The sequence below is a fragment of the Strix aluco genome, chromosome Z, assembly GCF_031877795.1.
Source record: "Strix aluco isolate bStrAlu1 chromosome Z, bStrAlu1.hap1, whole genome shotgun sequence".
In the NCBI taxonomy this organism is placed as follows: Eukaryota; Metazoa; Chordata; class Aves; order Strigiformes; family Strigidae; genus Strix; species Strix aluco.
Genome location: NC_133971.1, coordinates 17832723 through 17903336, shown reverse-complemented (window position 1 = coordinate 17903336; position 70614 = coordinate 17832723). Strand labels below are relative to the sequence as shown.

Here is a 70614-nt window from a genome sequence, read left to right as displayed (position 1 = left end):
GGGGTCCCCGTTCCTGCATGGCTTGTATGGTTTTGTGACTGCTCCTCACTCTAAGTGAGCTCACTTAGAGATTTAATGAAGGTTATGGCGGGTTCATCTTGCTTCATGGTGTCTATTCCTTCAGCCCAACAAACTACTCGGCTGGTGATAGAATGGGATGTACTTGTCAGGTTGGGTCCTAAATTAAGGAAAACTCCCGGACCCCAATAGCCATTTGCTTCCTCCTCACTCAACATTATTTGGTCGCTGCCACAATGGGTCTGGCTTCATGTTCAGGAGGATTTGTGGAGAGCAAAGTATCATCTTATGGGTCGCTATGATTGGGATCACCATCCCCCAGTCTTCAGGGGATACTATTAGTTTCCTAATCTGTACGATGTTAGGGGGGCGGGGAGCCTGTATAAGCATCATTTTGATTTTTTGTCCTAACATTTGTATTTTCTCCTTTTTTTCCTGTACTTGTTTTTGTAGTTTGTTCAATTTTTAAAGACAGCAATAACTCAGTTGCCTTCCTACCATCTATTTCATTCTCTAGATCCTGCTTCTTCCTTGGTCTATTCTCCCTTTCTTGGTATGCAGCTTCTAAACAGGTACCTAGCATCTTGCAGATAACTCCTTTCACTTGTCCATCCTTTATTCACCTCTAATGCCTTCAAGTGGTGTTCCACGACTTCCCAGTTATGCTGGTTGTCATGAGCCCATTCTTCTGAGAGGCATATGCCTCCTTAAATAATCAGTGATACTACTTGCTATCCTGCCGACTTTGCCGGTTTGGTGCCGACGGAGTGACACACTTCACTCCTAAAAGAGATTTCAAAGTTAGGATTTCAAAGTTCAGCATGCTGTTAATCACCAAGAATCTGTTGTGGCAAGGATTCTCAACCTCGGGGAGTAACCTTGAGAGGTGTCCCTACTCAAAGGGAGATCCTGGCCTGCAGCTCACTGCCGTGCAGGAGATCTCAACAGGCCGCGAGCTGTGTGCTATTTATGAAGTAAGATTGACTTATAGTCATATTTACATACCGACTACAGGTGTTATTTTTCTTCCAGATTTGTCTTGAGTCAGACACTGACCAGCACTGTGGTTAGGTGGGTGCGTTGCTCAAATTAGCCCTTGGCTGCTGTGTTGTTACCTGTCTCCCCCCAATCCACTTTGAGCTGGATGCAGCCATGGTGACAAGAGGCATCCATTTACACTGCCACTGGTGGTTATCACTTGAGCGGGCAGTTTGGGGGGGGTGGGGGAGCATACTGCCACACCTATGTAGACTACATAAAATCATATGTTCGGTGACACTTGAATTTAGGATTGAAGGTACTGCACTCATCTTCTAAGGAGGACCATTAATCATTGGTTCTATTGTGTAAGCCTGATACTTTGTATACAGAATGCAGGCCTTGCTAATGACTATACCTTTGAAGAAGTGCTAAAAGACTGATAAAAAGGGAACATTCTGCCCCAAAAGGCACCAAAGGCTGGATAATTGCCTGAGAAGCATGAAGTCAACAAAAAACGGTGGAAACCGGTGGTAACTGGGGTAATGGTAAAGGCGGCAGGGGGTGATCCTGAATGCCAGCTCGGTTGGAGACCAAAAAGACTTGCCCCTCCACACTTGTAAGGAGCAGGTGTGCTAATTTAAGTAGAAAGTGAGGATACTTTAACTAACCAATAGCAGAAAAAAAATGACAATTAGTAACCAATGAACGTAAATTTAGATTTTTCTTCTAATCATGTAACAGGATAAATATGTTGAAGTTCTTTTGTGTGGTGTGCTAGCTTTGTGGAAGTATCACCGAGCACCCATCTTTGCGCAAACACGGAATAAATAAATATCTCGACTCTTTGTGTAAGACTGGCTTATTGCACATCGGTTACTGAACCTTGCTTCAGGGACAACACCTGCAGCATGTACCCTTGCCCCATGTCCTGTCCTTGTCTGCCTCTGAGAAGAGTCTGGCTTCGTTTTTTCCATAACCACCTGTCAGGCAGTGGATGACTGCTATGAGGGCCCCTCAGTTGTCTCTTCTCCAGGCTGGGGAAGCCCAGTTCCCTCAGTGTCTCTTCATATGCCCTGTGCTGCAGCCTCATCACCACCTTGATGGTCACTGCTGGACTCTCTCCAGTTTGTGTCTTCCCTGTACTCAGTAGCCCAGAACTGTATGCAATACAGCACTGAGTCTTCAACAGCACTAAGTGGTGAGGAAGGATCACCTCTCCTGGGCTGAACTTCATAATGTTGCTTCTGGCACATTCCTCTAGCCTGCTGAGGTCATACTGGGTGCCAGGCCTTCCTCCCAAAACATAGTGACCACTCCCACAGTTGACATTAGCTGTGGGCTTTTTCTTATCTTTTCTTGGGATGGGTTGAAACCTACCTTTCCACCTGACATTGTGTGCAGTGGATCAGCAAGGATCCTGAGAGCTGTCCAGGAATTCCTCCTCTCTTGGCCAGGTACCTAGGGCAAGGCATGGGAACTGCTGTTTACCTGGAAGGTGGCCTGACTGCAAAAGGTGACTCTCATAGAGTGTGGTTAGAGCTGGAGCCACTCTTACTTCTCCTTTTGAGAGGTGAAAGGATGGCCTGAGTGTGGTCAGAGATTTCCTGCACCTACATTCAGTGGCAGGCCACCTGCAGTCCTTGAGCTGGAGGTTTCACATCCTCTTTCGGACCAAGCCTACCCCACTGTTGCAGGGACAAGGACTGAATCTGGCCACAGTGAGGCCTGAGCTCTGATTTAGGTGAACAGCTGGTGAATGGAGAGTCTCCGGCTTGCCCAGTGCTCCTCACGTGTGCTTGGGCGTCCAAAGGGATCTGCAGCAGTGTGTGAAGGGCCCATTCTCAGTCTGCCCACCGGCTTCATCTCAGCCCTCTGACTTCTGGCTTGGGCATCTTGGAAGCACTGGCACCTTCCCCAGGCTGCGAGAAGCGTCTGACCTAAGACTGGTTAGGGAAGGGGGATGCTGGAAGGAGGCCAGGGAAGGTAATGCTAGCACTCAGTTGTGCAGGGAAGTTTTCTGCCATTTGCAGTGAGGAGCAGCAGCTGAGGAGCATGGGGAGATCAAGTGCAACTTGCAGATGGCCAGGCAGTTGCTGGAGTTCCCACGGAGGACAGTTTTCAGGTTCCAACCCCACAGTGTTTCCGCATGCAATTAGCACAGAGCATCTGCAGAAGCCATGCATGCATACTATGCCCTGGTGCAGGGGCACAGGGATGCGTTAAACCAATAGAGATGCAGGCACCCCTGCACAGTTTTCATGGATGTGCCCGCTATGCTTTTTATTCACATGGTTTTTGAAGTCCTAAATTACTTGTGATGTGAGGACAGCCATGCATTTATTTAGGTGCACAGAGACTCCTGAAAGCAAAACACGGCATGGTGAACTTAGGGTGTATCATCTTGGCAGGGAAGACCACGTTACAGATTTATTTCTGAAGCTGGATGTTGTAGCCCTTTGGAGTGATTTTAATGGGTGACTCATGTCAAAACTGTTTCAATGTTAGAAGTGAAATTAGAAATTACTCTGAAAGAACTGTTATTCACAGGCAAAAAATGATTCAAGACATTTGCCTTTCATTTTTAAGGACTGCAGGCAGGGGGGAACTGTGAGAAGAATAATTTCTGTGTAACTGGAGACTAATCATGAATAATGGCACTTCCTGCTGACAAATAGGACTGGGTATGTTTAACTTGCAGGCTGTGTTATATTTTCAAGTTGTAATCTTGGGCTGGGCTCTTGGACCCTTTTACAAATGAGGCAAGACCTGATAACATGAGCAGTAGGAATAAGGAAGGGACAGGGAATGGTGTTTGTGGCTTGGCAGGTGGCAGCCTTTCTTCAGGATTAGCCCCAGTCCCCGTCCCTGACTGGGGATTGTCAGCACCAGCAAGATACTCGGCGTGCTCTTCCGAAAGCAGTGATCTGGCTGCTCTGTCACCAGCATGAAACACCTTTGCCTGTGACTGAGGCTTGTCTCTGGAGTAAAGCAAATCGTCTGACAGAATGAAGAGACTCATCTGCGCCCAGGTTGCAGACTCAGAGGGCTGGGGTTTGACGTTACACACGGGCCACCACACTTTCCTGTGTGGCATGGCAGGAAGGCATCCAGGTGGCTGGGATTTCAGGCACCAGCGGCAGGAGCAAGAACTCTCTCTTTAGGCCATTCCTCCCTGACACACCGAACAAAAGCAGTTTCAGTGCCTCAAAATGTCTGAGCTGCCTGCCCTTCATTTGGGCGTGTCTCCGTGTCTGGGTGTCTCTTGCGGGATGCAGTGCAGGGGACCAGATGCTGTCCCTTTGAACGAGCAGCATCCCGCTGGAGAAGGGTGTTTTCTCCCAGGTTAAGCAGGTGCGGGACAACCACAACTCCTCTCACACATCTGTGTGGGAACCTGGGCAGGGAAAAAATTCACCAGGCTTTGTCCGCAGCTGGCAAGGGAGGGCTGGACTGACAGGAGGAACTGCCACCGGGACAGAGAGACACTCCAGCCGCCTATACTGCTGCTGGGCATGTGGGGGGGTGGCAGCATGGGATCTGGTGCCCTCTTGCTGCTCTGGGTGTAGCCTGACCATGAAGAACCTCAGAGTGGACAAGGCACACTTTGGAGACAAGCAGAATCCTCCAGTTTAAAGTGGTGTGGGTTTTTGTTTGTTTATTTGTTTGTTTAAATTAATATCTGCAATATCAGCATGCAGCTGGGTGGCTGGATGAGATCCCCAAGTATCCTGTCCCTGTCACTGAGGAGCACACATCTCACAGGGGCTGAAGTCAAAGTTTGAGAGTCTCTGAAGTACCTGCTGGGACCCTCCCCTCACTGTTTTAATAGCCAAGATCCTAAGCTGAATAAGGGGAAGCCCAGCTCCTCCTGGCAAAGAGAGAAAAGCCAACTACTTGACATTCAGAAAAAGCAAAGCCATTTCTGAGTTGTCTTCGTTGCCTGCAGAATACCCTCTAAGCCAAGACAGGAACGCCATAGCTGCCAAGGTGGGTCAGCTTGCACCCCATGTCTCCTAACAAAGACAGATTTAGCAGGATTTTCTTCTATTTGTTGCAACATGAGAAGCTGTAGGTATTGCTTAGTGATTTAATTTCAGTTGTGTACCACAGACCATGTTTTCCACTTCACTGAGTAACTTAGTAAAGCACCTTCAGCCACTGCTGTTTATGACTAACTTGCCTCACCAGAATGGTTTTGGACCCCCAGCAGTGCTGGTGGTGGAGCCTTTGGGAGCCTCCCCCATTCAGACCCATGAGTGTGCTCAGAGAGAGCTCAGCTCAGAGGTGGCAGGGGCTGGAGATGGCCCTCAGGTAGTGCAGGTGAAACCTGGGGCAGCTCCCTGTGCACCTCGGGCAGTGTGGTGTGTGCACACCTCCTCATGCTCTCACCTGTCTGTGCACAGAATGGCTGGGGGACAGGGTCGTACAGGACCCAGCAGCACAGGAGCCAGCAGGGCCCTCTGAAGGACTCTAACCATGGCACCAGCAGGTCTCTCCTCAGCAGAAGGTCAGGACAGCTGTGGCTTTGTGCAGCAGTGTCTAGGAAACCCCCCCAGGATGGAGACCTTGTCCCTTCCTGGTGTCCTGTTCCCTTGCCCATCCAAGTTGTGGTAGCTTGCGTGGCGGATTCCTGTGCTCGTAAGGGTGGCAATGAACATACCCGCAGTACTTGTCTGTGCTGGGCGTATCTGCGGAGGCACACCATGCTGGTGGGTCTGATGTTTGTACTACAAGGAAAGAAGACCTACTTGAGACCTTCAGTATTTCCCAGCTTGGCTGTATAAGCCCTTGAAGCTGTCCTTGCTGTGAGCAGGAGTTTGGAGCTGTGCACCTCCAGAGGTCCCTCCCAACCCGAATTTTCCCATTATTCTGCTGTTGTCGCAGATTTGCTTGGCTTTTGTTCTCATTCTTCTAAACAAGAATTTGTTGAGAACAAATTTACCATAGCTCAAGCACTGTTGTGGTGAGAAGGCTGTACAGAGCCTTCTTCCTTTAACTACCACCCCAGGAGAGTTTTCTCGTGGCTTGTATTGAAATGGCAGATTGCCATCCCATGTCAGACCCTTGACTGCCTTGGGCCTTTTGGGCTTGTTGGCCAGGCACAGCAACCACACCAACACAGAGGCCATGGACTCAGCAGAGGATCCAAGAATGGTCCCAGTGACTTGTTGCTGGCATTCAGTGAAGAGTTTTGTTCCTCTGCAGTGATACATGTGTAAAAGTGAGCCTCTCCTCCCTCCCAGCCCACGTGGCCATGGGGAGTGTGGAGAGTTGGGCTCAGACTGTCTCCATCCTGACATTCCTCTCATGAATGGCACCATGATGGAGTACCCCACACTCCAAAACTCTGCCCCAGGAATTGGCAAGACCTCTCCACAACCGAGGTGCATGGCTATTTTCTGAAGGCAGTGTTGCCCTCTCATTCACAAGCCTGAACCAAGAAAACTGTTACAACAAATATCTGTGGTGGCTGTGCTTCTCTGTGACAGGAGTATGACTTCTTTCAAGGCACATTTCAGCTTCAGGCATCAGTTTGCTGTGCTTTTACGGGAGCCTTTATGAATGCGACAAAAAGACCTGGGTAAGAAACCATCCCTCATCTGGAGAAACTCTGTGAACACCTTTGTGGGGTAAAAATGAAAACAAAACAAACCTACCTAGGATACATGCAGTGATGACATTGCTGAGTTACAGGCTGGCTTCAGGGTGTGTGATAGCAAATGTTGGAAAATTATTATGGTAACCATTTCACAAATAATTAACCTCATTGCTTTTCAGTTGCTTACATAAATTGTCATCACGTCTCAGGACAAACCCTGCTATTCAAAGTTTGACTAGTCAGGGTAATGATTGTAAGTATCACAAGGGTTCTACAGGTAACACCCCGAAGAAAACTCTGTCTCCCATTGTTTTCCTCTTTTGTAGATTGGATATTTCTATTTTTACTGCTTTTAATAAAAGTCTTCCTTTGTCAGAGAACATCAAAACCCAGGAGAAGTGCAGCAACACATGTCTGCAGACAAAAGATTAAGTCCTAGAAAACTGGAATTTTATACACACACACACACACACACACACATATATATGTACATGTATGCTTACATACTTCTGGGTTTTTTTAGTGCTAGAAATAATCATTATGAGGGAGTGACTGACATGGTGAAAGGCAGAACCTCAGTCCAGAGAGACCTCTCTAAATGGGAGGACTGGACCACCAGGATGCTCACAAAACCCAGCAAGTAGAAGTGCCAGTGGTACCTGGTGCACTGGGTTGAGGGAGGGATAACCCTGAGCATTGGTCCAGGCTGGGAAGTAACTGGTGGAGCTGCTGGATAGGACTTGGTGGTAATTGTGAACATGAGCTTGAACATCAGCCAGAAGTAATTCTCACTGTGAATAATGCAAACTGCTTACTGGGCTGTATGAGAAGGACCGTGGCCAGCCCAGCAGAGGGGTGTTGGAGACTCTTGTGTTTCTGTGAGTCCAAAAAGCTCTTCAAGATGATACATTGTGGTAAGGAGAAATGGGTGATGATGCTGACAAAGTGCAAGAAAAATTCCTTCACAACCCTCCACAGACCTGCCCAGGTTGCAGGTTGTCAGACCGGCGGAAAGCCAGGAGTGTCGGCAGGGAGACTGTAGTGAGCAGGCATGCTGGCACAAGACGGCAGGCAAGATGTTTCGCTGTGTTCTAGGCACTGGAATGAACACTACACTATACAGCTTGCTGGCATGGCCTAAATAACTCATTGCCTGGATGGGGCAGCCATGAGAGCCATGCCGGGGTGCAGAGTGCCAGCAGCACTGCCCATTCTGCTTCCTCCTGGGGCCATTGCTCCTGGCACGGTGGCTCTTGTGACACAGCCTGTTCCTTTTTCAATCTAAATGGGAGGGTTTTTGGCACTGTCTGCTGTCCTTCAGCTTGTTCTTGTGTTTTGCTTCTGCTAGGCGTTGTTTTCTCTGGAGGCCTGGGATACTTGGCCACACCATGCTTCTAGTGTTGCTCTTGTTAGTATCACCGTGGTTTCTGCTGTGTGGGTTTCTGACTATTGTACAGTCTGGTGTTAGTGGAGCAGGGGTTGCTGAAATGCTGGAGCAGTCTCCACCCTGAGCTATTGGTGCAACATCAGCCCACAGAGTTAAACATTAGCATAAGTTACTTATTTCCCCTAAAGGAGGATCTTTATAGCTCTGCCCTTATTTTGTATTGTAGTCCCAGCAATACTGTAACTCTGACAGCAGGGGTTAGAAATTTGATTTGTTAAGACATTGCAATGTCATTATGTCTGGTGCTTTTTCAGAGTTTCCTGGATGTTACTTGAAACAGGATAATCACTTACTCATGTGCAACCAACGACCACATGGAAGCCACTCACAAAATAAGCTGCAGCCTTTGCTAACAAAGGAACTCCTTTCTGTTTTATTTTTCCAACCCAAGTTCCCAAAACAAAGTCATTAAATTTCTCCCTTTGTTCTGGCTTTTGTGTTTGTTCTCACTTACAAGCAACCCCAGTGGGGGGATGGAAGATATGGGACTTTGGTCTTAGAATAAGGACCTTGGTCTGAAGTTTTTCCTGTAGGTAATTATTTCTAGTCCAGAAATGTCAAAATGGGGAAGATTTTTCTTCTTTGGACTCATTTAGTGCATTCACATTACCATAGATGGAATACTTTGGAGAAGATGTAAGAGAAGGATTTCAGTTTAATCAGGTCCAGGCACAAATTTTGGACAAACAGCTAATACAGCAGAGCATCAGCAACATCTGTCTCCTCTCTACACTTAGATCCAAGAGGACTCAAGAGCTATCCAGGCATTTTTATAACAGAAAGACTTGCTTATTCAAGAACCATCTCCCCTTCTCTGCTCTGCAGTTTTCCTCTTGTTCTCCCAAATGCAAATCAGTAACCTTTGTGAACACCAGGTCTGAAAAACATTTCTGTGTTTAAATGTGATCACAGATGGGTTTTGTTTTGGGCATGTCAGTCAACCAGGAATGCGTAATCAACATGAGTGATGAATTACATTCAGCACCTCCATCTGCTCAGGCATCCCTGGGAGCCCAGAGTTGGACTGGGTCGGGATCCCTGGGATTGAGAGCCCGAAGCAGGGGTAGGCTGGGGACCGGTCAGTTTGCCAGCTGGGAATGAAGTTGTGGTGAGCTGGGGTAGAGTGGTTGGCACATGGGCACAGCTCCAGCGAAGGACATGTGGCAGGAAGAAATGCTGGTGCAGGGAGACATTATGTGGTGACTGAACGGGTCTGGAGAATGGGTGGAGGAAGCTACGTGCTGTCTGACTGCATGGAGAAGCTGCAAGGAAATCCAGTTCCCGAGTCTGTGGTGGGGCTGGAGCCGAAACAGAAAAAAAAGAACTTCTTGACGCTCAGACCTGCTTCATTTGCCCCCCTGCTCAGCCTAGCTGCTGCGGGGCTGGCAGGAGAGAGGGCAGCGGGGATGGGGCTTTCTCACTGCCATTCACAGGCAGCAGCGCCAGGCTGAATCTCTCCCTGCGGTCTCAGCTGCCGGCGGTGGGTTGGAGCTGTGCCTCCCAGGCCATAGTTCAGCCCACAGCTGACTTTTTCCGGGGCTGGCAGAAGTTGGTTTGCAGAAGGGAGAATGACGGCATTTCAGTCGTGATGACTGCAGTTTCCATGGCAACCCGCAGGCGTGAATCAGCATCTCCCTGCTGCGGTGGCCGGGAGCGCACAGAGCTTCCTGTTCCCATCTTCGCTCCAGGCATGGCACTCGAAAAGGCGATGCTGGGGCAGGGGAGAGGAGTGTGTATAACATCTGAGCTAACCTGAGAGCAGGAAGTACGTCATAGGGGATCAAAGCAGTTTTTCTGCCAGCTAAATGTGGGGATCTCTTTTGCAGAACGGGGATTGCCCATGCCCATCTGAAGGATGCATGCTCTGCTTAGCGTGAAGCTCCTCTCAGCTTCCTCCAAGCATATCTGCTTGTGCTTTTGCCATGTGCTGGCTGGGGCTGTGCAAGTGTGCAAAATGCTGTGTCCAGATACACACTGGCTCAGACCAGTTGTTCCAAGATCAACAAGAGAGCTGAAGCGTGGTCCTTCCCTAGGCACAGAGATAACTGTTTTTGCAGCTCCAGCTTGAGAGCAGGAGCTACCAGTGTGAAGGACTAGCAAGCACCACTGTGTGCTCTGTACATATCCCACTGCAGCTGAGGCCCTGCATGGAGCTGGGAGCTGCAAATTACTGTTAGCAGCAGCAATGCTAACTCTATCTTTTGCATCTGTGGGAGTCAAAGGGCATAGAAGCTCCCAGGCAGTTCACCATGCAGCCCTGGCCTGTGAGCATCTGCTTATAACAAAGGAACAGGAGGGTCAGGAGAAAGTGGGGCTGGAAGGACAGGACTTCACCCAGCATGTAGCCACCCACGCTGGACCTCCCTGCCCAGGCTATGCATCCACTGAGTATGCTCAGCAGTCACTGTGCAAGGTTTGGGTGCCAGAAGAGATTTGATTCATGCAAGGACGTGCAAGGAGCCAAAGTCAAGCCAATAAAGAATGATAGGCTATTCTCCCTTCCTGGGCCAGGAAAAGGCATAAGTCATTCACTAGTCATCTGGGCGCCATCGACCTTTCTGGAATTCAAGGTAGTCATCAGTCTTACATGTGCAGCAAAATATGTTCTCTTCTGATGGGGGGGGGGGGGGGGGGGGGGGGCTGGCTGAAGTATTCGGTCCCCACCCAGAGACTGTGTGAACATATTCAAATTACCAGTTCATTGTCTCCACCTGGGCAAGCAGGTCCGGGTGACAAATGGCACTGTGAGGATGAGGGGAAGTCCCCCAGTGTTTCTTTAAGTGCTCTGTTTTGAGACCAGTAAGTGCTGTGTAAATACTGGTGTGCTGGGAGCAAGCTGTGCTTGAAACATGAAACTCCTCTGAGAAAGGTCATGTGCTTCCTCTGGGTGCATCGCAGGATTGCTAGCAGGAACCAGCCCAAACGAAGCACAAGGTGGAAAAACCTGTCCCATGTCCATCCCCCAAGACATTGCTGCCCCCCACCTGCTGCCACCCTTCTTGGGCCTGTGGTCCCTGTCCCTCTCTGCTATGAACGCATTGGCACCTCGCTTCCAAGGGACCATTGCCCCTCAGCCTGCTGGTTTCACACTTCCCCATGCCCGAAGTTGTGGCCAAACTGCCTTGAACTCCTGTAAACTGTGAGCAGCCTCCTGACCCTGTCTGCCACAGAGGACATCTGTCCCAAACAACATCAGAGCCTGCCCTTGGGGCCAGAACAGCCGGAGCTCCTCTCCCCAGTACAGCCACTGCTCCAGGCACTCATCAGCTGTCTCTCAATATGTATGTAAATCTCTGTTTGCAGTGAAGCAAGGCTAATTTAATTCCTGGAGATTGCCCAAAAAATGTTGCAACTCAGGCTTTCTCTGCCATAGGATTTTGGTGTTGTGCAGGGTGTTGTTTCTCTTCTATGCATTGACCCACAGGACTGACCCTCCTGTGTGGGGGTTTGACTCTCCAGAACTACCTAGGTTTGCCTGGAGTCATGAAAATGGCAGCTCCCCAGCCCAGCAGCCTTATTCTCTGTCCTGTGGTCCAGTGCAAGATGTCTGCTGCCTTTTTACATACTAGGACCCTGCAGAAGTGCATACGTGAACAGAGACATACATGATCCTTGGAGTGATGTTTTTGCGAGGTGTGGTAGATCCAGCGTAAGTTACACACAGATGTTACTCCAGACACAGTGTGGACCCACTGCACAATGCAGTATTTGGGCAGGTGAGAGTGTGGGTTTTCAGCTTCTGATCCACCCCCGTGCTGCCCAGCTTTTGGGGCATCCTGCAGGTTGTTTCCCTTCTCTTGCTCGCTCAATGGGGTCAGTCTGCAGTTCAGAGAACTTGTCCTCTTACTTTAAGAACCTTTCTGGCAGATGAAGTGCCTCTGTGGCTGAAGAAAAAGCCCACAGCCCGCTGAAAAGATCACAGCTTTGTAGCACGCAGATTTTGGGGATCCCAGTAGCAATGCCTCCAGGCTGTCTGGCATGTAGACATCTGCATATGCATAGTGACAGAGCTGGATTCCCTCCTTCAGCCTGCCCAGGGTTTCAGAGTTGGGGAGGTGTTTTGTATCTGCCATGCCATGGCTCTGTCCTATGCATGAGCACACTGAAGTGCCTTCTGCTTCCCAGAAGTGTGGCAGATGAGTGCCTGATCTGTGACACTGATCTACTCTCTAGTCAGGCAAGATATTGCTGGCATCAGGCTGAGGTTAACAGCACAGCTGCTCAGTTTGGTGCCGACAACCCTTTCCTCTGTCGAGTCCTGTTTGGGTTAGGATGTTCTCCATGTACTTGATTTGCAACTGTCTCTTGAGGGGGCCAGGATGCCAAGCAGCTGTCCAGGGGTGAAAAGCGTACAGCTGTGCCACAACCCCTTTCCCTCCCTTAATTCTTGACTTTCCAGGTTGCGGTTTTCAGCCCAAAGACTAGTCTCCCTCTCAGCGTGCTCAAACACAGGCCAGGAGCCCCTTCATCACTAGCTGTCCTCCGAAACACCTGTGTTCACACTCATCTGTGATTGCATGGCTTCCCTCATCCAGCACAGCTATGAATGTCTTAGTGTGTGACAACATGAAATAGAGTATGGTGGCCACCAGAGAAAGCAAAACATGCCAAAGGACTTGGCAGCACTGCTACCTGATCCCTTCTGTTAAGCTGCAGTCCTGCCATAGGAAGCACTTTCTCCTTCAACTTGCACAGTCTGAAGCCAGGTCAGGGGTTGGGATTTGGGGCAGCAAGGGTGGAAGGAGTGGGCTGCTCTGTTGGCCACCACTGCTGTGGAGCAAAGTGCTGAACCACAGAGGGACCATAAATGGTAGAACATAAGCCACAAGCTTAGCAGCTGTGTGACTGGGGCAGTGCTTCCCCCAGCCGCCTCGGGGGGTGCCATATGAATCAACATGGGCAGCCTGTCACACAGGACCAGGGCAAGTGCAACCTTTGGCCCCATCCAGCTCCTTCATCCTCCCAAATTTCCAGCCTAAAACTGTTCAGGAGAGGAATTTCCAAAACAAATATCGCTATTCAAGGAATGCAGCAGGAGGAGGAAATGACAACAGAGCTAAGAAGTCGGTCAACTTGACAACTGCACCAAGCATACTCCTCTGGCTCCGGCTGGTTTAGGATGGGACTGCAGCCCACCTCCCCCTGCCCCGGGTGGCAGGTGCTACATTAACATCAGCTCTGCTGGTGAGGGCTGGGGAGGCAGCTCTGGGGCAGAGGCAGGGAAAGAAGAAATACACTGTAGGGGTCGAGGCGGTAGGGCAGCACCTATCCCTGCTCCTCTCTGTGTATGAGCCACCCCAGCTCCTCTCCCCGGCAGCCATCTGCCATGCTTCCCTCTGGCTTTGTGGTCACTAAAAGTACACGTGGGTTTCAGGCGTTTCCTCAGAGAGCTGTGCAGCTGTCCTGCCCTGTCCTCCCAGCAGGATTTTCGGGGGCTTATCTGCTTTTCTCCCTGTCTTGGGCTGTATTGCACTCAGCTGCCAAGATTCCCCCATCCTCGCCACAGTTCCCCTCAGGGACCAGCTCTGTTTAATGTCTCTCTGGCCACGTGGCACTCCTCTGGCAGACTGCTGAAGGCCTTGTATAAATGTTCTGCTGGAAAACATCCCAGGTCCAGGGTCTAGTCCCCTCCTCCCAGGGACAGAGAAAAAGCTACATTGCTCTTGGCTTGGAGTTCAGGAAGAACTGGTTTGCTAAAACCAGATGTCTGCATCCACTGTTGCTGACTCCATGCTGGAGCTTTCGCACCTGACACTTGCGAAGAGGCTGTTCTCCTGCTGACAGGCAGTAAGGGATTTGGCAGAGCCAAGGCCACTCTCCCAGGACTGTGAACATCTGTGGCCTGGCAAATCAATGGTGAGAGAAAATAGGCTCCTTGGCTGGACAACCAGCAGAAGGAAAGATGTACAGACAGTGCTTGGGCAGGTGGATGCAGGACATTTACCTGGCTGTCCCTGACACGCTCAAGTCACGGGGCTCATGCTGTGCACCCAGAAATGAAGGGGATGCCCCTAGTGTTGAGATCTGTCAAGAGCTTGTGCACACAAGATTAGGAATTAAAAATTTCAGCCCTTCAGTGTGAAATCATCTACCCAAAGGAATAGCTTCAGATGTGCAGGCTGATCCTAGGTTGCAGGTGTGCTCAACTTTGCTTGTCCACCCTGTGCCATTCAAGCATACTGGACACAGTCATTTTAACTCAGTCATGCCAAACTTGCTGAGCACTTTCATCTCTGAGAAGTTGTGAGGATGTGACACAGAAAATGCAGCTAACCAGGAAAGGGGATATTCTTCCTGATCCCTGCATGTAACCAGCTCTGCAGCCTGAGCCCTGATTTAGAGTCTGTCACAACGCAGAGCTGCAGGAGTTACCTGCTGAATTGTCGATGCCTCCTCCCTGGAGACACACCCAGTGTCAGGGAAAAAAAAGGAGCAAAGCAGAGACCCTATTGATGGAAAGACTGAAAGCCAGGGGGGGCTATCAGAGTCTTCCCTTTTGCTGCACTGTACCTCTGAACAAGGCTCAGAGATGCTCTCTCCCTCCCAGATGTGCAGCACAAGGTAATCTTTCTGCTGTAGCACTCGTTTCTCATTTCTGCAGCCACTTTGAATATGCATATTTCCTTGTTCCTCTGGAAATACAGACAGCAGCTGAGTGCTTTTCCTACCAGGCCTGTGCACAGAAGCAAGATCCCTCTGTTTCTAATGCCATTATCCACTTGCTTACAGCTGGAGGTTGCATTATCCCTGTTAACTGCAGCACAAAGAGCTCACGGTGATACCCACAGATACTTCCATCTCACTGCAACACTGCTTTCCAAGACAGATGTCACATCTGGCATTACTGGCCTCCAGTTGCATTTCTGTAATTTATTTATTAAAGTTAATTTCACCAGACTGTAATGATTTATTTAAATCCAGAGCCTTCTGTAACAGAGAGCCATATTTGCTATGCCACCATGTTCCTGCCATCTGCAAACTTCGTAAAGGTTTTGTAACAGCTACCTTTTGAAAGGTCACCGAACCACTTTTTAAGCTGTCTCTTTTGCATAAGGCATGGATCTTACCAAAGCATCAGGTGATACTAAGTCAAAAATGCTTTGAGGAAATCTGATTATGTAACAGAAACACCATTCCCTTTATTGGCTTGAAGCAACAAACCTGTGCTGGTTTTTTTGAAAGAAGAAAAACAGAAGAAAACAAGTTTGTTTGACAATGCTGTGCCTCAAGGCTGACTTTAATAGCAGTTTTCAGCCTCTTTGTTGATCCTGAGCGCCAAACTGACTTTGAGTAAGTGGCCAGCTGTTCCCTTGCCCTTGCTTCTTTTATCTTCATGGAAATACTGTGCCGGTTTTCTTTCTCTACAAGGGACTGCAATGAAAACTTTGACTGGTGTGGATGGAGAGTGCGTGGGTAGGTAGCACCTGCAGGAACAAGTGGCAGGGGTGGCCACAGGGTGGGCAGCCATGAATGGCACCTGCATTAACTGATTACAGGGGTCCTACTGCTTTCCAGACCACCCCAAAATCAGGGATGGTCTCAAATATGCAACAGCCTAAAGCAGGCTATACTGAAGCCATTAAAAATAGTTTTTGGAAGACAGGGAAGAGGGTAGGAGACATAAAGCATTCTGAGAAGGAGGCAAAGAGCAAGAATGAGTCTTAATGGTTCCTCAGAGAGGAGCAGGATGGAGAGACAGGAGACCACAATCACCATCAGCTCCTAATGGGTACAAAAAGGCAAGACTCAAATCGGCACACAATTCCTTAACAATCCAGAAGACATGGTAAAACCTCAGTAGCGAGTGTCCCTTTTACTCTGCATTGCTGTTAAGTGTTCCTGGACAGACTGCTTGCATTTTGGTGCCAGCATCCTGGACAGACCACTCAGATGCTCTGATGTTGGACATCCTTGTGAGTAAGGGGATGTGAGGGGTGGCAGTGAGGAAACAAGCTTAGTTTCAAAACAAATCTTCTCCCTTCCCATAGGGTCCCACAGTGAGCTTTGCTGCATTGTTACAAGATAAGCTTTTGCCAGCATTTTTGTAGTGTTCTGAGACTTATGGTTTGCTTTTCTATCATCTGCTGCTGTTGCCCAGGACTCCACCAGGGACAACTGTGCCACTGCTGGTAACAGCCCCAGTCCTTACCCTAAATCAGTGAATGCTCACTGCACCAGGACCCTGTCCTGGCCTGTCATACTTGTTGACAGCTTGTCATGAGTGCCTGGTGTGTGAACTGGCCCACAGTACCAGGTGTCTCTTGTTATTAATGTGTGATGTAAGTGTGATAGCAGTAGAGGCCCTGAAAGTTTTGGAACAGCTCAAAAGCAGAGGCTCCAGGACTATAAATAACTTGCTGGAGGTCGATTAGGTGTGCAGCCTCAAAAGCTGGGAAAAGCCTGTGTTAAGTGTACAAAAGAAAAGCAGCAGCAGCTGAGCAATGAGAAACACATTTGAACAACAGGGTCAGGCACCTGCTGAGGCATGGGAAAGCAACACCCGCTGGCACCATGCAGGGAAGGGGGTGGACGACGAGGGCTAAGAGCTGTCTAGAAACTCATACACCTTGAAGAAGTGCCAGGTTGCTGAATGTGGTGTGTTTCTGGGGGCTTCTGTCCCCAGAATCACTGCTGCAGGATGACTGTGGGGCGGTGAGTGCCCCTGCTCCATGCAGCCCTGCTCTCCTGGGGACAACACACAGCCACAGAGCAGCTGAGGTTGGAAGGGATCTCTGCAGATCATCTGGTCCAACCCCTCCGCTCAAGCAAGGCCACCTAGAGCCAGTTGCCCAGGACCACGTCCAGATGGCATTTGAAAATCTCCAAGGATGGAGATTCTTACCATCTGCCTGGTTGCAAACCCTGACCAAACCCTTTTGAGCTGCCAGTGTCACTCAGGTTGGTGCATGGTGCTATGAGTGTGTCTGAACATGGGTTTTTGTTCACATTTCTCCTATCTAATACTCCAGTCCTCAGTGAAGCTTTATCATCAACTCGACGTGTTTAATCACAGTTTTGGGCAGCATTATAATCTAGCCCCTGTGGGACAGAGCAGTCTTTAGCAAAGTGCTTCAAAAGCAGGCCAGTGGCAGTGGCAGTGTTTTAGACATGCTGATGTTCGAACAAACTAATTTTGCAGGGGGCAAACTCCCAGGCAGAGTGCTGCATCAGCTGGTTACAGTGGCAGTTGCCACCACTGCCACAGACGTTCAGCTGCCTTTTACATGTTAAGGGTTTGTACCCTTACTGATTTCACACCAGAAATTCTCATTTCAGTGAGATCACAGCTTTGAGGGCTGCTATGTGGACCTCCCTGAGTAATCCCAATTTCCACTCGTGTTCCCTATGTTATCTGGGCAATCTGTGTTACATCAACACAGGCATGCTGGGATGTTGTTTCTATAGGATTCCTGGTGAGAAGTACCACAATGTTCATGCAAGTTAGAGGTCACCAATCCACAGTCAATTCCTGTCTCATCAACTGTGTTTTCTGAGGGAATGATGGTCTTTTAGAATGATTTAGGCAGGGAAGTATCTCTGGAGAGTTCTTGCTCAATCCCTTTGCTCAAAGCCAGGGTAAATCTGAGTTAGGTCACTTTGGGTTTTGTCCAGGTGAGGTGGAAGCTGTAGTCTTCCCCTTCCAGAGATGCTCAACCCATCCCTTCAGCTTTGTGCTCCGTACTAAGACTCCTGCTTAGACCAAACTTTGGAAGACTGCCCAGACCTGGAAAATATGTGGTGCAACTTTTAGCAGCTGGGTGAAAAAGTGAGTTGTACAGACACAGGCAGGAAGTCAGTGTTTTCTACCTGAACTGGGCAAAACTGAGACATTCTGAGAGCGCAACTGTATCCGTGGATTTGTTTCACCTCCACAGCCCATCTCACCAGTGCTGTTGATGTCCTCACACAGCCTTTGCACTTCCTTGTCTCCAGCATGTCCCCAGGTGTTGATGCTTAGAGAGTGGATGCATGAACTGCACGCAGACCCCAGTGCCTGGGCTGAGCTTAGCACAGCCTCCTCTGTCAGAACACATCTGCCTGGGTTGTACTGTAGTCAGAAAGTCAAAGAAACGGGACAAACAACTGAAAAATAATCTCTTTTCCCTTCAGAGCTGATTTTCTCCAGTGCTGGTCTCTTCTCCGGCACATCATGCTCTTCACTGGGCCCACGTATCTGAGAGTATTTTTGGAACTGGGGAGGACAATAGTTATGTCTCCTTCCAGACTGATGGAGCACATCCTGCCCCTGAGAGCCCAGACCTCCTTCATCAGCACTGTTTTTCCCCGTGAGGACTCATCAGTGCATTTCCCTTAGAGTGGCCACTAAATCCCATGGGAAAGAGATATGGTGATGATGACTTTTTGTTTTGTTTTGTTTCAAATGAGATTTTTTTTTTGTTCCAGATCATGGTTTGCTAAGAGAAAATTGGGGCAATTGATAGGTGGGGTGCTGCTACAGGGACGACTTTTCAGCCTGTCTCTGTTTCATATGGGAGTCTGCATTTTTGACCAAGCTGTTTCTCTCTCTCCCTCTCAAGAGAAAGCTGAAGGGTGTAAAAAAACCCCAGTCAGTGAGCTCATATTGCAATGTATGTCATACATGCCAGCACCTCCACAGACACCTGGAAGAAATTCTCCCAGACATGGGCTCAGCATCCCTTTGCCAGCTCTGGATGAGTTGGACCCAGCTGTGGAAAGCTTTCACAGCTCCTCCCTTTCTCTCTTGCAACCGGGCAGACACTCACAGTGTTAAATACCATGCCAAGTTTCGGCTTTTGAAACACAGTGTAAAGCGGGTTTGGAAAGCACAGGCAACCATTTGGCTGCATGCTCTTTCCCTGGCAGTGCCCTGCATGCTTCTCTGGGCTTGCTGGCATCATCCATGGCTCTAGCAAGACTGGCCACTGAAGCAGCAGTGTCCTTTTGCAGAGGGACTGTGCTCTCCTGCTGCTCCACTGGCTCTGGCTTGGTGCTCCTGAGGGTCTGCTTTGTTGCTGTATTGGTCACACAGCTGGGGAGCCACTGACTAACCCTTGAAACCTCCCAAAGATGGAGATCTCCCACCACCCCAGTATGCTGTCCCAGGGCTCCACAACCCTCCTGGGGAAGGGGTTTCTCACAGCGTCCACCCTGAATCTCCCAGGCCTTCCCTTCTGAAGGAAGACAGGAAATTTCAGTAGAAGTCCTGCTTTACTAAAAAGGGGAGCTTCTTGTACTAAAATTAAAAAAAAAAAAAAAGCATGTAAGAATGGGAAATAAAATAGACAGCAAAAAATGCTGTAAACATTGCTTGCTTGGATACTTAGAGGTGGTATCAGGCAGGTCCAAGACCACCTATAGCTCAGACTAGTGAGGATCATCAAAGGTAGTACAATGGGACTCTACAGGCATGCTAGAAGTTGGGGAAAATGCATGTCCACTGAGGGATGAGGGAGACAGCATGGACAGTACTAGACAACATGGAAAAGACTACAATGATCAATGGATTTTTGTAGCATCTTCACAGTCAAAGCCTGCTCCCAGATCTCTGCATTCATCAGAATGGTTTGGGAAGGAGATGGGAGGGCTGAGCTTGGGGTTTAAGGACTACTTAGAGAGACTGGACATACTGGTATCACTGGAATGGATGGCACTCACTTATAAGAGCTAACAGTGCTGGTTGGTGTGAATGAAGCTGCTGTCAATCACAGTGGAATATCATGGCAACTGGGAAAGGGCTGATAGAAACAACTAATATTGCTCCCACCTCTAAGAAGGGCACAGAGAAGGATTTGGGAAACAGCAGTCAGTAAGCAGTACCTCCATTCTTGGAAAAATAATGGAGCAACACTTCTTGGACATAATTTTCAAGCATGTGAAGAGCAGGAAGGTAACCAGGAAGAAGCCACAGGTCCAGGCTTTGGACTTGACCCCAGTCCCTTGTTTTCCCCTCTCAGCTCTTCACTGCAAGATCTAGTGCAGGCTTGAGAATTCCATCACCTCTGACTATGCAGAGATCTTGTCTCTGTGCACTCATCTGCATTGCTGCTAGTAACATTGAGAGCAGTGGATGGAAAAGGAAAACAGGCTCCAGAAGCAGGGCTGCTGCCTTGGGTAGACAGAAAACAGAAATCTCTCACGGGTGCATCGTCCTTGAGTGCATAGACATCCTGCAAACGGGACGTAGGCAGATAAGAACAGATCCAGTGTCAGCACTGCTGTGCTAAGACACAGAGCAAGAGCAAAGGGCAAGTACACCCACTTCAGACTCCTTCCAGGGGGGTGAAAGGGGCCAGCAAACTCCAGCTTAGTCTCTTTCTTCCTTCTAACAACAGCCACTTTTTTGTTGGTTTTTTCCCATGGGCTGGAGAACAGGAAGGTGTAGCAGTGTAAACATGTGGGATAAATGTTAGAGACCTCTGATCACCCTTCCTGGTTGTTGGCAGGCAGGTGGAACTGGAGGTGGGAAAGGAAGCTCTGCTAGAGCATGTATGGTCTCACAGGGAAAGGGTCAAGGGACCCTTTACAAGCCATATGCTGACCTAGGCTAGGGAAGCCTTGGCAACCAGTAGGGAGAAGGGTGAAATCCTACAGACACTTCTCAGCTTCTGCTTCCAGCAAGGGGCAAAATTTCCACACAGGGCTTCTTCCAGCTACTGAACTGTGTGACTCCTGCCCATTCCTCACCCACCCAAGCAGAAGAGGGGAGGAACAGCTCAGTACTCTGAGGACAGAAGTAGGATAAAGTAGAATGTCCCTCTCAGACCATTTTCCTGCCTGTAGATACCAAACTTCAAACCATGAGAAAAAAACCACCCACAATTCCTGTGCAACACCTTTCAGGATCCAAAAGCCAGTGAAAGGTGCCGCAGCGACCACCTACCGTCCCCCACCGCATCCCCATCCAAGTCCTCTGCTACACCCTGGTCTGCTGGCAACTTCCATACAATGATGCTCCTGCACTGTCCCCACTGCCCTGGTAGCCAGCCCTGGAGGGATGAAACAGGCAGAGGCCAGTGCCCTCTTTCAGAACCCTCTGTCAGTATGGTCTTCAGAGCATGCCTTCAAGCAACTGTAGGGGTTTGGGGATGTCCTACTCCCTGTGCCAGCCCGGGCCCCAGAGGCTGATAGCTGGTCCCAGCTGGGAACAAGCCCACCTCTCCCTGCTGAGGGGCGACCTCACACCCGCTGCCTAGCCTTAGACACAGTCTTACAGCCAGAAAGCCAGTTTCCTCCATGGAAACAGTTTTCATGAGAAAGTGCCAAGGAACACAGGCAAACGTTTGCATCAGTTTCCCAGGAATGACTTCTCCATTTCCACACTCTAGCCAAACCCACAAGCACCCAGGGAGCAAGCAGCTGACAGCCTGGATGAGGGCTTGTATCCCCTGCCTGGTTTCAGGAGGGGTTTGCATGCTGTTCCCCTACCCACACAGACAAATGAACCACCCTATGGTTTTCTGGTGTCATCTGGGGACTCTTGGATCTGCTTCTCTAACACCAGTAAAAATTTGGCAGTGCAGACAGAGAGGGGAAAGCTGGAGAAAGTTAAGGCAAGGAGGCCAAGGCATGGCCCAGTCTACCCCATCAGCCAGAAACCCACCCAGCCAGATGGGTAATTCAGATTAATGCTGCCAGACATAACTGAAAATACTTTATTTGACATCAATAGTAAAGTAGGAACATCGGATTATACATCCCTTGATATATAAATGATAAAAATGCAAAAGCAAAACCATCTACAGGAAACCCATAAGCAGTCCAGTATACAAGTAACATCCCAGGGAAAAGCTGCATGCCAGGACCCTCCCTCATCCTAACAAGCAACAGTAATCCCAAAGAAACCAAGCACTAGCGTTTCCTTTGCAGCTATTTGTTCTGGGTTTCAACTGTTACACATGGTATCACTTTGAGTGTTGCTACCACTACGGGAGAAGAAAAAAACACCACCCACCACAGGTCATGGCCAGAATCCATTTCTGTGCAACATGAGCATTTGTAGAAAAGCACCCCGAAAATCCCAGGGAGAGAAATTTCATGACCAGGTTGAGTCAAGAGCATTTTTGTGAGTTTGAGCAATACAGTTTACACAGGGACAATGAGATCTGGAAATCACGGGTCAGCACCGAAGCAACAGAAGGCAGTTTCATCTTTTACATGGCTTGTGGCTTTAGCAGAAGAGAAACTAAGCCGCAGTTTCTTGTACCGCTAGTCTCTCTGCTGAAAATGGTTTTCAGGTTTCCTGGTTTTCCAGTTTCCATTGCTCCCCTCTTTCAAGGCACATATATAGAGACCTTTGATTGCAACAGCCAGAAATAAGTGCTCAGACCACCTCCATGATATTCAATGATTTCAGCATACAGTGAAATGAGTTGTTACACTAACTTTTTTCTAATCTTTAGAGAATCCTAAGGCAAGGAAACCCCTCCGCCAAAACCAACCACTCAATTACAACAGGTAGCCCCCTTGCATAGCCTGTTCGCAGACAGACACCACTACAGCTGAAGGTTCTAACTCTTCAACTTACAGAAGGCTCAGCCCAAAACTTGAGGTGCTCTCTGCAGAGACCTGGGATTTTCAGTGGAGCCTCAATGAGTTTTGGTGCTGATTTGCCACCTGTGGGAGTGGGGCCCTGTTTCTAAGGCACCTTTGAAAAAATAAAAAATTAAGTCCTCGCCTGTGTCTCCATTACTGGTGCAGACTATAGCTACACTGATGTTTTACAGGTAGACATTTGACCTGACTTCTGTAACACATCCTCTTCTTGTACCCCCTTGTACCCAGCAAAAGCTGGAGCCTGACCTGACAAAAAGGAGTAATTTTTTTAAAATGCAATGATAAGCACAAGAGAGCAGCTCTTAAACACAGGTCTACTTCCTTGTGCTTTGCTCCTGCTCCACACAAGCCCACCTTTGCTCAGCTGCCAGCATGAAACAGCAAGTCTGGCCAGCAACAGCTTTGAAGCTAAGGGGGTGAACACTTTTTCAAAGTGAGACTGAAAAGGCAGCTGGTTGTCTCCCCAGTAATTAAAGTCTCTGTGCATACTTTGAGACACCTCTGGCCTACAAAGAAACACACTGTCCCCCAGCCCCTGCAGGATCCCACCCCTGCAGTGCAAGGGTTCAGCAAAACCTTCAGGTCTCAACACCAAAAAAAAAACACCAAAAAAAAAAAAAAGGAAAAAAAAAAAAGAGGCAGTGCTGAAGATGATCCCCAATACAACAAGCATCCCTGATTTTAACAGCCTTCAGCACAGGCCAAGGAAGTGCAAATTGCTGTGGTCAGAACTGGTGGCAAAGTACTCACCAGAAGGAATTCAGTTCTCAGTTCTGGCTGAGAGCTTTAAATCACTTAAACCAGCTCCAAGGATGTCAGCGCTTGAGGCTTTCATACCGTCACGGGAAGGAAAAGCAGGGTGTCTGTACAGGTGGTGCCCTGGTGCACTGACAAAAAGTAGTTCTCCAAAACATGCATGTTCCTCAAAGCCTGAGAAAATCAGAAGGGAGTTTCCCAATAGAGGACACACACTGCAACAGGCTTTAGGCAAAGAAAAATTGGTTGGATGTCAGCCCTGCTGTGAGTATCTCAGCACCGCAGGAGATTTCATGGACAAATAGCAGAGCAAATATAATACATGGCTTCTATATAATGACGCACATAAAAAGCCTACTAGTCTTAAGATAAAAGAGGCCTTGAATCATATCCTATTATGCTGCACCCTAGTTTAATCTAGTATTAAATATACTGCTTATAATATACAAATTACTTTTAAAAGTTATTAAAATGTTACAACAACAACAACAAAAGTAATAAGTGAATTCAAGTTTTATGCATGACCTTAGAACAAAAATTTTGTTTTTAGGAAGCTTCAGACAGTGTTTAAATAGTGTGGTAACTTTCAACCACTGTTAACAAGTGTCAGCAAATTTTATGGCCATAATTTCATCACACAATTAAATTAATTCGTCTTTATTTCAGTGAAAAAAACCCAAACCCACACCCCCCAAAAAACCCAGGTACTGTTGTGCTGAGGCAAAAAGTCACTATCACATCCAGAAGTAAAGTTATCTGAAGCCAGTGGTTTCTGCAGATGCCATCTGTGTAGCTCCCACCCTATGCAGAGAGCTCACTGGAAAGTTCTGGCAAGCTCTGGCTCAACTCACTCAAAGCCTCCTTTGAGACTAAAAGAAATAATTACATTCATTGAATCCAAACTTAGTTGTTCAACATTTGCTCTGCACACAGAGATGATGTTTGTTTTGGTCACTATGAGAAAAAAAATATATGATATTGTCTCCATTAAAGAAAACATCGAATCCAAAGGATAAACTTGTAAAATTTTAGCAGCATTTTACAGTCCTTCATAAAGTAAAACCAGGAATTAATTAAAAGGAATGTTTTCATCCACCTCATTTAAAATACCAAATATAATGGGCAGTAATTGCTGATGCATCACAGTTGTAATCAGCAAAATTTGGGTCTAGCAATCAACTCAATGTGGGGAGCAATGCAGCAAATAGATCAGATTCAACATTTTCTGGCAAAGTAAATATTTACAACTCTTATGTACAGCTTCTGGACTTACAAAACAATGGAGAGCTAGAAGGTTGTGTAAAGTCAAGTCTGGAATTTAAAGAAAACCCGAAGAACAAAAGCACTTGTCCAACCAATTTGGAGAGCTTTGGCATGCCAAAAGAGGCCTTTTTTTTTTTTTTTTTTTTTTTCATTGCAACTGTTATAAAACCAGCAGATACAAAGCATCAGTGAGGCCAGATGTCCTGGGCAACGCAGGCAAGGTCTCTCTTGTGTCTGATGTTAGCTATTTGGTGAGCCAATGTCCACTGTGATCTTTGTATACAGAGGGTACTTGTCAGTTCTTAACACCTTGTAGGATAGTGTATTTAAGCCGTCAGAGCTCATTGTCTCCCTTGTGTGAGCAATTCGGTCAAACCTGCAGAAGGGGGGAAAAAAATCCACAAAGAAGGAAGGGCGGGGGAGGGGGGGGGGGGGGGGGGGGAAGAAAGAAAGAAAGAAAAAAAAAAGATGTTTAAACAACCCGAACACCACATGACATTTTTACAGCCTCTCAGGCAGCACCTCCGGTGTTTTAAGAAGAGTATCAGTACAGGTCCCATAAACTCCCAGATTTGGCCAGCCTGAGCAGTGGGCAAAGACATCCCTATAGGGTCAAATTTTAGCCAGGAAAACGCAGCCAAACTTTTAAATCACACAGGTCCTTTTCCAGCTCTGAGTTAAGAGTATAGGTTTTATATGCAAAAGACAAGCTGGAAACAATTGGTCAGAGCTTAATTTGCTGCGTTTAAGAACAAGGGGAAAAAAAAACCCTGAGAGTCATTCATGCCATAGAGAAATCTTGGCAAAAAGGTCTGTAATAAGGTAATAAACTGGTGAGGGAAAGGGGGCACCTTATAGTGCAGGGAACAGAGAGGTCAGCAAGGCAGCAGATGGCCGCAGGCTTTCTGCAATCGTGATTTTTGCATGCCAAAGAGAAAGCCAAGCAGCAAGGGTGGGAGGCACCCCTTGAATATGCTGCAGGACAGGGGAGACGCACCTCTCTGGGTTGGGTTCGTTCTTCCGGTCCCGGGAATGCCGAATCATTCTGCACTTGCCAATGACAGCATCCGGACGGGATATCCCCATGCCTTTGAACACCAGCCTGTAAAACGGAAATACATTAAACACTCATGACAGGTGGCAGATGTGGGATGTTCTGCCACACCTTCCACAAATAACCACTGGTGTTTTGGGGGGGTTGGCTTTTTTTTTTTTTTTTTTGAGGATGTCACTAGTGTGTTTGCAAACTTGCCAACACCAAAAGGGCGGAAAGCCAGTCCCTTTACACATGGGCACATCACCGTGGGGAAAAAAAAACACATCCCTCTACCAACACCAAGGATCTGCTAATTCACCGCACCCTCGACAGCTCCTCCAGCGCCCAAGCCTGCATCAACCTTGCTCCAGGCTGTAGACTGGAATTTGAATGGGAGGCATCTAACTTTTAACCTATCTGGAAATGAGCCATAAGAGCATTCATTTTTCAGGGTATGAAAGCTGCAGTGCTGGTGGAAACTGAAGCGAATGGTGGTGAAGCAGCATGGTGGGGACACATGATCAGAGCCACAGTGGCCCCAGCTGCAACCTACAAGGCGAGGGGCCGCTTGTCTTTCTTTATGTGCTCTCTGCAAGGTACCTGCAGTTCATGAACACAGATGCTGGAAAAGTACCTCATTTCTTCCTCTTTTTGCCTCCCTTTTAATTTCTATATAGCATCTTCTGCTCCTCAAAACCCGAGTGCCCTGAAAAGGAAGGACTACCACCTTGCTCTGAATGCCCTGCCCCACTGGAAGGTTGCCCCTTGCTTGGTTTATTAAACAGAAACGCTGAACCTCAGGAATGTACAAGCAGTTTTAGGAAGAAGAAAAGAGGTAGGAAAGCATAGAGAAAAGACCATGCAGAGTGGTTCTGCCATTTAGAAACACTGAAGAGGGTTCCCAAATCTGAGCTCCCCATGATGATTTCTCACAGCGACTGCCCCGGGGATGTGAATCCATAAGGTAGCACAACCCCAGGTCTGTGATCTGTGCCGGCCCTCAGTCAGGGGTGGTCCCAGCCTGCCCTGTGCAACACCCTCCTCCTCTCCTGCAGTTCTGAGCCTTGCTCGGCTGCCTTCCGGGCAGGAAGCAACAGCTCACAGTGTTATTTAGAGCCGCTTACAGTCTGACAAACAAAGCTCCACTACCAGGCTGCAGATCCAGGCAAGCCTCAGGCTGTGTTGGGCTAGATGGATCAAGGTCTTCTCCACCCCGCTGCATGCCCTGAATCCCCTTCCTTCGGCCAGTGCTGGGAGAGCCAGAAGCGCACTGCTCCAACCTGCGCACCAGCATGGATGCTTGCAAGACTGTGCAGCAAACGAGCTAAGAGTGTGTGGGGCAGGAGTGGAATTTTTCCAGCCAGACCCACTCCCCAGCACACCTTGAGAGCTGCAAAATGGGATGCCAGCACCCAGAAGGAACATGCTTTTGCTGAGCCAGCAGGTCACCCACGCACCACCTCTGTCCCCCACCCGAAGGAGAGGATCCGGTGGTTGGGGTGAAAAGGAACCCTGTGCCCCCCGCCCCACCCTAGGCAAAAGCAGCAGGTCTGTGCTCATCCCCACCCTGGAGGCACTCTGGGTGCCAAGGGGGGGTATTTATTTACCTGTTATAAATGTCATCATCTTCGCCACCCCAACCCCAGTAATTGTTTGGGAACCCGTTGATCTTTGTGAACTGCTCTTTGCTCAAGGCAGACACGCCTCCGAAATACTGATTGTAAGGCAACCTGGAAGGAGGGAGAAAAGGACATTGGAGGAGGAGAGGTACTAGCCAAGGAGCAGCCTGCCCACCCAACAAAGGCCTGCCACTGCCCTTTACTCAGCCCACGGCAAGCCAGCACCCACTGCAAGGTACCTCCCTGCAACAGGGAGCAGGACGTGTTTTGGTGCCCTGGACTCAGCCGAGGCAGGGGGAGTTGGTGGGCTCAGTCTCAAATGCAGCTGGGAAGTTATTTTGCAACTAGCAACAGCTGCAGCCTTTCACCAAGATGTACGCTGTCCTCAAAAGACAGGCTGGTGAGATGCACATCATCTTGCCAAAGGACAGGTGTGTGACATACATGCCCTGGGAGCAGCAAGAGCTCAGCAAGGCATCGGAGGTGCGTCAGAGCCTTCCCTTTCTGCAGCTCCACTGCTCGCCTCCATGCTCCCAGTGCCCCAAAGGAAAGCTCACAGCCCAAAACTGAGCCAGCAGCATGACCTTGCATGCACAAAGACAACCAGCTCCCACTTGAAACAGGGAATAACTCACCAGGGGATCGGAGACAGACAAAATTCAGACCCACAGCACAAGGAAAGGGCCCATGCAGGGATCACCAGGACCTACAGCAGACCTTGTCTCTGCTTCCACAAGCAGAAGAAACCCCTTGGGTCTGCATTTCTGCTCCAAGCTTCACCTAGCTGCAAGAAAAAACTGCAGCTGCTGCAGTGCCAGTGACAGTCCTGCTCCGAGCAGAGCTTGGGTCTGGACTGGAGACATCCAGGGGTCCTGCCACCAACATCACTACTGTATCTTTAGAACTACTGGCCACCATGGGGTCATGACTGGTTTTCACTTTATAGATGAGCTTTTAAGCTCCCCCTTGGGGATTTAGGACAGAAAAGAAAAAATTAAAAAAAAGGAAAAGCAAGACACATTTTTGTTTACAGCAGCTTACTGAACCCAGATGCATGCTGAAAGGCATTTAGGTTTGTGTTGCTCTCAGATACCAGTGCAGGGGTCCCTCAGTGGCCCAAAACTGAACAGCCAAAAATATTTCATTTTGCTCTTAAAATAGTGTCTGATGCGGTCTTTTTAAAGCTGCACATAATTCTCACTGTGTGAGTGTCTCACTTTTCAGACTGGGTGGAAACACTAGCTGTCTTCCAGCCTGAAACACAAGAAGGGATACATGGGCATCTGCAAAATGACGGGCTCTTAGTTTTTCCTCGCCCTACGTTTCACTTTCCAGAAGCTGTGAATTTTAATAAACTGCTCATCTGCGTTTCTCCCCCTTCCTCCCCTCCAGCCGATTCTGCTTGCAGCCACCCGCTCCCTGCAGGGATGCACACGCCAAAACAGGCTTTTGCCAGAGACATTTTCCCATGCTTTCAATGGTGGGTGGGGATGTCTAACGCTGTGCCTGGCCTGCTAGGCTAACGGCAATATTAGGAACAAAATGCCCCTCCAAAAGGCGTCTCACCGAAATCCAAATTTATCCATGGATACAGAGAGGTGCCGTGGCTGGCTGTAACATTTGTAGGTGTTCCTGTCATCCATTGGGATGAGGTCTACGTCACTAAACACAAAGCAATCATAGTCATACTCTTTCAAGGCCTCTGCGAATCCTATATTCAGCAGTTTAGCACGGTTAAATTCTTCTTCTCCATCCTAATTTAAAAACAAATAAAAACAGTTAAGTGACTTAAATTTAACAGTTGACATCAGCAGCTTCTTACCTGTTGCCAGATGCCGGTGTTGCTGCACTGGGCTGCTGTGTCTGTGATGGACTGAGCTTACGCCCAAGCACTACCCATGCAGCACCCATGGGACATCTGCAATGAGCTCCCCACCCAGACTGCCTCCCACAGGACAATGGCATCTGAGCCAGCTGCAAACCACAGGGGCAGCCGAAACGGCTTAGAAAAAGCTGGACCTGGCTCAGCTCCCCTCTCTTGGTGGGAGGCTCCAAGAGGGCAGGTTTGATGGTGAGCAGTCCCCCTGTCACACAGGCATGGTGGGATTTAATTTTGTGATAAAGTTAACAGACTGCCAGGACAAGCAGCTGGGGCTTCCTGGAGTAGCTGAGAAAAGCAAAGAAAGCTGAGCTCCTCTGGAAGAAGGAACCCTTGCTACAGAGAGAAACATTGGTGGTGCTTTAGCTTACAGCCAGGACAAGGACCACAGACCACAACCTTTCTGTGGTCAGGATTACAGCACCCTCTTCCTAAGCTCTGCCACAACATGGCTGCAGGACTGTGGTGTGGCCTCTGCTGAGCAGCACACGTGAGCACGTGCCAGACCCGATTTGCAAGGCATGGAGTGGCACCAGGAGCTAAGGTCTGCTGCTTGCTCCTGCTCCCGTGCCAAGCCCTGGGCAGTCGTGCATGCACGGGAGCAGAATGCTCCCCAGGCCATGGCAAGGGTGCTGCTGCTTCGGCACGTGGCTGTCACACACAGTCTTGGTTATGGATGGCAGCCCAGTGCGAGCTGCTTCCTGCAAGGGCTATGGCTCCCGTCCTGGAGGCCACCATCTGCTGCAGCACACAGCCCCTTCTTTGCTGCTCCTCTGCCAGCCAGAGAATGGCATGACCCACCATCCATCCCAGGGGACTCGCTGGGAAAAAATAAATCAGGAGGACTGTCACTGTGATGGGAAGGACCTGAAAAGAGCTGACATGGCAGCAGGGCATGTTTATCCCAGGCCAAGTGCAGTTAATGAAATGACCTGCAGAGAACTGGGCAGGAAAATCTTTGCTCTCCTCCCTGCACAACAACATACCCCAGGAGAATCAGTTCGGCCTCTCTCAGGTAGAAACATTTCAAAAGCACATGTGGCTTTGAGCACAAGTACAGGCTTGCAAATTGCTTGAGTACTTTCAAAGAAGAATAGGATCATACCCACAAACCCAAGAATACTGGTGGCTTGAGAGAAGGATTTTCAATCCAGGACCCAACTTTGCAGCAGCAGCTTCAAACCCAAACCCTGTGCAGGGGAACAGAGCAGGCAGAAGGGAACTCACAGGGCATTGTTGAAGGAGGCTCAAGTTTTTTGCTAGCCTGGAAACCAAGACTGCCAAATACTTTCTCTTCTGCTACATCCCACCTTTCCCCCTCCACACCCTCTGAGTAATGTCAAGCCAAAGGACTCCCACACCGTGCAAGCCATCCCCCCACCCTGTGGTATTCACACCCCACGTGGAAGGCGAATCAAGGATGGATAAAATATTGTGCCCAAGGAGCAGCAGCTTAAAACATCACCTCCTCCCAAATGGCTCTGCCTGGTTAATAAATGATCAGTTTGGAAACTGTTTAATCCAGACTGGTTAATGGACCTGCAGCTGGAGAGCCAATGCAAGTTCTTGAAACAGCCACAAATACCTTTCAAATGAAGGTTCTAACATGCAAGTGTCAAACCAAGGTTTTCAAAGGCATTCATCACCTGCCTCCGGCATAAATGACTTCACAGGGAGGAGTGAGCTTTAGTGGAGGAGGATCTGAGCAAATTCTCAGCATCCTCACCCGAAACAAAAGGGTTCACGCAATAACTAAGGTGGTGGGAAGATGATCACCATCATGGATAAGCAAGAGGAGTGAAAACTTGAGTGCAGAAAATGAAGGCAAGTCAAACAAAGAGGCTAGGGAGAGGGAGCAGCTGAGGCTGTGGGATCAGAGGGTTTTCTTCCCCCAGCAAATGGGGCTGCCCAGCCCCTGCTGCCAAATACTCCTCAGGTCCCATGGCACCAAACCCAGGCCTGGCTCCATAGTCCCAAGGGGGACTTTTTCCAGTGCTGGTGCAATATGCTCACACCTCAAAGCACCTGCTGGGTCCAGTCTAGAAGAATGTCCTCATTTCACACCCTTTGGCTGCTCTTTTCATAATGAAATTTAAAGGCAATGGGCACTCCACACTGATTTTGTTACCAGCGGAGTCTCAGCCATAATTAATCAACACCACAGGTAGCCTCTAACTCCTCTGCGTGACACTTAGGGATTAACAATGCTACAAGGAGCTGTGTTTTTAAAACTCTCCCTGAAAAACCCTGAAGTACAGTGCCATGATCAGACCAAGAGCGTGCAGGACCCATTCTGCTGCCTCACCCACCAGAACCCATCAGAGCCCACGCTGGGGCCCCATGCATGGAGAGGGAACTGACACATGGCAAACACTTCACATGGGCATTGCTGCTCTCCTCCCAAATGGCCACACACCTTCACACTGTGGGATCCAAAAGGCTTGGGGTGGGGGGAAAATCACAACCAAAAAAATAGAACAAAACACCCTCTCCAAGCCATTTTTAGTAACTTTACAGTGAGCAGGTAGCTCATGCAGCAAACCTTGCCACGTTGTTATCAAATTATGTCTCCTTTGAGGGCAAGAGGCTGGTTTTCTGTCCCAGGAGGTATGCAGAGCTTTACAGTGTATACTGGAGCAAAAAAAGACTGACAAGAGGTTTTGCTTTTTGCAGAAAGCTGTTTCTTTACCTGAGGCAATGTGAAAGCACTGGCATGCTTGCAGTACCCGAAATTCAAATCTCTCAAAACTCAGAAACATGCTGCAGGCTTCCATCTTTGACTGATCCCCAACTTTTTGAAAGAAAGAAAGAAAAAAAAAAAGTAGAGTTGGGAAATCTCCCTTCTGTGCTGCTGTCCCTTCCAGGTCAGCACAGGGCATAGTACTACAGGCGACCCAAGAGAGAGCAGGTAAAGTAGAATTGAAGAAACCTCCAGCCCTTGCCTCTCCTTGGCAGCTCCTCATCCCATGGAGGCTCCCTGTTACTTGTTAGAAGGAAATGGATCAGTTTGGACTTGCTTGGACAGAGGAGCATCATCCTGAAGAGCTAGGCAGTGCACAGGGGACTGCTGCTTTGACAATGCAGCCAAGCTCAAGACAAAGCCTCCACGCTTATTTCCTAGGCTTTCAACAAGAAAAGATGTAGTCCAAGCACATTTTTGCTATTTTTTTCTTTCCTGACAATTTTTCCCCCACTGTGTTCTCATCCTGAAACTTAGCCCATGTTGGAGTTCAGTGCTGGTGACCAGCACCTGTTTCTGCCTGCTGATTTTACTCAGCCTGTCTCTCCCAGCACATCCAAGTCCATCCCCATTCCCTGGTCCGTGACAGACTACTGGCTGAAGGGGGACAACCTGCTGCCTCAGACCTGCAGGGTCTGGCACGGACTCCTTCTCATACGTGGAGATGATCAGTCCGAGCAAGAGAACATCCAGGCTTTTTTACTTCCCATCCCTTACCTTTGCTGAATCTGGTTTGTTTAGCCAGACCTACCAAGGGATGCTACCTTTTTTTAGTAACAGACAGACAAAATGGAGGTTTTTGGAACTGTCACTCAAGCTAAAGGGCTTGCAAACCAGCAAGAAGCCATCTGTCCCAATTTTGTCCTGCCTCCTACTTTCATGTAGGAAGCAGTACTGTGATTCTTTCTGCAGACAGCACACCCATGGCTACATCTCTGTCACCTGGATCCTAAACTCACTGGGTCTCAGGGAGGTAATGGTGAGAATATGTGTTTCTGGTCAGCTAGGAAGGAACCATCACCTCCAATGGGAGGTTGCTAGTGAAGTCAAGGATCCCCCAAGACAGCCTGAACCACACACACAACTTCTATGTGAAAGTCCATGCTCCAGTTGACTTGAGCAGGTAGAAACAGATTTCCAGAGCCTAACAGAGACACCAGGAGACACTCTACTGTTTCTCTGTCAGAGGGGGTTTTGAGGCCTCAGCACCATTACATTGGGTAGCAGGAGAGAGCAGCCACAGGGGAAACTTGCCTCCTCCATCACTGCAAGGTTAAGCAGGAGCCAAGCACAATTCCCTCCTTTACCCACATACCTGAGGGTACTGATACCCTCTGCAAAATAACATGAATAAGTGCAATGCCCCAACCACTCTGCACTTTCTCACACACACACACACACACTCTCCAGAAAACTGCCTACTGAGGACACTGCAGGTTACACCAAGGGCCAGTGGAAAATGGTAGAACAGTTGCACGGTTTTCAGGGAATTTGCTAAGCCTCCCCTTTCCCAAACATCAGTCAGTCTGGCTGCATAGGCATTCGCACAGGCTGAACTGCAGTGAGAAAACTGATTTCTAGACTTGAATGTCCAGACAGCAATGGCTGAAGAAGCCAGGGAGCATGTGGGTAACAGCGGGAGCAAATGGGGCTGAGGGAGACGCCACAAATCCACCGCTGCCTTCTCATTTGCTGAAGTCAAGCTTGCACAGCATTGAATGGGAGCTACAATGTGCCCAGCCACGTGGCCTCATCTCAGATTTATCTGAAAGATCCTACAACTGCTACTCCACATGTGAGGTTTGGGTTTCGCTGTGGGTGGAGTGTGGAAGGTGAAGCATAATGCCTATTTTCCACTGGCTCCTGTTACACACCAGACATTTTACAAACATCATCCCCCTGACTTCAGCCAAGTCCTACTGAGGCATTCAGGCATGCAAGAGCAGCATGGTGGAGACACAACGGACTCGTGACGGAAACACATTGCGCTGAAAGGAAGAAGTTTGACATTACCAGTGCAGCAGTAGCAGGGCTCAGCGCTCCTCTTTCTTTCTATGAGATGCAGAGCACAGAAGAGCACGTAGGCAGCGTGTAAGAACCAGATCACACAGTAATTCTCCTTGCTTCAGTGATTGCTTTGATATAGACAGGATTAACAAGTAAAGGTAATATTTCCCCACTAGAAGGAAAAATAAAATAAAGAAGAGGGCAGATGCAAAGGGAAGGACAGACAAGAAAAAGAGAAAAGCAATTGTCAAGACAGCAAAGAAATAAGACCGTATTCTTACTGTACTTCTGGCAGAATTAATACATTTTCTGCAACTCTCTCTACTCAGTGTTCCCACTCACCCTTGAGAGATGCATCCAGTGGGTTTACTACCATTGACCACTCTGTGTCTTCCAGACACAGCTTGTTAGAGTCACGCAGAAGGAGTATGTTTATTTTACAAGTCAAGTAGTTTTACTTGCTAACCTACATTTGACTGCTGGATGTGTCCAGGACATATATACCCTGTGTACTGCATGTCACTCCTGCTCCAACTTTGCTCAAGAGATGCATCTGAAAAAAACCACCTGCTTCAATAATTTTTGCGAGGGTTAACTTCAGAGCACACAGATAGCCAGCCCCACACCCCTAGCGCTGGAGGACAGAACCAGAAAAGAGGAGGAGCCAGCAACGCAGGGCAATGCAAGCCAGCATGCACCATTGCAGCAGCAGCAGGAACTCCAACCAGGCTTCGGACACTGCCCGCCTTTATGAATGCTGGTGCAGCTCCATGTGACGGGGCCCCTCGCTTTCCTTACCCTTGAACATCACTGATGGGGAAATATCAGCACTGCCAGCTCTTTACAATGGAGACAGCCACTCACCCATGAGCGGTGCCCCCAGAACATGGGCAGGCAGCTTTCCCTGGTCCTCTGCAGAGCCAACCGGTGAGCTATGCCTGGCCAGGAAAGCAGCAGCTCCTGCCGCAGGACCACTGCTGGAAGCCACATTGCACCCTTGCTTCCAAGCTGCACTCAGAAAAGGGAGGCATGCTGCCCTCCTACCTTCACCCACCTGCATCCCAGTGACCAGTGGGGACCATGGCTCAAGCAAACTTGTGGCACCAGTAACTTGCACAGGCAAATGCCGCACATGCAGGGAAATGCAGTCTGAAGGACAAAGGGCTAGGGCTAGCCCCACGTTGCTGGACTGCAGAGGCACCAGCTGTTCTTAGCATTACACAGGAAGGGTATCCTTACAGGGCTTAATTTTAGGGCACAGGCTGCCAGTCCGCATGCTGCGGAAACGCCTTGTGCCCTCAGCAACATGGCCACCAGGCCACGAGCACAGTTGGCCGCAGACACCAGAGCATCTTGGCTGTTGTGCTGGGGAGCTACTGCTAATTTGCCACAAATCACTTTTGCTGAGATCGCTGGCACCCTGGAAATGAGCAAAGCAAGAGAAATAGTAGTAACAGAGTACTGATTTTCTCTCTAGAAAAAGGTCTCCCCTTACTTTCAATTCTGTGAAGAAATTTATCTCTTGGGAGACCGTTTTAAATATTCATGGTGTTTGATATGCCCAAACACATCAGCTGATCTGCAAATTTAAGGTGGTACATTTAAAGCAGCATGTTATTTAATCTCAGTTTTCACAGAGCTGAGAAAACAGGATATAAATGTATATTCAAGAGAGAAACTGCACTGTGAGATTGTCTAGCTGCTGGTCTCTGCTGGGTCTCTCAGAACTGCATCTGCCCTTTCACGCTGCAGCCCATGCAGATGCCTACACATTTTAAGCTTTTCCAAGTGTGAACAACACTCACTTATTTAACCACCATTATGTTATTAAGACAGCTTGTTTGGAATGAAACATGCCTTTTTTTTTTTTTTTAAAAGACAGATCTAAGGCCATTGGGTATTAAGAAAAAAAAAAAAACCCACACCCCCCCCCATCACTACTTGTTTCTTTTCTGTTCTATTCACCTTAAGAGAGTAACTCACCTGCTCCACTGCCACAGCTTTGCTTTCTCTGTCCTGACACTTTGTGCACTATTACTAACATGAACAGAAGTTGCTTGAGAAATAAGTGAAATCCTGTGGCTTCATGGCACACTCAATGCCAGGTTAGCCATTAACACTACCTTGTAACCTTAAAGATCTCCATATACAATTCCTGCAGCCATTGGGGAAAAAGGAACATTTGGAAAGAGATATTAGATTGGGTTGTCCTATTAGGGATTTCTTCCCTCCTCACCAAGTGATTTCTTTAAGCAGAAGCTCTTTAGAGTGAATTGTGCTTGTCCACAAGAGGGGACCCTTAGGTTTTCCATCAAAATCATCAAAGCAAAATTGCTCATGTTCATTTTCACTTTTTTTTGGTGCTACAGCCCTTTTTTTTTTTTTTTTTTTTTTTTTTTAAAGAAGCAACCTTATCCCTGCCTCCCAGCCCACTGCTGTTCAGGATAAAGCAACCACTCCTCTGTTTTAGGGAGCACAGGCACCATTATGAGAGCGGTATAAAGCCCTGTGTCATTAGCATCTTACCTGGTTGATAACATATACTCCATAATCTAGTTGCTGTCTTTGGAGAATTGGGTGCAGGTAATAGAGCCAGTACTTCAGATGCTCCTCTCTGTTCCTGAACGGTATGATTATTGCTACTTTCTGAAGTGCTATGCAGTCCTTTGGAGCAAAACGACCTCCTGCTTTGACCTCTGGGTTGATTCTCGCCACTTCTTCCAGGTTCACAGGCTGGGAAAACTCCACACGTAGTGCACCAACTGGAAGAGCGGCACAGCACAAAGTAAGTTAGCATACGCAATCTATTTCTTTAAGCACACATCCTTTACGCACATTTGCTTTTTGTTTTGTTTTTTAAAAAGAAATGTTTGGAGCCAAATAAAATCCCAGAGGTGCATGAAGCTGTTGAAGCTTGGATCAGCCATACCCAAAGCAACTGCACAACACCATTCAGCAAACGCTGTAGCCTCTTGGTATCAGACCCCAACTAAGTGGCTGACATGAAATGAGTCTTGAAAATCCTCCTATCTGCGTGGCAACCCAAGAGCTGTGCTCCCACTGGCACATGAGCTATGAAACCAGACTAGAGAATAGTGTTGCCCTCTGTGCTCCCACCCACCTCGCACAGCGTGAGTTGCGCACTTAAAAAATAGTCTTGGTCTCCTAATTACTTACACCAAGGCTAACCACGTGCAAAGTGAACAACACCCCCTTTCTTGTTTTTTCTTCTTCTTACAGATACTTTCTGTGTTTTTCAGGCATCCCCATTATTTATTAGAAGTCTTGTATTAAAACAGCAAAAAAAAAAAACCCATCCAGATTTGCATGCAGGTTGGCAATTCCTGCGCATGGTTTCAACAGTGGCAGGTTCTGAAACTGCCAAAATAATCTGTGCCAAAGCTGGTGTGTAAAACTGAGAAGCCCCCCTGGCAGCACGGAGAAGACAGCAGTCTCTGAGCTGCTCAAGGCCAAGCTCAGGGAGAGAGGGCAACGACAACCCCAGGCACTGGTAGCGGTGATGAGGCCTACTTTGCAAGACACCAGCTCATGCCTCTGTGTGACTCCTCTCTGCTTGCCATGCCGGCTCCCTTACCTTACAGCTGTAGGTGAGTCCTGGGCTGAACACAGCACCGCTGACCACAGCCTTTTTGTGGATGCCCTCTTTTAACATCCATGCTGGCCCTCTTGCAGTATTTGCGTCCAGGTGCTCGAGCCCTGACGAACAGCCTGCTACAAAAACTTAACGAGCGCAGTAGCTGCCTGCAGCTCTTGCTGCCATGTTCTGCTCCCAGCAATGGTCGCACATGTGTCTCGGAGCTACTGTCTCCTCTTTGCATTTGCTGAAGAAATCCCCAGGCCCATCGGATGGCACACAACAGCATGGACATGCCAATGGTGGGCACGCTGCACGTACGGAGCCCCTTGAGAAGGGTTGCAAGTGATTTTTAGAGCTCTAAAAAGACACAATGAACCTTGTGCATATCCCAGCAAGGTACTACTAAAAAAGCAGAAATAATGCTCCTGGCTCATGGCTCATTTGCTGGTTATTTAGCTAGAAGAAGCTACTTTAGTTTGGTTGTGCTGCTCCACAAACCTGTGCTCACTCAGGCTGGAGATGGCAAGAAGGAGACCAGCCAAACAGGCAGAGGTGCTCAGTGTACTGCCAGAGGCAGTGAGGAAGCTTTGCTGCCTGATTCACTGCCTGCATGGCACAAGACAAAACCTTGCAGAAACCGGCATCACAGTCAAGATGCAAAGGAATCTGCGTTTTGCACACATTAAATGGACAAGTTTGCATGTTCTCCTCTCACACAAGGAGAAGGCAGCCATTTCTCAGACTCCAGGCACTGGGATCAGTCTGCCCATGCTCTCAGCACTCCCACGGTTCCCAGCTGCATCCCAGACGTGTCTGCCCAGATCCACACCCTCTCCGCCCCACAGTGCAAGCTGGGTCCTGCAGATGCCTGCCCTGTGGCTGCACGGCCAGGGCTAAAGCCTCTCGGGTCGAAAAGTGGCTTGCAGGGAGAGCTCAGAGGGCACTCAGCAGCGAGAGGAAGAAGCAATAATGGGAGGAACTGGGACAGGAAGGAACATCCAGTGGCGTGACCGGGACTGGGGCTTGGTGGGGGTCAGGTTCAGGGGCCCGGCACAGCTGTCCCCATGCCAGCGGGACAGGCAGGGGGGCAGATGCCTGAGCAGTGAGGCCAGTGGGGGCAGGAAGGGGAAAGAGTGCATCGTTTCCTCTGAATTTGGGTACCACTGTCATTGGTGGTGGGTGCTCTCTCAGAACAGTCCTGGCCTGAACCCACCTCCATGCCTGCATCCCCCTGCCCACCACTCTGTCCCCCAGTGTCACCCCCATTAGGAGACCGGCACTCACAGTAAGGATGATGCTACACTTCTGTGTGTTTAAAACAGCAAAGGGCATTGCACTGGGCATAGTTCACCTAACCATGGTCAGCAAATGGGATTATGCCAGGCATCTGTGCCCAGGGATGCCATTTTCCTGCCTTTCTCGCTCCCCACCGCCAGTAGCGGGACCAACCTGGTGGGAGGAAGCAGTGGGGCGGAAGCAGCACATCCTTCATGGGGCCCTGCCAGCACAGCCGCTCTCAGGCACCGGGCGGCTGCCGTCCCACCAAGCAAGCCCCTTCCTGCTGGTGCAGGCTGTGCTCTCTGCTCCCAGTTGCTGCTACTGAGAAACAACGTCAAGCACCATCAGGCCAGGGGATGCTTTCTGGTTTAACAAACAAAGGCTCTTTTAATGTCTCGCACTCACTCGCACAGCGCACAGCGTAAGGGAGGAGGAAATGAAAGTTTGCCATTTAGGCGAATTTACAGGGGAAATCTGCCTCTGGCGGCTTCTGAGCTCCAGCTGGGCAAGGACAGCCACAAGTGTTTGGACACTGCAAGCAAGGCTTTTTGCAGGCTGGCACCCATCAGACCCCAAGGCCAAAATAGGACTGCTCATCCTGCCAGCACTTGCTCTTGTTTGTCTTCAGGAGGCTGGAATATCAGCAAGGAAAAGATGGGAGAGGAAAACACATTCATGATAAAAACCATTTGCGGAAGACAGAGATTTAACAGCTTCAGAGTCTTGAAGGACACTAGTGAGAAACTATCTGTACTGCTCCGACCTCCAGTTAATCAAATCAGTTAAAGGCAGCACACATTCTTGCAAATGCTGCCCAGAGGGATGCAGCCAACATGAGGGTCAGTGAGGAGGTACCCCAGGCACCAGCGCCATACATGTACAACAAGGCAGTCCCTTCTGAGACAAGCGTGACGCAAATCATGCAGTTAATACACTCACTGGTGTCAGTAAGAATACAAAAACGTAACAAACCTGAATAGGCTGTTTTAAAATACAGAACGGCTAAAACAAACTAGGCCTCATAAAGCCATGTGGCTGACAAAAGGCAACAGCAACATACCACTGGCTGCAAATCAATGCTTTCAGTTCACTTCCCAAGCAGGGCAGGGCTAAAGCCAGATCTGCAAACACAGGCTTTCCAACCGGTGACCAGAGTCACGGTTCCAGTTGCTAACTTTAAATCCTTTTGACCAACATTTGACTACCTGGATAGTAAGCAGCCCCAAGGCCATAGTCTCCCAAGGATGCTGACTCAGGACATGATGTGCTGATGCCAAGAAAGCGTGTGAAGTTTGTTGTGAGTGCTGTCCCACTGGCCAAAACTGTATCCCTATCTGTGTTTACTAGGTAAACTCTCCAGCCCGGTTCACTCCATCTCAATCTTTTCTGCTCTGTTCAATGTGACTGCCTGACATAGGAGCCACTGTATATTGAGCCCCTACTAAAAACAGACAGGCATGACAGAGCTATGTGGACTTGCAATTCTGACCACCCATCAGTCCCAGATTTGTAGGCAGACACTCCTTGGGTTCAGAGTTACAAAGCTCCAACAGAGCAGCTTCACGAGCCTTCACCATATGTTTTAGCAAAACAAAACCTCGGAAACACGAATAAGCAACTGCCGGAAGCTTGCAAAAGACACAAAAGCACGGCATCACATCCAAATACTTCAGAGATTGTAAAAGGAACTTTTAGCTGGCAGTGGTAGGGTAAGAGAGAGAGACACACACCAAAAAAAAAGCCAACCCCTGCCAGGCCCCATCTCTGACACTCAGAAGCACTTCTGCTCAAAGGGAAGGTGCACAGGAAAGGCCCTGTGCCAGCACAGATGCTCGTGGCCTGTCATGGAACACACAAACAGGAAGCAGCTTCTCACATAAAGCAAGAGGTGAGGCTTGCAAAAAGCCAGAGGCAGCACAGCACTCAAGCCTCAGAAACCCGGCCCACAGCCCTGGTGATCTTCTCACACTCCCCACTTCCCAACGGCCACACGGAGGCTGCCAGCATGCGTCCTCCCCAGCACTCATCCTGGTGACCCAAATGCACAAAAAGCCCAGAATCCACTCAGCCTGATGCTATAATTAATCTAGAGGCTGCTCCAGCCTCCCTGGGCCACAGATACTACAAGTGTTGGGAAAACTCAAGCAGCAAAGCCCCGCAGAGCTAAAACTGTACTCTTGCATGCCCAGGGCGCCTGCAAACAGGATGGTGCCACGCTCCATCCACGAAGGTACTAGCGGGTGATACAACACAGGGCAGCAGCCACAAAAGGCAGCCCCAGAGTTTCAGATGGGACAAGGAGGTGGGGGCAACTATTCCCCAGAAGGGTGGTGCAGCCCCAGTAGGAGGATATGGGAAGGAGGGCAGCTGGGCTCATGGGCAGGTTTGGAGAGGTGAACCAGCAGACTGAATCGCCCTCCCAAGCACTTCACTGGGAAAAATGGCAAAATTCACCTGCATCCTTTGAGCTGGGTGCAAATCTCAGGTATTTAACTTAGTGAGAATGAAAGCAAAAGCATGTAACATGGAAGTTTGAAAAAATGTCCCCCCAAACAGAGGAGAAAAGAACATTTCCATCGTCCTGGCTGAGAGCCGGGCACTGCTCTCTAGCCACCAAGCCATGTGCACACCCGCACTGCCATGCTCAGACAAACCTCATGTGAAAAGAAAGCTGGAAAAGAGAAGCAGAACTCGCTGAAAGGAAAAAAACAAAACAACCTCTCTTTGCAGGGACCCAGAAGGGAAGGGCTTGTCGGCTGCACCAAAGTCTGACTGGGAAAAACAAAACCAGCTCCACCCCAGAGAACTCGGGGGCAAGTCCCCCCACCGCAGGCTGTGGAGCAGGGGTCTCGCTCCAGCCCCCAGACCCACGTGGCAGCTCCAGGGCAGGCAGGTAGCTGCATCCCACGGCTCAGAAAAGCAAGCCTTTCCTATTAAAATCAGCTAAACTTCAGAGCTGTGCCAGCGCCTACGCAGGTGGCACCAGCCAGGCTTGAACTAGGGTTCAGCCCCATGGTGGGGGGATGGGATCAGTGGAAGGGACAGCCCCAGCACCCCTCACCCAGCTGGGTCTCCCAAGCAGCCCCCTGTCCTGGCATGTGACCCACTGGCCAAATCAGCCACGAGGATGCCTCTGTCTCCTTGCAAACTGGCTGGCAGCTGCTGCCCCTTGCTGCCTGCAGCCCTCATTCTCCCATAAGCGTCTGAAAAAAAACCCCAAAGAAATCCTTGAGTCTGGCTAGAAACATGCCAGTGAGGAAAAAAAAAAAGCCTTCCCAAGGACTGGGATACATTTTCTTCGTCTGGTCTACGCTAGTGAAACTGCATCCCCTTACAGATGTCAGCTATGCTGACACAAGGCTTGCATCTGCTACACCAGCACGTGCCCTGTCTTGGGCAAGCTCACATGGCATCTGGCATCGGCAACTGTGGACCCCAAAGGGAAACAGGCTGAAAAAAATGAGGATGCATCACACACACTGGCAACGCTGGGTCTGCATGATGGCAGGTTTGCACAATTAACTGAGCAACTACAGCCAGAGAAAAATTTCTTACTCCAACCCCAAATGCTGCCTGTTCCAACACAAGGTCTCACACTAGCACACAGTGTCTTTAAAAAAAAAAAAATTAAAAAGATTGCTTCCACAAGAAGGTAGTTTTGGGAGAGAAGCAAAGTCCTCATCAGTGGCTCAAATCCAGCGCATGCTCACTGAAGCAGCTTTGAACTGTCTCCCTTTGAGCCGGGCAATCTGCATGCGATTAGCCTTTCTCGCTGCCGCGGCGAAATTAAATTCCAGGCCCTCAAACAGCAAACCCAAAACAAACAAACAGGGAGGCCTGGATCAGAAAAAGGCTGAGCTGCCTCCCGCCATGAACCCCCCAGCCTGCCGCGGGATGGGATGGGCAGACAGGAGCTCTCCCAGGCTCAGCGGTATCCCAGGGCTGAGTGGCTCTGCCAGGGGCAGCCCCAAATCGCAAATCAGCCCCCAGATCCCTGCCCCATCCCATCCCGCCGGTGGCAGCTACACCTGGATCCCAGCGCTGCCCCGGGGGTGGGGCGCGCTCCCCAGATAGCGCGGGTGAGCGCTGGGCGCCAGGTGGAGCGGAGGTGAGTCTGTCTGGCCGAAACACAGCCAGGGCTTGTGCGCCCCCGAAAGCACGGGGTGCCGCCGGCAGCAGGGAACGTGGGAGGAGAGGACAGGAGCAGGGCATTGCATGCCTGGGGAAATGGCTGCTGAAACCCCACTGCCCCCGAGCGCACAGGTTTGCAGAAACCAGTCCCGTAAAGTCTTTACAGGGCTGTTTCCAGCTTCAGCAAGACACGTTTGCAGGTAAGTGCCCTCAAAGTGAGTCCAGTGACACCTCAGCCTGGGGACCGGCAGTAGGGGAGGTGACAAAAGCAGCCCTCTTTCAGACAAACATCTGCAGGGGCTTGGGGACTGCCCCGAGCTCCTGTAGTTCAGCTGCTGCCCGGAGGCAGCTGGAAAGGCTGTTTGCTGTGCCCCAGCATCACTGGGGCCACAGCCACCACCCGCCCGTCTGGAGGTGCTAATCCATGCCTGACTCAGCCACCACCTCTCCTTGCAGTCAGGGGCTCAAGGCATTGATTTGCACAACAGAAAACACTGTCCTGGTGGGAATGGGCTGAACAGTGAGACCTTCTCCAGCCCAGAGATACAGGGCAAGCTGGACACTGACACTGCTCCATCCACATCCCACCAAATCCCAGATCTTCTGCCCCACCACTGCAGCACTGCTGTGGACTGGCTGGCTCTGTCCACAAAACCTGTGCAACCAAAACCCCTCCTGCTCAGTGGAGAAGGGTGTGCAGGAGAGAGGAAGGGGAGCAGTAGCTGCAGGATGGTAGCTGGGGAGGAGGGTCCACCAGCGAGGAGAGTAAGTAAGCAGTGGAGTCTAGCAGCCCAGTGTCTTGGGCTTGCTCACGAGGCCACCAGAGCCAGAGCACCTCCCTGCTGAGGACTGTGCATCCCCAGCATGCTACCCTTTGTGGGAGAGGGGAGGCCCTCAACACAGCGACAAGGTCATCCATCTGCTGAGTGAAGTCAGGCTAAGGAGCCCCACTCCAGGGGAGGAAAGTCAAGAGCTTAACCAAATTCTCCATCCAAGTGCGGTTTGGGAAGCTGCAAGCATCTGTCTCTTTCCAAACACAAACTTGGCCCAATTTCCAAAGAAACTAGCTGTTGCCTCAGATCAACGCTGGCAGAGAAACAAGCACGTTATAAAACACTAGATGCACGAAATGGAAAACTTTCCTTTTCTCCCCAGCACCCCCGGTCTGTTGTGCCGTGCCCCTGAAACAGCTGCTCTCCAGGAAGTCACAGTATCTTTCCGAGTTAGTTTGCAAGCCCAATTAATAGTCCTTGGCCTTCACTTTGACCAGGCAAGGGGATGCTAGGGATGCTCTCGCCACAGAGGCTACTCCCTGCCTGTCAAGAGAGCCTGTGCTTCAGAGGTACGACGTGCTCCTGACCACACGGGTAGCTGTTGGCAGTATTGCCAGGATCGCACATCTGCTCCCTGCCAAACATCTTAAACATATTCTTTGGAGAAGTTTAACACAGTTTCTCAACCTCTCTTTTGAGGCCAAAAAAAAAAGCCTAACTTTGCGCAAACTGGTCCACGTGTTAGCTCCCCCTCCCCCAGCCCTCTCCATGCTCTTCTGAGTTTCTGTTTTACTTTTTTGAAAAAAGGTAGCAGAGGGACACAGCACAACCCCAGCTTGTGGCCATCAGCAAATAATGCCTGTAGCACTCGGATTGGGGGTGGGGAGAGGCCGGAGGGAGTAGATGTAGTGGGTGTATCAGAAAGGGTTGAATAAAAACAAAAAAAAAAAAGCAAAGCAGGTAACAGCAAGTTCAGATGAGAGGAGGAGGAGATGCTGCATGTAAAGCAAATGCTTTCTCCACCACTTGGTATCGTAAGGGATCCCACAGATTCAGAAGCCCCCAGCTTCTGGGGCAGAAACCCCCCACATGGACAAATGAGCCCATGACTGCAGGTGGGCAATGTGACAGGAACCAGACCAAACCTACCAAACCCCTCCAGCACGGTCACCACCAGAAGTCTTCTTAAAAAATGGTGTTTTCAGCACCTCTTAGATTTTTCACTCTCTTGCCTCAAATTACGCTCTGCTAGGAATCTGCCAGTGCTCAAGCATCCTCTATGCTGCCCATGTAATGTCCACATATACAGAAGCCTCAAACTAGTTTGTGAATTCACTGACCTCTCAAGCAGCACATAACCTTTAAGAACTAATGTAATACACGCACTAAGCATCACCACCAATTTGACAAGCTACCTCTGTCTCATCCAAACAAACCTCAAAGCATCAGAATACCCTCATCACTTATCTTCAGCATCTACAGTTTAGAGCGACTGCTTGCACTGACTACAGATGCATCAGAAGAGGTGCACTGAAGAGAAAGCCCATGCCATAGGTCCTCCCCGTCCAACCGAGCAATGCCTGCTCACTCATAAGCAGTCCAAAGGAGCTTCTTTCAGTCCTCGTTTTTTTAAACATGCCTTGCTAACAGTGGGAAGCATCAATTTCTACCCAGCACTCTGGCATCTCAAAGAAACGGTTGTTTTTCTTGAATGCCCGTGATCTCTCAGCAAATAGCCATTTGGAAACTGTTTTCCTTTTTAAACATTAGTGAAAATGAGTGCATCTCTAGTGGTTTGTGCTTTGGACAGTTCACCGGTTCATATATTAACCTAGATTTTTTTGCTTTGTCAATATCCCATTAATTATTAGGGTTTGGGGTTGTCAATTTTAAACTTGGGGATGAAAAGCTATTGAGCCAGACACCTTACTGCAACATGTTTAGAATACTTGGGTCATCTTTGCCATGAGATGCTCAAGGGGCTGAGGTAAGAACATATTTCTTCGGTCTGCCATCCCTTACCAGCCACACCTGGTATCTAAACGAGGGTCAAAATATGGCTAAGGAGACAGCTGTATTCTAGAGTAACCTCCATAAACAACACGTGCTCTCAGTCAGGCTGGACTTGAAAATGACATCCCTGAAATACTGATAAGCCTTTCCATGAGGTTTGTCTGGCACCAAAAGATAAGAGCTGCTTTAAGATGAGCTCTTTTGGAGAGGGATCTTACTACCAAAGAACATGTTCCTTTCCCCACTTCCTCCTAAAACCAGCAGACACATAAACTACCCCATCACCAAAACACAAAGACCTCATAGAAAAGGTAGTGCATTTTGACTGTTTCAAAAGCACTTAGGCCAACATATATACTACTTCTATAGAGCACTTTTTTTTTTTTTTAAAGCCAGTACTGTTCTACAGCTCCTAAAGAACACAACAGTTTGGGGAATGGACACCTGCAGGATATATCTGGATTTACTTGCTTTTGGACTTCTCAGAGGCTGAAATTTCACTGCAGCAAGCAGGCTCTGTTTCTCAATACCCCATTTAAGATACTCGTTGGTGCACAGCTCTAAACTGAAGCATAAATCCAAAATGCTTATATTACCTTGTATTACATAGCTGTTAAGGACTTTTAATTCAAAGTTGAATTATAGTATTATTTCTCCCGCCCCAATTTATACTTTTAAATTATAAATAATGGCAAGTGAACCATAAAAGCATTTTAAATTTGGCAGCTTCTTGTAAGACTAAACCTCATTCAGCTAATGCATTTGCTGCAGAGGCAGACAGCAGGCATGTAAACTACTCCAAGTATTGCTAGAAAGAAAACTCAGGGCCTCTGAAATGAGTACCTTGCTATTTGACCGTTCAAAAAGCTGGAGCAGCACGGTCACACATATCCTGCATGATTCATCACATGCTTCCCAACGCCAGCAGGGTGGGGAGAGAAAAAAAAAAAAAAAAAGGATGTGGTGCACTTCAATAAATTTAGGTTTACGCTGAGGGAACGGGGCAGTTGGAGCTACCTGTTCCCATCAGAGAACTTCTCCATGGCCTTGGGAAGGTGGGAATTACAGGAAAGTCCTTGCTGGTTCCTGCTTGTTATGTTTATACTGATGAGGAGCTTTGTGCAACAAATAAGAGGGTTTTTTTTAATTCTGGGTGGGTGAATTAAGTGTCAGAAATACCTGCGGAGTGTACACCTTTCCATCCCCCACACTAGCCTTAGAGATACATGAGATGATCAGGGCACATTCAGCTCTGACCAACATCTGAGGCACGACAGGATAGTTTTACAAATGCTGCTTGCTCCCAAAACCGGAAAAGAGCAGGAAAAAAATAAAATACCCATCAGGTTTCTCACCTACATGCTGGCTACAAACCTTGAAGCAGTGATGGTGCCAGCCTGCATCTGACAGCACCACCCCACAAGTTCTGAAGGTAACACAGCTAGAAACTATTTGCCTACTGCATTATAAAGAGCTACTTTCTACATGGCCCTGTAGCTCTCTGAACATCTGTAACCACTTCCAATAGCCTCACTTGGCCTTTGGCAGATTCAGCAAATTGTACCGAGAATGTTACAAAGACGGTAGACAATATTTTAATTGATCCTTCAGCAACTAATTCTGATAACGCTTTGAATCTTGGGGACACTAAGAGCATTTCTCTAAACCAGGCATTTCAAAAGCACATGACTCACTCCTGAGAGGATCAGGGTAAGTGGAGACCATTTAAAGCAAAGACATATTCATAAAGGGTTCCTACATCCACCCTGTAAGGATCGGCTTGCACAGCCACTTTCAACTTAAAGTGATTTAGGGGGAAAAAAGTGAAAGATATGAATCAAAAAGAACAACAAAAAGACACAGCACAGTTCCTTTTAGTGACCTCAAAACCACCTTCCTAAAAATAACAAACCAGTCATTTGTTACTCAGATGCATTGATCCATAAGCAGCTGACCAGCGAGCACGGAGAGAAACTATGAATTTCTGTGTTGGTTTCATAAATTGAAAACCACAGGTATCTTCTCGAAAGTCTCTTCCCTCGTTGTGATCTCCGGTAACAAAGGTGCCCGTGGTAACGTGGCACACTGATGAAGAAGGAGACGATCCCCAGGCTGCAGGAGCCAAATAGACCAGGTCACTATCAACTGGGATACCAGCAGGTCATGGTAACGAACTCTACCTGCACCATAGGAGGGTCTACTCAAGGAGCAGCAGCGACAAGCAGCAGGGTGGACGAGAGCCTTGTAAGGGGAGGAAAAAATCTGGAATTCACCTCGCCCCCACCGCTTGTGACAGAGTCGGTAGATCAAAACAGCTACAGGTGATCAATGCACAAATTAGACCACAGGCAGGCTGCAAACCCGACAACAGCCGGCCAGCCCCCCAGCACCCAAGCAGTCCTGGGAAAGGCCTGTGGGGAGCACACATCCAGTGCAGATAAAACACACGCCAGGCTGCCACGTATCAGGATACTGCATCACAGGACCAAATACGTGGGAAGCGCCGCTGGGATGCATAACAACCGCACTCATGACCCTGCCTCGCAGCGCTCTTTAAACCTACACCGCTCATCGAGCAGGTCCGCACACACAAAAGGCTGCGAGAGCCTCCACGGCACAAACCGCCCGTCCGATCCTTCCCGTGAGATTGCGCAAGAGCAGTATTCTGGGTAGAGTTCCCAGAGGAAATTACCCAACCTTTCCGGCAACCAGAAAGAAACCTAGCCGGACGGGGAGGGCGCGCTCCCCGACAGCGCCGGGGCTCCGGTCGCCGCCGCCTTCCTTGCGAGAGCATCCGCGCCTCGGTCCCCCCAAACACCGGCTCCCCGGGGATTCTCCCACAATCCCCCTCCGACGGGCGCTGCGAGGCTGCGCCGGCCGGCCGGCGGCACGCGTGGGCAGCCGCGCCGCTGTCACACCTGCGCCCGCCCCGCGGGGACAGACACCTACGAGGGGCACCGGGACCGCACGCTCGGCGGCGGGCACCCGGCGGCGGGCGCTGCCGTCGGGGCGAGGGCGGCGGCCGCCCGGGAACCCCCCCAACCCCGCGGAGCGGACGGCGGCGGGAACCCGGCGGGCGGCAGCAGGGGAGGAAGCGGAGCCCTCCCCCCACCCCCCGACGGGGCGGCACTCACCGAGCAGCGGGGAGGGCTCGGGGCAGGGGCCCGGCGGCGGCGGCGACGAGGCGGGCGGGGGCCGGGGCCGGGCGGCGGCGGGCGGCGGCGGCGGGCGGGAGAGCGGCAGCGAGAGGTTGGCGGGCGGCGGGCGGCGCGGCGGCGGCTCGGGGCTGCCCGGCGGCCCCAGGGCGCTGCCCGCCAGGTAGTAGAGCAGCGTGGCCGAAAGGTGGAGGGCGCAGAAGGCGACGAGGAGGCGGCAGGCCCGCTGCAGCGAGGTGCCGGGCAGCGACGGCTCCTTCATGCCGGTGCGCTGGCGGGGAGCGCCGCCCGCCCCGCGCCGCGCCGCCGACGGGGGACGGGGACGGGGCGGTGGCGGTGGCGGCTCCGCCCACCGGGGGGCGGCCCGGCGCCCCGCGCCCCGCCCGCAGCCGCCCGCCATTCGGGGGAGCACCCTCGGGCCCGCCCCGGCAACCCCCCTCCTCCCTCGGCATCCCGCCCCGGCATCCCGCCCCCTCCGCGGCATCCCGCTCTCCCCGCGGCATCCCGCCCGCCCCCGCCAGCGGCGACGGAGCCGCCTCTCCCCCTGCACCGGAGCGGGCAGCCCTGCCGCCGGGCTGGCCCCTGGGAGCGCACCCCTCCCTCTCCTCCGGCCGACGCTCCAGCACGGTACCCGGTAGCACCGAGTCGTAGCCGTGGCTGCAGGTTCGTGCCGGTCCCTGTAGCGGCATGCGAAAACGCTCGGCTTTAGCAGAGGGCGCAAGAGGCAGCTGCGAGGTGCTGTGGGGTGGCGGCGGCTGTATTTGGGTTCATGCCCCTCGGAGGGCTGCAGGTAGTCTTCACTTGGCACGACTAAACATAAACTGTAGTTTTCTGTCAGCTCGGTGGAGCTTGTTGGAACGCGTTTTCTGCAAAGTGAATAAGGCCAGGACCACCTTTTTGTTGAATAAATCACAGGATGCCAGCAGTGCTGGCGGCAGGGCCTTCTGGAGGTCTCCAGCCAAACGTCCTGCTTGGAGTGAGACTATTGCCAGCAGTGGGTGATGTCAGTTGTGGTTTTTGTCCCGCCGAGCCTTGAAAGCTGCCCAGCATGGAGATCTCCACCTCCCTGCTGCCCTGTCCCAGAGCTGTCCCACATTCCTGAGGAAGGAGTTTCCTCATGTCCGTCAGCAAGCCAGTGGAAGTGCCTGGGCAAGCAGGTCTGGGCACCATCCAGTGTCCCTCAAAGTTATGTGTGTTTCTTACAAGTGGCATGTCCATGAGCCTGGAAAGAAACATCCTCGTAAGTAAGAATCTCCCCTGTAACCCTGTCTCAGCCAGCGGCAGTGGGAGGGTTTAGTAAGAGTAAGAGCACTGACAGTCAGGAAGCCAATACTAACCTTGTGGTTCCTGTGAGCGCTGCAGGCACCTTGCTGATGGCTCACTGGAGAGGAAGTAGTGGGCATCAGTGACTCACAGGGCAAGCGAGACTGACAGCTGACCAGGCAAAATCCTGCTGACAGTCTGGCAGATTTGTCTGTATCTGGTTAGCCCCGTGAGCCTCAGAGTGCTTCAGGGACACCGGGTGACACTCAAGTGGTTTTCAAGTGCAGTAAATAACTCCTGCCAGTAGTCCTTAATGCTACTATTTAATGTTACTGTTTACTTGCTCTTCTGAAAGCAAAGTCACTGCAAGGAGAAGTGAATCTATGTTCTTCTCATTGGTTAAAACTACTTCCCAACACACGCATGCACCACTCCCACTTCCCTCGTGGTCTGCTGATTTCAGTGGCCTCCAGTGCCGCTTGGTGGGCCGCCAAAGTGCTGGTCTGTGGAGCTGGGCTCTTGTCCAACATGTTTGGATGCTCCTTCGATGTTCATTCCATGTCACAGCTACTCTTTCAGATTAATATGCCATCTGTGGTCTTTGAAGAAGTGTACCATGTCCCATCCTTTGACCTCTGACAACACTGCTGTTTCTTTTTCTCAAGACTGGCACTCTTCTGTGAGATCAGATGCTGCATGTGGCTGTTTCTCTTGGTTTGTGTTGAGGTTTGGACCAGCTGGACCTCACCAGATCCATGTTTTGTCATCTGATCCCACGGACTATAGCTGTTCAATGCTATGCACAAGCAAGCACACATGCTTTTTTATTAGTAGTCATGGTGAAAACCAGCAGAGCATGGTCTCAGGTTGTGATGCTGGGCTGAGAGAGCACAAACAGGATGAGAATGTCCAGGAAGTATGGCTGTTGTCATCAGTGGGACAGTATGCACTTGTCTTTAAAGACTAAAATAGTCAGTGATCTCTGGGAGCAATCCTGAGTCTGTACAAATCTACCTTGCTCTAGGACAAAGGAGTTTTCTTTTTCTGGCAGGCCAAGGAGTTGACTTCAGGTCTCAGTGTCTCTTTGCCCTTCCCAAGTGGCTTCTGCTAACCACCTGAAAGCTCCTTTAGAAGATGGGCATCACTTTTCCCATGAGGAAGCTCAAGAAGTCAAGGTGCATGAGCAGAGCTGTCTCCTTCCTCTTTTCTGTTCACTTACATATTTCTCAGTTCTTTCTGACACCAACACTTTCTGCAAGTCAGTCCAATAATCACCTTGTGCTTTGGTTAAACCTGATGTTGTGAGCATCACAATAAGAATGCTGGTGTCCATGATACTAATGCCATCACTGCTGATATTGTCAGTTGATATTCAACTAAGGACCAGCTCTAAATTGCCTTCTTCAATGAGCAAACCCAGCTTTTCAAGCCTCCAGGCTCTCCCAACATCTTTTATGGATCAGTCTGCAAAAGGCAACCCAGCAATGGGACTCTCAGCAGAAAATCCATTCTTTAGAACTTGGAGGTCGGTCCAGAGTTTCCATGTTTCACTGCTGTCAGCCAATACCTGGACTTCTGCTAGTAAAATTTGTCTTTTCTTTCTTTCAGCTTTGAATTGGGCACTTGTAGGGAAAGTTCCCTGTGGCGAATTGAGAGTCAGACCTCAATTGTGACTCAAGGTTGAGTCAATTTGATTTCCCATGACACTATTATGTATGTCACGTCTTAAATTTAGCTAGCAATAGCAAAAGAACTTACAGCACAGTGTTCAGTACAAACATCAGTGGGTTAGGAGGTGTCTAATACATTTTTCCACAGGTTCTTTGTAGCACCCTAGCATGAATGCCTGCTATGTTTTGTATGAGTGGTATAAAAATATTGCCATTTTTTTCCATGAGACCACTGTCTTGCTTGCACTTAACACAGCTCTGGAAGTAAAGCGGGGCTTTGTGGTGAAAGAAGCCTCTGTTGCAGACAGGGATCATTTGCACTCTGCACACATGCAAGCGTGCAGTCATGTGTGTATAGGTAAATATAGGTATATAAATCTAAGCATCTAGTGGCACACCTATTTTTGGTATAGAGGTAAGATGTCCTACTGAACCTGTGAATGAGGAAATAGAAATACAGACCTTAAAGGAAAAATGCATACGTGCATGTCCTTAGGCAAGGTCCAGCTGCGCATGCTGCACGTCAGCCCTCTCCGGCTTTTCACCATTGCAATCTCCACCCAGCCCAACCTGTGAAGAGTCCTTGGAGATCTCACTTTTCCAGTTATACCCAAATCAAATTCTAGCTCCCTGGCTTCATTGTGGTGGTAACGTACTTTTTTTGGTGAAGCTAATTTTTAGTCTTTTTCTCCCTACAAAAAACTGCTGTGTGACTATACTGCTTTGCTGCACATGAATACATCTGTCCATCCACCATGCCTAATGACTTGTAAGTCTGATTTTAATCAAACTTGGCAGTTGGAAGAGATCATAAACATCCAAAATACTTGCTGAAACAAGCCATCAGGGTGCAACAGAGTGAAAGTTCACTGGTAATGTGGCGAGACATTTGTACCTAGGCATCAAAGTATGGGGGGGAAGAGGGAGGTTATAAGCTCCGTCCGTACTCTGAGAAGAAAAGCAATGTTCTCAAGGAACATGGCAGAATCCAGTAAAGGATGTGAATATGTGCCAAATGGGGTTTTACGAGTCCTGCAGCTCATGGAAGGATTTGTTTCAGTGTGATCCAGCTTTCCAGGTCCATGCTGAGGTCAGTGTTTTAGCCAGAGTAACACCAACTGCTGCCACAGGGCAACTACTCCTTGCCTGAAGAGCAGCATGTGGTCACCACCAGCACTGCAGGGCTGTATCCACATGGAAATAGTTTGTCCCCTGGTCCACAGCAAAACACAGCCCCTCTGTGTGCATGGCCTTGTGGAGCTGAAGGTGGTTGGAACAATAGAGGTGCAGAAGCTGGTCTAGCCCTTCTGAGTATCTCTGTATCAAGCCTCACAAGTCCTTTTCTGGCCAGGGAGGGCACAGAGAAGCACAGCCCCTGCAGCAGCTCTCCTACCAGCTTACCCCAAGGTCAGCATCCATCATGTCAGCTTCTCCAGGTGGAGTGGGAGTTTGGGCTTCTTCAGGGTGGTCACAGCAGCCCTCGGCATCCCTGGGGACAGCAGCAGGCCCCGCACGTGTGAGCAGCCTCAGACCGTGCTGGGGTGAAGCCCACAGCCCCGGATTCCTCACAAGAGCAAAAAACATGCACTCCGGGGCATGAAAGTGGTGCTTGGATTGAGCACAGCTTGGGCAAGAAGCAGGCAAGATGAGAGGTAGGGAGGTAAGGTGGGGATTTGGGAAAGGGCCGGGTGAAGAGGGCTGGGGGATTGCGGTGGGTGCAGGTGGAGCCGTACACCCTGCGCTGCCTGGGGCGGCCGTGCCTGGGGTGCCGGTTCGCAAGTGCCCTCTGCTGGCACCCTGCACCCTGAGTGCTGGGGAGGGACACTGCGTATGCAGGTAGGCCCTGGACTCCAGACCATGCCCTGTGCTCTGCAGCTCCGCTCTCAGGTAAATTTAGTGCAGCTGCCCTAATAGCAACACTGCTGCCAGGAGTGCCAGCAGGACAGACATATGGTCCCTCTCCAGCGGCATGGGATGGGGGGACCCCCTCTGAGGTCATTGCTCCCTTCAAGGCATGCAAAACCCCAGGGATACCCCCAGTGTCTGTCTCTCTCCCCCACTGAGACATGCTGAGTGAGCATCACTGGTGTGTAGTGATGCATCATTCAGGCACATTCCTCTGCTTTTTCCCCAGCACTGTCGTGGCAGCAGTGTGGGGCAGTGCATTTCTGCAGGGCAGGGGCCAGAGGCAAGAGCATAGCTCCGTGCTGCCTGCAGGTCACCCTGCCGCAGAGCCACAAGGCTGAGCGTTGGGCCCAGCATGGCCTCCTGCTCTCCAGATCCTGCTCCATGAGGCCACCGTTTGCAGCTGTGTGGGCTGCAGAGCTCCTCTGCCAAGGCACTGGTTTAGGAGGAGGGTTGGGAAGGGTTGGCTTCAGCTGGAGGGGCAGATAGCAGGCAAGGCAGGCAGACAGCAGAGGAACAAATTAAGAGAGGCAGAAAGCTCTGGAGATCCAACAGCAACATCCAGATGCCCTTTGCTGAAAGCCTGGAAGAGTCAAATCAGGGACAGCGCTGTCTGTGTGGAAAGAAGTCTCATGAGAGACCAGACAACAAGCTTTGTCTACAATTTGCAATGCCCATTACTTGAAAGAAAGGCTTGAAACTGGTCCAGCATGACAGAGTGTGAGACTCACATTTGACATCATCTTACAAACCTGGAAGTCTTTTTGCACAGTTCCTCTTTAATTTCTGCTGCCAACAGTGACTCAGTTTTGTGGGGTGGTTTTGCACAGTGCAGAAGCTTGGGAAAGGTGACAAACAGACCTGAAATAGGTGCTGACACGGACAAGTTTCTGCTAACCTCCTTGCCTCCTGAACAGTACTGATGGGTCCTGCTGCAGACTGAGGGTGTCCCTTACTTGTGACACAAAATGTACATGAGCCTGTATCTCCTTACAAGCCCTGCAGGGTTGATTCCCCCTTTCATTTCAGTTGTAGCCTATCTTGTGACAAATGCAAGTGTGCATCTTTTTAACTGAATGGTGCTGAGCTGTGTCTTGTGTCTCAGGCCCCATTAACCATGGACACTATTGCACAGGTAATCCATGAATGTGAGATGTGCTGCCATCAAGCAAGCCAAATGGTTAAAACCTCTTTGGTATGGAGGATGGTGGTTAAAATATAGATATGGGGAGGCCTGGCAGATTGATTATATCACACGTAAACAAACTTGGCATGTCAAATACTATGTGCGCACCATGGTGGAAGCAACCACTGGATGGTTGGAAACATGCTGTGCCCCATGCCACTGCCTGGAACACTGTTCTGGGCCTTGAGAACCAAGTCTTGTGGCAGCATGGCACCCCAGAAGGAATTGAATCAGATAATGGGACTCATTTCTGAAATAATCTCATAGCCATGTGGGCCAAAGGACATGGCATTGAGTGGATATATCACGTTCCCTACCATGCACCAGCTTCTGGGAAAATTGAGCAGTACAATGGGTTGCTAAAAACTACTGAAAGCAATAGGTGGTGGAACTTTCAAACACTGGGACGTGCATTTAGCAAAAGCCACCTGGTTAGTCAATACCAGAGGATCTGCCAACCAAGCTGGCCTTGCCCAGTCAAACCTCCTACATACCGTGGATGGGGATAAAGCCCCTGTAGTGCTCATTAAAAATATGCTGGGGCAGACAGTCTGAGTTATTCCTGCATCAGGTAAAGGTAAACCCATGTGTGGGATAGTTTTGCCCAAGGACCTGGGTGCACTTGGTGGGTAATGCAGAAGGACGGGGAATTCCAGCGTGTGCCTCAGGGAGATTTGATTTTAGGTGAAAACAGCCAATGAATTGAAGTGTATGATGTTAATTGCTAAATAACCCTGTTATTGCATATTGTCATCGATATGGTTGATATATATTATAGTAATGGCATCACATTAATATAAAGGAAATGAACTTTGGTAGAGTCAGGACTGATTTCAGCGATTGGTGCCCAGCAACTTCCTGAAGATCGACATCTTTGGCACACAGACAGGAAGCAAGGACCATGCCAGATACATCAGCTATGAGCTCCAAATGTAGCAGAGATTACATGCCATTCCCCTGCTGTGACCAAGGTCACTCAGTCCACCAACTGAGCCAACTCTGTCTCAGTCCTCCTGCCTTAAAAAACTGTCATGACAGATGGAACCTGAAGTTATGGACTAAATGAAGTTACTATACATGCTGGAGGGATGGCCTGTAGACTAAGGGAGTGATATCTGTGTGTATACATCAAAGACCAGGGAAAGGGATGGAGATTAATTAGAATGTATTGGGAAACATGTAACCTGAGCGTAATGTAAATGGTATGGAATAAGGGGTTGAATACTGTCCTGGTCTTGGCTGGGATAGAATTAATTTTTCTTCTTAGTGGCTAGAGTGGTGCTGTGTTTTGGATTCAGTATGGGATTTGGTATGAGAAGAATGCTGATAACACACTGATGTTTTCAGTTGTTGATGAGAGATCAAGGACTCTCCAACTCCCCATGTCCTGCCCATGTGCAGGTGTACAAGAAGCTGGGGGGCAACACGGCCAGAGCACTGGTCCCAAATTGGCCAATTCCATATGATGTAACATCATGCTCAGTATATAGAGGAGGGTTGGCTGGGAAGGAGGGAGTTCTCTCTTGCTTCCAAGATTGCAACTGTGGGATCTTGGTATTTCAGGATCACTAGCCGGGAATGGCTGGGTATCAGTCAGTGGGTGCTGAGCAGTCGCATTGTGCATTACCTGTTCGTACTTTCTCTTATTGTTTTATTTTATTTCAATTATGAAATGTTATGTTTTTATCTCAACCTATAAGTCTCTCTTTACCTCTCCAATTTATCTACCCATCCCCTGGGTGAGGCGAGGGTGAGTGAGCAGCTGTGTGGTGGTTGGCTGCCAGCTGGGTTTAAACCACACCTTCATCCTGGATTCTGCTCTGGAAAATACACTGTTCAAGGGCCCAGCCAGGTCCTGGTACCTCTGGACAAATGCTATTCTTGCTGCTGTTTGTCCCAGGAGGCAAAGCAGTGCATAAAGAAGAAATGTGCTGCTGATAATGACATGCACAAAGCCTGAGCACCCTTGTAATGGATTTATGTTTAAATTGCTGTAACACATGATTCGGGCTGTATGTTGTAGGAAGTACTACAGCAGGAGCCATGCAAACCAGCAGAAGTTGAGCCTTGCAAGGAACTGAGTAAGTGCAGCAGTGACTCAACCTGACCTGGCTTTGGAGCCAGATTTTGGCAAGGCCCATTTAACCTTGTCCTGGTGGCTAGACTGGGATGTGTATGGCACTATACCTTGGGCTGAACCATGATATCTGGCTATAAAAAAACCCTGAAACAGATAAAGGAACCATTAAAAATGCCAAAGGCTGTAACTAAGAGATGGTGAAAGTTTCTCTTCACTTAGATGAGTGTAACTGCAGGTAGGATATGGCTTCTTGCCTGACGATGAGTTTGTCTGCAGATAAAGGGTTTTTTTCGCTTGTACTTCTCAATCTGCACAAATCTGAAGCTTTGCAGGCACCTCTCTGTGCTCTGACAGGCCTGACTGTATGCTTCTTGCAGAGGATTATCCTCACTTCTCTGCCAAGGTGAGACACACCCCTCCATCATGAGCCCATTTGTATGTTGCATCCCTTCCCTGATGGCCTGAGGAGTCATGGGCCCAGTGAGCTATAATTTTTTACCCTTATGTTGCCAGTCCAGATTCACTTGAGCCACATTAATCTTAGCAGCTTGACCCACCTGTTGGTTGTTCTCATGTTCTTTAGTGGCCTGACTCTTGGGTACATGAGCATCTCTGTGATGTACTTTCACAACCAAGTTCTCTACCTGAGCATCAATATCTTGCTGTAATTCAGCAACCCATGTGGGTTTGCCTCTGCACTGCCAGCAGCTCTGTTTCTATTGCTGTAACACCCTGCATAGGGCATTTGCCACCATCCATGAGTCGGTACAGACGTAGAGCACTGGCCACCTTTCTCTCTCAGCGATATTCAAGGCCAGCTGGGTGGCTTTCACCTCTGCAAACTGACTCGATTCACCTTCTCCTTCAGCAGCTTCAGCGATCTGTTGTGTGGGACTCCACACAGCCACCTTCCACCTTTGATGTTTCCCCACAATGTGACAGGACCTGTCGGTACACAGGGCACATCGCTTCTCGTTATCTGGTAAATTGTTATATGATGGGGCCTCTTCAGCACGCGTCACCTCTTCCTCTGGCGCCATTCCAAAATCTTTGCCTTCTGGCCAATTTGTGATCACTTACAGTATTCCTGGGTGTCTGGGGCTCCCTGTTCGAGCCCGTTGTGTGATTAATGCGACCCATTTACTCCACGTGGCATCAGTTGTATGGTGTGTAGAGGGGACACTCCCTTTGAACATCCAGCCCAGCACTGGCAGTCGGGGAGCCAGGAGGAGCTGTGCTTCAGTCCCGATCACCTCTGAAGCAGCTCAGACCCCTTCATATGCTGCCAGTATCTCCTTTTTGGTTGGAGTATAGCGGTCCTCTGATCCTCTATATCCCTGACTCCAAAACCCCAGGGGTTGACCCTGGGTCTCCCCTGATGCTCTCTGCCAGAGGCTCCAGGTAGAGCCATTTTTCCCAGCTGTGGTGTAGAGCAGATTTTTAACATCTTGTCCTGCCCAAACCAGCCCAAGGGCTACTGTCTGAACTATTTCCTGACTAATTTGTTCAAAGACTTGTTGTTGCTCAGGGCCCCATGTAAAATTATCCTTTTCCCGGGTCATTTGATAGAGAGGGCTTACAATCTGACTGTAATTTGGAATATGCAAGTCTCCAGAAATCCACAACACCTAAGAAAGCTTTTTGCTAGTTGGTGGGATCACAGCTGTTATTTTATTAATCATATCCATCAGACGTCCATCTTGCCATTTTATTCCTAAAAATGGTATGTCCTGTGCAGGTCCCTTGACCTTACCCTACTTCATGGCAAAACTGGACCTCAGAAGGATTTATACTATTTTCTCCCCTTTCTCTGCTGTATTACCCCATATGTTGATGTCATCAGTGTATTGCAGGTATTCCAGAGCTTCACCCTGTTCCAGTGCAGTCTGTATCAGTCCATGGCAAATGGTGGGGCTGTGTTTCCACCTCTGGGGCAGTCAATTCCAGGTGTATTGGACACCCCTTCAGGTGACAGCAAACTGTGGCCTTCACTCTGCTGCCAAAGGGATGGAGAAGAACATGTTAGCAATATCAGTCGTGGTGTACCACTTGGCTGCCTTTGACTCCAGTTCGTGTTGAAGCTCTAGCATGTCCATCATGGCAGCACTCAGTGGTGATGTAACTTCATTCAGGCCACGATAGGCTACTGTCAATCTCCACTCTCCATTGGACTTTTGCAGTGGCCATATGGGGATGTTAAAGGGTGAGTGAGTCATGCTGATCACTCCTTGGCTCTCTAGTCAATGCATCAGTTCATGGATAGGAATTACGGAGTCTTGACTGGTGCGATATTACCATTGGTGTGCAGTTGTAGTAGCAATTGGCACTTGTTTTTCTTTGACCCTCAGCAATCCCACAACAGAAGGATCCTCTGATAGACCAGGTAACACAGACAGCTGTTTAATTCCTTCTGTTTCCAAGGCAGCTATACCGAAAGCCCACCGATACCCTTTTGGGTCCTTAAAATACCGTCTCCTGAGATAATCTATGCCAAGAATACATGGAGTGTCTGGGCCAGTCACAATAGGGTGCTTTTCCTACTCATTCACAGTTAGGCTCACCACAGTCTCCAACAGAGTCAGCTGTTGAGACGCCCCTGTCACTCCTGAAATACAAATGGGTTTCTGCCCCTTTCAAATTCGATGGCATTAGGGTGCATTGGGCACCCGTGTCCACTAGAGCCTTATACTGCTGGGGGTCAGATGTGCCAGGCCATCAAATCCACACGGTCCAGTAAACTTGGTTGTCCCTGTCCTCTGCCTGGCTGGAGGCAGGTCCCCTCTAATGGTGGTCGTAACATCTGCTATCGATGAATGGGTTAGTGTGATATGTGTGGGTCTCAGTCTCATCTTGGTCACTCACTTTTTGTGAATACAAATCAGAAGTTCTTCTCATAGGATCAGGAGCAAAGTCAACACTTCTGCTCTGTTTGGGCAATTGATTACTGGAAACTGGAGCAGCATTTCTCCTGAAAGAACGCTGATTTGTAGTTGGTCTTCCTTCCAACTCATGTACCCACTCTTCTAGGGGGTAGGTAGGTTTTCTATCCCATTCTCTCATGTATTCTCCGTGGTCACGCTGGCAATACCACAGGTTACCCCATGGTGTATACTGTTTCTCTGGAGCAGGGAGACACTTGCTCCTAATAGCTGAGATCCTAGTCCATGCAGGTTGGGAGTAGGACATGTCCTCCTAGAATTGCTGGAATTCTCAGGATAGTTTGTCAGCTAGTATATCTGGCAACCTCTCCGCAACCGTGATGAGGGAGAAAGAGAGACTTTCTTCATATTGTCACAGACGGTGAGCCAATTCATCCACTGTAGTTCCCTCTTCGTCTCTCCAGTCCGTTACTGCTAATGTATTGACATATGACGATGGTGCTCTGTACAAACTTCCGCCACATGGGCTGGGTACATTGGACTTCATCTGGATCTCTAGGTAGCCACACATCATAGTAAACCACATGGCTAGTTCCCTCAAGTGTTGGATACCTCTCTCCATGGTGGTCCACTTACTTGGATGACATGTAACATCTTCCTTGAAGGGATCCTGTCCCTCACACCTGACAAAAGTCACCTCCAGAGACTGAGGTTTTGTGTCCTTAACTCTATCCCACCTGAAACCAGGACAGAAGGTTATGTACAAAGGTGTGGTTTGGTGCCACTGTTGAGCTCATTTTGCCTGACAGGTTCACAAAGGAGAAACTTTGCATTAGCCTCTGGCTACTCAAAAGTAAGCTGCTTGCAATACTTTTAGTTCTGCTCTGATCCACCAGTACAGACCTAGATGGTCATAGTGTGAGAGTGAAAAATAAAGCAAAGATGTGAGTTAAGTGAGGATATTGCTATCTCAACATAAATGAGATGTCTCAGAGAGAACTTTGTAAACCACAAAGTTCATTCTACAACTTTCAAAAAGAATAGAAACCAAAAGCTACAGGAATGTGCTGGAAGAAACAGGATGAGTTTCACTGGGGGTGATGGTGCCCTTCTGCTTGATGATATTTGTTGTGGCTCCCTCCTGGTGTTAATTTGTACATACCGGGAGTAGTTAATAGGTCATTTGGGAAAAATTATACCTGCACAGTAGGTGGGCTCTGAAGTCAGAAGCAGCAGGCAACCCCAAGGACACACAGTTCTGCATTTAGTATCTACGTGTTAAGACCTGATTCTTCCTTCTCTGGCAACTTAGCTAAAGGGAAAGTGCTGAGCAGTGTGTATGCCTGCATATTCACTGTATAAACAGAACACTGGAGAGCGTTTAATTATTTGAATTTTTTTTTCAGATGGATATTGCACCCCTGGATGTGTAGAAGTGAAGTGTGAATGTTACTAGTGGCAATGTGGAAAGTTGGTCAGATATGACTGGGTGGTGCTGCTGCCAAAGATCCATTCAAATGCAGCGTTGCTGAACAACATCCCCTTGATGCACACAGAAACAAAAGGACTTTCCTGATTCTCTTACATTGCATCCCTCTTTACATTATGTGGTGGTTTGACCCTGGCTGAATACCAGCTGCCCACTAAAGCTGCTCTATCACTGTCTCTCCTCATCTGGACAGGGGAGACAAAATACAGAGAATGATGTGTGGGTTGAGATAAGGGCAGTTTAATAAGGCAAAAACAAAGGTCATGTGCAAAAGCAAAGGAAAACAGAAGATTTTGTTCTCTAATTCCCATCAGCAGGCACTGTCTGTCCACTTCCCAGAAAGCAGGACTTTTGTATGCATAGGGGTTCCTCCAGAAGACAAATGTAAATAACAAATGCCCCCCCTTCCTCCTCCTTTCTTTCAACTCTTATTGCCGAGCAGACATCATAAGGTATGGAATATCCCTTTGGTCAGTTCAGGTCAGCTGTCCTGGTTGTGTCCCCTCCCAAGATCTTGCCCACCCCCCCCCAGTCTACTGATGCGGGGGGGGGAGAATGTTGGAGTGACAACCTTGATGCTGTGCCAGCACTGCTCAGCACTAGCCAAAACACTGGTGTGTTAGCAGCACCTTTTTAACTACCAATACAAAGCACAGCACTATGATGGCTGCTATGGGGAAAAATTAACTCCATCTCAGCCAGACCCAATACACATTAATTCATCCTGGGGTACCTTCGGGGGCTTTAGCAACTGGCAGACTGGGAAAACCAGGCCTTTACTGCCAAAGCCAAGCGACTTCCTCCACAAATACTTGCCAAGAGCAACTGTCACTTTAAAGGGTAGGACTGGCATACGTGCTACCCATTTTCCTCCAGCCTGGTGCTAAATGTAGGATGGTGACAGCATTCAGTCCTAGACAAGACGGAATTAGCAGTGCTGTTCTCAGAAGGCTAAAGACTGAGGCCCAGTACAGGTTTATTCATCCAGAAACAAACTCCAGGGAGAAAGAGACTCCAAAATCCGTTTTTTGGTAAATTACAGTGGGTGCAAGTTCCCAGATAAAAAAGAGTGACCATCAGTATGCTTGGGACAGCTGATATATGTACTCCTGCTGCTAACATCCAGGTTAACTGTGTCAGCTCAGAGTAGAAGGACACAGTCCCGCAGCTGTCCCAGACCAGCTAGCTCAGAGCTGTGCCCATCCAGCCCAGGCACACAGCCTCATCCCTTCCCTTACACCAGCATGGTGTCTTGGTTTACCCCATGCTGAGCATTTCCTAGGGAAAAAGTAAATCCATGGTTTTCTGCTGTTTCATGTGCCGCACTGAGGATTTGGACGCCTGTCCCTCATGTGGGAGCACATGGAAAAAGGAAGGACAACACCATCCTTAAGCTGCCAAGGAGCTGCAGGGCATTTACAGACTGCAGATGCATTCAAAGTGTGCCTTGCAGTCCAGAGGTCTGAACAGGCAGAGGCAAATCCAAGGAAGGAGAGAGGTAGGTGTACTTGGATTAGGGTGAGCCACAGCAACTTCTGCCCAGCTACAGTGACTCCAGCAGACAGTTGAAGCAGGGGAAAAAGGTGTGCAATGGATGTTGCTCTAGTCTGCTGCACCTCTGAGATCCAGCACACAGCCTGGCTTAGTGGGAAGCTCTGATCTTCTCCAGATCAATGCCATCTTGGCCCTGTCCCCTATGCTGGTGGGAGTGTCAGCAGGCAGGAAGACTTGTCCATGTATTCACCCTGTCTTGTGTTCTCACAGCCGATGGTGTCACTGGGAAATTTTTGAATCATCAAAGAAATAATGAGCATTACTCACTGCCTGCCACGTGGGAGTATTTACCCACAGTAATAAAGAGAGGAGGGAGGCAGCCAAAGGTGTGCTCCAGATCCAGAAACTCTGACGAAACTGCCAGGAAGTGGTGATGGCTGATCCCTGCCCTGGTTACGCAGGGATGCCTCATCAGATGTGAGGTTTTGGCTCCCCTTATATCCAAAGGAAAACCTCTGGTCACCTACATCTCTGCTTTTTTTTGCATGCAAAAGAGAACAAATTGTTCTTTCTCCTTCTTACTCATGGGGAGACCTCAGGATGAGCAGAGAGGCAGAAGAGAGGCTATCATCGTCTCTGTAAAAAACATCCGGAGGCAGGGAGGGAGCTAAGGATGAAAATGAGTGTGGTACTCGTTCTTCTCTTTATGACTTGACCTCTTGTGCAGCCGGACGATAGACTGTGGGCTCTGAGCTTGAGCTGCACCAGCAAGGCAGCGCTCTGCTCCCAGGGTACTGTGGTGTTTGTGGGTCCCTGGTATTGCTGGTATGCAAAAGCCCTGGGAGGAGCAGCAGAACAGGAGTTAAAATATCGGTGCAAGTGCAGCAAGCTGTGAGGCTGACAACAGCCATGAAATCCAGGAAAGGCAACAGATAACAGCAAGGAACTGGCAGGTGCTGGGTGGAGCGGTGACGACACCAAGGCCACACCGCAGATAAAGCCACCAGGCAAGAGCAAGTGGAGCAAGAGCGATGTGATGCAATCCAGCTTAGCCTCCTGCCATCTGTGCCCAGTCACGTGGACAGCATGCAAACAGCACTGCAGTCACCTGGGAAGCACAGGCATGATAAGGGCTCAAAATGCGACATGCGATGCAACGAACAATACCGGGTGGGCTGTGTGGACACCAGTGGGTGGGTGCTGGTGAATGTGTGAGTGCTGGGAACCTACTGGGAACAGCAGAAGGGTGCCCCTCTTTGTGGTATCTGCAACACAGAGGAGGAAAGCCCAGGCTCAAATGCATGACTGTCTCAGACCTAGCTGGAGCTACATGGCCAATGTGAGGGCAAAGAGCCACCAGAAAACCTCCTGTTCCACCCAAGGAAGAATTTCCCCACCTGTTCTTCAAGGGGGACAGTAAGCAGGACTTTCATCAGGGTCTGTAAGCCTGTGTTTGAGAGAAAAGCAGGAAAAGACAAAACCAGTTTTCAAGAGGTGATTTCCCCTTTATCATCTCTTAGTGTGTCATTTTAATTTGCTTTGTGAAGGCAGTGGTGTTTGAATACCGCTGAGGAACCAGGTGGAGGAAGATCAAGCCTTGTATCAGCCAACAGCTTTTCCACAGCACCACATGACCTGCTGCCTCCAGCACAGAGGAGATGCAGACATTTCCTGCTGCCCTCCATCCAAGGAGAGTGATCTGGTGCATGCAACATGCCCCAGCTGCACAGCTCCAGCCCATTGCTCCTGCAGTGGCACCAGCATGACACAAAGAGACAGACCATGCTCAGGGCTGGCAGCAGATCATGGTTCTCTGCAGTGGTGGCGACTGAGGCATTATGATCAGCATTTGGTAGTTTTTGGTAGTAAAAAATTTGAGGAAGAATATAAAGACCCATGATAGCCCTCATCCAATGCTGTGCTGCGTGTTGGTGTGGGAGCAGCTTGTAGGAGGTGGCCCCATGTTGTCCACATAGTTGACTGTTGGCTGGGACAAGATTTGCAAGGTGGGTGCCTGAGAAAGTACACCCACGTGTGCCAGAGAGTGAGAGCTGCTGTGTCCCCTGGTGCATAGCAGGGCTTGGTCAGGGCATCCGTGGCTTTGTACATGGCCCACTGAGGATGGAGATCTCCCACCTCCCTGCTGATCTGGGTTGCTCACCTTCTGGGGTCAGACTTCTTTCCTAACTCCTGGCCTGAACATCTCAGGGCTGCAGTTTGTCCCTGTTGCTTTTTTATTCTGTCATCTGGCACTACCAAGAACTGCCCTTCCAGCAGCTGTAGGCTGCTATCAGATCCCCCCTTGGCTTCCCCTGTACTAGACTAAACAAGACCAACAAGCCTCCATGTGCCTCAGAAACAACTGCTAATGCAGTTAAATATTTACTTTAGTTGAGGGATTTCCAAAGTGGAATAATAATAAAAGCCAAAGGTTATTGAACTGTGTAAACTCCATGAAGAGGGAATATAAAACATGTACATAGTTGCCTTGGCAGAGCAGAGGAATGGTTCTGCAAGGAGATCCCTGAACTGGTCACCTTTCCCCTTCCCAAAATCTGGTCACAACCCTGCTGAGCTGGGTGGAAAGACTTCCCAAGGGCAAGAATGGAGGCAGCCTCGTGCAGGGCCTGTACCCCTCTGGCCATGGGGGATGCTCACTAATCTATTCCCTCTTGTTTCAGCCAGCCAGGGCCAGTGTATACCTCCCTAAGCCTCAGGTAAGACTGTGGGGAAGAAATCTCCTGAGCACAGTCATGGTCAGCTCCTCAGCAAGTGCAAATGTGCATGCTGTGGGTGTCTGGAGCTCTCCCAGCCTGCTGGTGGTTTCTGTAGGACACCTAGACCCTGCCTGCCCCTTGCACACACAGCATCTCACCCCCGCTCCCAAGGTGAAGGAGACTCTCTGTCTCTTCTGGTCCAGACTTCATCTCAGCAAGTCTGTCCCAGAGGAGTTTTTAGTCAACACTGGTCTTCAGCTATGACACTGACTTTCTGCCCGGTGGTTCTCTTTTCTATCCTTCACCCTTCACCAGCTGATTTTGATTGACCAGAGGAAGGTGGGGATGGATGTGGAAAATTCAGCTTCTCAGAAAGAGGTGATGAGGATGCTCACATGGAAAGACTGACGTCAAGAGTCCAGTCTTGTAGGCAAAGCAGATGGGATCTTCTGGGGTGGTGATGCTTACTGAGAAGTCCTTCACTGAAGAGTTGGTGTCTCTTACCACTGAGGATCTTCTCCAGCCTCTCTGTCCCCTCCCTGCTGTATGTGCCACCTCTGTGTATTTAAACTGAGTACCCATGCACACAGCCCCCTTCCATCACACTGAATCTTATGATGAAGATCATTTTGCTCTGTTGATCTCAGCTCAACGGTTTATGTGTCCAAGCTGGTAAAGAGAGCAAAGTATTAAACTGACCATGACAATGGATAGAGGAGCACAGGCAGCAGCTGCACCTGCAGCTCCCTGCTCCCACTCAGCTGAATTTTGTTCTCTCAAGCCCCCCTGCACCCCCAGCCTGTCCCATCCCACTCAGTGATGGAGTGAGCTTGCTGCAGCATGATGACAGGCCTCCTGTGTTTGAGATCCCCTTCCTGGGGTCGTGTCCATTGAGTCAGGCAGCTGAGTATCTTCCTGGCTGGGTCTCATGAAATAATGCTCAGGCCACAGTGCAGTCACCGAAATCAGTCTGAATTTCCTGGCTTTTCCATGTGAAGTCTCCCAACCCAGATGGAGATACCTGTCATGTATGAGGAACAGCAGCTGTAAAGCTGGAAGGCTGGTTCAGGCAAGATACACCCAGAGGTAAGCTGGCTGGCTGGACCAGAGAAGAGCAGCATTGCCCAACCAAGACTACAGTGCAAAGGGATTGTAAAGCAGTCTCCAGCTGGCAAGTGGCACTGGGGTGTCTTATCAGTTGCACAAGAGTGCACAAGTGATCTCTCTGGGTGCACAGTCCAGCTGTTCCCAGCGCAGATCAAACACTGCTTAAAATGCTGCTTTTCCCAGCCCTCCTGAGATAAGCCAGTGCCCTCGTCTATAAAGGCAGCCACGAGTGGAGCGAGGTGCACGAGCGTGTGCGCCTGCACTGACCATGCCTGCGAGGGAGCTGCTTGTGGTGGTGGCAGCACTGGTGACTTTCATTGCTGCTGGTGGTAAGCCTGCTCTGCTGTTGGCAGCCGGATCTTTGGTGGTGGGTTGGGAACCACGGAGGGACCAAAAATGGGTGGGAGGGGAAAAAGAACCAAAACCTGTGGTTTGGAGAGCAGGTGAAGAGGGCAAGTAAACACACTGGCAGTGTGGTGGGGAAGAAGGACTGGAGCAAATACACCATGCCTTATTAGCAGTTCGGGGCAAAGGGTTACAGACTGGTTCATCAACTGTGTTGCACTCGGGAGAGGGATGGGACAGGGGACAGCCCAAAATGCAAACGGGAACCAGGATCTGGGAGGACAGCACATACACTGGGATGTCAGCTACTGTCATTCATGCCTCCATGAAGACATGTAGGTCTTTGCAAGAGCACTGTGTGCTCATCATATTCATGTGGGAAGCCGTTATTTGTAGGCTCTGTAAAACTGGTGCTACCTAAGTGCATGTAGTGGTGGTCCTGCAGTAACCTGCGAGCCCTCATGCTCCCAGGACATTCATGCACTGCACAGACAGGCTGTGAACTGTTGCTACTGCTCTGCCTGACTGCAGGAAAGGAACCCACCAAATGCAGCTCTCCCTGGGGGTGGCTGTTGTCCAGCTGTGCAGCGTCACCCAGCCTCAGCCCTCTGAAGATACCCCATGTCCCCATGCAGCACTGCATGAGTTCACATTTCCTGGAATGTGTTGGATGCTCTCTGGAGCTCCTTGTCCAGAGAATGGGAGAGAGGGCTGTTAGGAGAGGGATTAGGGGACGGGAATGGGGTATTCCCAGCTTTGTCTCAGCTGGCTCAGCTGTAGACAGAGGCTGTGCACTGTGCTGTTGGGAGGGTTGTGGGGGTGGCATGCAGCAAACTGATCCAGGTGCTGAATGGGCTCTGCACAACCCTGTCTTCCCCTTAGTTTGGATGTGACCCTCTGTTGATGCCTTGTGCTCCTGGTACCAGTCACATGTGTGCCACACTCACAGGTCTCTGCTCTGTTTCAGGAGCAGAGCTGAATGAAAGGAATGGCCTGAGAAGGGTAAGAGGTTTCTGTTTTCCTTGTTGATGGCTTGAGATGGGATTTAGTGCCTGTCATGCCTGGGAGGAAGGCTGTTCCCCGCAATCATCACCAGCCTTATGGGTACTGGCGCTCCAGCATCAAACTGGCATCAAAGACCAGGTTATGAGTCCCACAGAGGGACATGGTGGCCTCTGCTCCCTGCTCTCCCACTCTGTGTACATGCCCTGCTCTGTCTGGGGCAGAGGGAAACAGGTCACCAGTGGCACTTGCACCTGCAGCAGTGCTGTGGGAGGAAGACATGGATGCTGCTGGCACTGAAGTACGTGCTGTGGTTTCTCCTTTCCAGCCGGTGTGTGGAGACATGGTCGAGCTGCAGGCCTGCCCCCTCCTGTACTTGCCTGTCTGTGGAACTGACGGGAACACCTACGCCAGTGAATGCCAGCTCTGTGTGCAGCAAATGTAAGCTCATGACCTTGGCAGAGACCTTCAGGGGTATAATTTTGGACGTTTGAAACTGGGCACTTGTGAAATATTGTCATTCAGGCTCCCCTGTGCCTGGGGAAAGCCATGGCAGACGGGAAGCACGTGTGTTAACTGCTAGCAAAGTAGAAGAGGACTTTTTCATGTCAGTTGAGCCAGGCGCTGGGCTGTGAAACCTGTGACTTCACCCTCCTCTGCTGGCAGTGCCTGCAGATAGGTGCAGGCATGCCCCCAGCCCTTGTCTGCAGGTTCCTGCCCTATCCTTGGCACCACATTTAGTGACTACTGTGCAGCTGCAGGCTGAGGGATTTAGCTCATTGTGTTGTCAGAAGGCTAATCCCACAGAAGAGCTGAATATTCATCTAATGGATCAGCATGCTAAATCAGACCACCCTGTGGCTGCATGATCAGCAGATTCAAAAGGTGAGGTCAGGAGTCCATGGCCAGGAGACACTCCAACATGAGTGTCTGCAAGCTGACAACAAACCAGATGCTCTGTAGAGGATGGGAGAAGGTCCCACCATCTGTTGCCTACAATTAGCAAAGGGAGAGTTGAATTTAAATGGGCAAAAAGGTCAACTAGGCATCTAGCCTGGACAGTCAAATAGCACTACTAAGTCCTTCAAAGGGACTTCTGTGAATGCAGATGCCCAGTTATGTGCCACACAGCTCTTTTGGCAGAAATTCAAACCAAAGGTGCCATCATAAACTTGAGAACTAGGGCAACAGGGACCTCATGAGAAGCACAAAGGTTGCTTTGGGGCAGTGATTTTATCTGGGTTGGGAATTGACTGTTTGAGCAGGAGTTCCTGCTAGAAAGGGACCAAAGGTGAAGATCAGGTTGAACACATGTCAGCAGTGCAGTTGCATGGCAAATAACACAAAGTGTGTGCTGAGCTGCAGGAGGAGAGAGATGAACAGTTTGTCAGGGGAAGCTGCAAGGCAAGAATGTGCGGAGGAGCTGAGTCTGGCTAGTCTGGAGAAGGGGAGGCTTGGGGGGGATCTAGCAGCAGCCTATGGTTGCAAATGGGATGGAGCCACTCTCTTCTTGGTGGCAGCAGGTGATGCAACATGGGGCAACAGCCACAAGCAACAGCGCCAGAGGGTACAAGTTGGACACAAGGGAAATCCCTTCCTCGGGAGGGTGGTGTGCCATAGAGATACTGGAGGTCTCCATCCTTGGGGGGATGTGGTTAGGGCTCAGACAGAGCCATGCCACCTTAACCTCACACTGGGGATAGCCTTGCTGTGAGCAGGTTGCGCAGGAGACCCACCACCAGAGCTGCACACCAGGGGAGGGGACATCTATGGGCTAGGATGGCTTGCAGTCACCTCAGATTTTTAGACAGGAAAATGAACAAGCCAATTTTGTAATAGTCGGCTCCATTCTATGGGCTGGACAGGAGCCAAAGTATGACTCAGGAGTATTTTTTTGAGCTCTTACTCTTTTTTCTGTTACTCTAGGAAAACCAGGCAAGACATCTGGATTTTGAAAGATGGAGAGTGTTAAGATATCTGAACTTTCTGGTAGCATTCCTGAGCCTAGAAACAGGTGACTAATTAATCCTGTGTGCTCTGTGCTGATTGTACATTAAAGTTAGAGATAGTGAATAATAAAATGACATGCAGAATCTTATTTCATCAACATTATTTTATGCAAGGTTGAGGGAAAACAACACAAGCCACAAAGGGTTACTAAAAGCGTAGTGAAAAGATTAATTTCAAATACACATCACAAACCAGGCCTCTGCAACTGTATTATTTCACCCATGTTCCTGTGAGAAAGTTCACATGGGAGCAGCAAGAAACACACAGATCCCAGTGAAGAAGGTGCTGAACAAGTGCAGGTTTTTTTCTGTAGGAGGCAATTAAGGGAAGGAGAAGTAAAGTTTCTTCAGCATGGGAGAGGACAAAGCCCTGACTCCCTAGTAAACACTATGGCTTCTAGAGCTGATGTAAATTTAAAATAGTAACATTCGCACTTCTCATATTAGATGTTACTCAGCTCTTTATCCAAGAGCCTTTCACAACAGGAATTAGCCCATATAACACATGGGAGCATGGAAAGAGCCCAAGTGGAGACCCTGAATGCAAGGGACCCTGGATCTCTGCTCCAGCACATGAGAGCAACCTCCAAACTGAATTAATTACCCAGAAATTAATTAATTACCCAAAAATGCTCTCCAG

At 49.5% G+C, this 70614-nt stretch overlaps 2 protein-coding genes across 3 annotated transcripts; one reads left to right on the top strand and one right to left on the bottom strand.

Moving 5' to 3' along the window:
* Positions 1-21665: 21665 nt before the first annotated feature.
* On the bottom strand, positions 21666-49130 carry B4GALT1 (beta-1,4-galactosyltransferase 1). Of its 2 annotated transcripts, XM_074813467.1 has the most exons (6): positions 48808-49126; positions 36407-36642; positions 28821-29008; positions 27243-27365; positions 25597-25701; positions 21666-24975 (listed from the first exon to the last, which is right to left on the bottom strand). In XM_074813467.1, exons 1-6 carry the CDS (start codon positions 49088-49090, stop codon positions 24840-24842), a joined length of 1071 nt encoding a protein of 356 aa, XP_074669568.1. In that variant the 5' UTR covers positions 49091-49126; the 3' UTR covers positions 21666-24839. The 2 variants fall into 2 exon arrangements, with proteins under 2 accessions (XP_074669568.1, XP_074669569.1); XM_074813468.1 differs by lacking the exon at positions 27243-27365 and having other exon boundaries at positions 48808-49130.
* Positions 49131-66782: 17652 nt separating this feature from the next.
* On the top strand, positions 66783-70063 carry SPINK4 (serine peptidase inhibitor Kazal type 4). Its single transcript, XM_074813250.1, has 4 exons — positions 66783-66947; positions 67931-67965; positions 68294-68406; positions 69892-70063. The coding sequence occupies exons 1-4, from the start codon at positions 66887-66889 to the stop codon at positions 69935-69937; spliced, it is 255 nt and encodes an 84-aa protein (XP_074669351.1). The 5' UTR covers positions 66783-66886; the 3' UTR covers positions 69938-70063.
* Positions 70064-70614: the final 551 nt, after the last annotated feature.

Coding starts and splice junctions, on each gene's coding strand:
- B4GALT1 (XM_074813467.1), bottom strand. CDS start 49,090: ATGAAGGAGCCGTCGCTGCCCGGCACCTCGCTGCAGCGGGCCTGCCGC. Junction 36,643..48,807: donor CGAGCCCTCCCCGCTGCTCG/GTGAGTGCCGCC, acceptor CCGCTCTTCCAG/TTGGTGCACTACGTGTGGAG. Junction 29,009..36,406: donor GAGTATATGTTATCAACCAG/GTAAGATGCTAA, acceptor TTTTTAAATTAG/GATGGAGAAGAAGAATTTAA.
- SPINK4 (XM_074813250.1), top strand. CDS start 66,887: ATGCCTGCGAGGGAGCTGCTTGTGGTGGTGGCAGCACTGGTGACTTTC. Junction 66,948..67,930: donor GACTTTCATTGCTGCTGGTG/GTAAGCCTGCTC, acceptor GCTCTGTTTCAG/GAGCAGAGCTGAATGAAAGG. Junction 67,966..68,293: donor AAAGGAATGGCCTGAGAAGG/GTAAGAGGTTTC, acceptor TCTCCTTTCCAG/CCGGTGTGTGGAGACATGGT.